Consider the following 70,448-nt stretch of genomic DNA (forward strand, 5'->3'; position numbering starts at 1 on the left):
TTGCCTCATCTTGTCTTGGGGAAGGGGTCCTGCATACTATAGGAACAAGGGTCAGAGTCGTTAGGCATGACTCACATCGTTGTAAAAGTCTATTAGCTTGTCTTGCATCCGCATAGCCCAAACATCCAACTAATCATGGTTGAGAGGGGATTAGATCAACCACATTAACAAAAGAGGGCAGTGCAGAAAGGAACATAACTTACAATAGAAAACTGTCCATTTGAGAAAAAGAGATTCAGGAATGTAGCTAGATTTTCTAGGATTTGAAGAGTTTGATATCCCCACGCGAATAGCGAAAGCCAAGACAAGGAAAAAAGAAGCGGCGAAGAGGATGTACATGGAAATAGTTCAGAGCAAAGGATTCCTTCCAAGGAAGACGCAACTGGCTGCCAATCCGGCAAAGACCAGACAGAAGAGCATCAAACTAAGATGGTCGGGATAAAATCACCCAATCAATGCAGGGGACAAAGGAATCAGCTAGCCAGGGGGAAACCCTCTTGGCAAGCTGGATACCCGTAACCAGCTCAACGCGAGGAAATTATCCCGGCGAGCTGGATACAGGTATCCGGCTCGCCGCGAGGAAATCATCTCGCTGTAACCAGCTCACTCCAGCTAGCCGGGAGAGTTTCCTCTTGGCAAACTGGCAGCTATCTGGGAGGAAGCCCTCTCGGCGAGCTGGCAGCTATCCGGGAGGAAGCCCTCTCGGCGAGCTGGCAGCTATCCGGGAGGAAGCCCTCTCGGCGAGCTGGCAGCTATCCGGGAGGAAGCCCTCTCGGAGCTGGCAGCTATCCGTGAGGAAGCCCTCTTGGCGAGCTGGCAGCTATCCGGGAGGAAGCCCTCTCGGCGAGCTGGCAGCTATCCGGGAGGAAGCCCTCTCGGCGAGCTGGCAGCTATCCGGGAGGAAGCCCTCTCGGAGCTGGCAGCTATCCGTGAGGAAGCCCTCTTGGCGAGCTGGCAGCTATCCGGGAGGAAGCCCTCTCGGCGAGCTGGCAGCTATCCGGGAGGAAGCCCTTTTGGCGAGCTGGATACCCGTAACAAGCTCGCCGAGAGGGCTTCCACCAGCTGCCAGCTTGGCGGCTTGGGCAACGCGGGGTTGATTAACTCGTCGGACATCTCTGGTCCGACGAGTTAAACCTGTCTAGTTGAGATGTCCGACGAGTCAAACTTGTCGGACTCACACCCGTCGGACAAGCTAGTCCGACCGGTGAACCTGTCGGACAGGTCTGTCCGACTGGGGAACTCGTCGGACATACAGGTCCGACCAGTGGGAGCTGGTCGGACAGACATGTCCAAAATCTCCTCGGACGATGTGGTCCGACCAGCCAGTCCGAGGGAAGCTCGGGCTGCGCTCTTAGTAGGAAAATGACCGCCAACCACATAACTTTTTTGTTACACACCCAAACAGTCCAAAAATTTCAGGAATCTTTCCATGATACATATATTTGGTGCTATCAAATTATTAGCAATAGTGTGCCATTGTAGATTGACGTATAAGGGGTGCGCGGAGGGCTTACTAGGAAAATGACCGCCAACCATATAACTTTTTTGTTACATACCCAAACAGTCCAAGAATTTCAGGAAATCTTTCATTTAGCATATCATTTGTGATATGAGATTCATAGCAACTTGATGTGATAAAAATAGGAGATATGGGGTGTGTGCAGCGGGCTTTATCCGCGCACACCTTATATATCCTATTTTTATTACACCCCATGGCTAACACATTCATAGCAAGCCTGATGTGCTACATTGAAAGTTTCCTGAAATTTTTAGACTGTTTGGGTATGTAACAAAAAAGATATAAGGTTGGAGGTCATTTTCCTACTAAGCCCTCCGCGCACCCCTTATACGTCATTCTACAATGGCACACTATTGCTAATAATATGATAGCACAAAATATATGCATCATGGAAAGTTTCATGAAATTTTTGGACTGTTTGGGTGTGTAACAAAAAAGGTATATGGTTGGTGGTCATTTCCCTAGTAAGCCCTCCACGCACCCCTTATACGTCATTCTACAATGGCACACTATTGCTAATAATTTGATAGCACCAAATATATGTATCATGGAAAGATTCCTGAAATTTTTGGACTGTTTGGGTGTGTAAAAAAAAAAGTTATGTGGTTGGCGGTCATTTTCCTACTAAGCCCTACGCGCACCCTTTATATCTCATGTTCTGATGACACACTATTGCTAAGAAATTCAGGGGGTACAATTTATGCATAAATCTCTGTTCTCTCAAATTTTTATGTCTCTAGTACGTGGAACAAAAAAGTTATACATCCAAGTTTATTAAAGACACAGTTTTATCTGAATTGTAAAAAACAAGATCAAGGGTTCCCCCTATAAAATAACAAAAGAGAGAAAAAAAAATCAAGGGTTTCCCCTTATGTAAAACTTCCAAAAAATGACCGCACTAATCTCCATACAATAATCATTCAAAAAAAAAATCTTAACCTAGCCCCCCAACAACAGCAGAGCTGTGTACTCAGGCTCATCCCCCAGCCCGCGTCTAGCGCGCGGGTCAAAAGGGATGGACATGAAGGCCCCCAGCCAGCAGCTAAAGCTACGGACCCGTGGGGGGCCCACTCTTCGCCCCTCAGACTGCACATGTGCAACAGCGGAGGGGTTGAGGGCAATGGATAGCTGGAAGTGCAGCATCTCCAATCACCCTGGGGGATCGATAGTCTCAAACACTGCCTCTCTTTTAAGCAGTTTGTTCCTTGCTGCGTTGCTAGACTCTCTGCCGCCATTTTCTCAACTCCCTCTGAATCAAATTCACCGTTACCCTTGCCATGACATTGTACATATCCACCGTCGCTATCTGCAACCCACCAACACACCACCCTATCATCACTGTGCACTAACAAACCACCGTGGCGCAACCTGACTCAGACTTGTACGTCACATCTGCCGTTCCTTTGCCTCACATTCCTTTCCCCTGTCAATGCTTCTCCATTTTTCCGCTGAAATTCCTCTGAAGCTCCATATTCGCCCCGCTTGACCAGCTCCTTCCAAAACCAAAACCAAAACGGGCCGCGCAAGTCAATCAGCTTTGGCTTGACCAAAGGGTCCAAGGGTAGCGGAAGTTCGCATTACCTTGGTAGTAACATGGGTGGCGAGATGGCTTGTTGTTGGATCAGCTCGGCATCGAATCAGAGCCTCTCTAGCAGAGGGCTACACGAGACACAGATGAGGAGGTCTCAAGCTACCACCTCTTCGCCGAGGCAGATGACAACGGATCAGACGATCAAACCGCCTAAATTGCCGGCCCAAGAGGGCAGTTCAAATTTGGAGTCCGCCAAGTCTGAACCCCTCAAGCCTTCTCACCCGCCCTCCCAGACTTCTCCTCCAAAGCCACCAAAGGAGAAAAAGAAGCCGTGTTGAACTAATTTTTGCTCTGTGCAGGTACTTGGAAGAACGGACTGAATTCAGCTCCTAGACAGCTCTGCAACGCACAAGGGCCAACCAACGCCCTTGACACCCGAGTCCACCCCGCCGATCTCGCACACATTCAGCTGTATGTCACTCGACGCGCGAGCCGACCAGTCCGCCGCCAACCCGCTCTTGCATCGCTCTCTTGTCTTGACCTTTAACAAGCTCCCTTCCACCCACAACGCATCCTTTGGCTGTGAATGTGTTGCACCCAACAACAATATCTGGAAAATTTTGCTTGCCTGTCCCCATCACCCTTTCCCACTCACCCCCTCCACTTGAAGATGTTGCTTGAGAAAAGTGCTGCTCTTGAAGTAGTGCTCAAGTGAGCCAAGCCAGTTGATCAAAAATTGTTTTTTGATTGTTTTTTTCTGTATTCTCATGATTATTTTGTTTTGCAGCCACAAATTTATGAGAGGTCAGCAATTAGGTAGATGGTAAACAAAAGAAATAAAGAACATACACCAAAACCAACTGCCTGTGAGACAGCAAAAGAATGTCTTTTGTTTTTCAGTTGTATCCAGGATCATACATGTTCCTGGAGAGGTTAGCTGTGTACAGTAGCAAGCATGAATTCTAAAGGTACCAGCCAAACTTTATCTCCAGTCATAATATCCATATACAATCATCTTAGGGAACCTAAGGACACCTACATACAATTGAGCCCTCCTGCTATACCACCATGGCTGGGACACAAGTGCTCAAAGCTAAGAGATTCTGGGCTATAAGCAGGTCCTAGAAAATTTGGAATGATTAAAAAAATTCATGCTTGGGAAGGAATCATTTTTGGTGAAACTGTTCTATAATTAATGGATGGTTGTAATAGAGGGGGGCCAGCCTTGCAAGGAAAACCTGATGTGTCTCAGGGATATTGGATATATTTGTATGAAATTACACTTGGAGGCTAAATGGGGGGGGCATGAGATTTGAATGCCGGGGAGACAAGGAGAGTAAATAGAGAAGGTGAGTCAACTGAAGCTAAATTTTGCAGCGGCAAAGCTGCCTTGACCTCTATAATTCTGAATACCAAATTTGTTTCATAAAAATTTGATCATACAAATCAGTGAGAGTTGAATTCAAATCACAAAATCATAAAATCATGACACTTTTGAGTGATAAATTTTTATGTACAATTCTGGAACTTTGCTCTGTTTTGAGTTTTTGGTTGGAACCTATTTTTTCAGCTTAAATATGATTTTACGCAAGGCAACTTTGAACACCCTCTAATTGGGAAACTAATGTTAAATTTGCCAATGTAAAAAGGGATAATGGTGAACTGTGTAATTAATTTGTAGAGGCCTAACACTGAATTTGCAGCGGCGGAGCCGCCTTGGTCTCTAGTATTAAAAATACTAAAAAATAATACAAAAAATTAGCACGACGACTCCCAAAAAAAATTTGTTTTGGGTCGACGACTCCCAAAAAGCCCGTACCCAAAAAAAGGGTCTAGGTTGACGTCAAGCGCTGGTCGAAAAATGGTCGCGCCGACGTATGGGAGTCGTTTTCCCCAAAAGTTGGGAGTCGTTTTTCCAAGACCCTAATTTTTTGGGGGATCATAAAAAGCCATTCTCTTGATTCATCAAAAAATATCTCAAGAAATGCACGCCAATTTTTTGGGGGGAAATGCAGTGCGTGAAGAGCCGTGGCAGAAGTGCGCACTGGTGGCTGGACGTCGAGACGACGACCCCCACAGTGCGCGAAGTAAGTCCGTATTAATAAGCGTGAGATTCATTATTTTCATGCAGTGCCGTGGTTGTGGTTTTGATAGGTGTTTTAATAAATGGATTTAGAGGGGCAACTTGAGTCCTTAATTTAGATGGTCCTATGTAGAATCTGGTGTGCACATGATTTGGAAGATTTGGAACATACGCAGATTTCAGTGGCAAGTTGGTAAGATGATTAAAGTTGCTTGTTATGTACATAAAATCCGATTGGTTTTTGAGATCACCCGGATTTCATTTTGAGGCTGCTGATTATGTAATCCTCGGCTGCGGCACTCGCCTTTTCTTTCCAAAAAAAATCGGCGGGCCTGCAGCCAGCAGACCAGCCGCAAGCCATCGCCCGAGGATGCAGAACAGCCACCACCAGCGACACCAGAACCCGTCCCGGCTCAAATCAGTCAGTAGAAGAATGAGGATGCAGAGCACTAACAGTAGTCCTAATAAAATAAAATAAAATAAAATAAAATAAAATAAAATAAAACACTCGGGAAACTGACTGGCTCCGAACACTCCAGCTCACAGAGAACCTGCGCCTACGACTCAAGTATGCCAAGCTCAAGGTGCTCAACGGCTGGCACCACCAAACACTGAACGAGATCGAAAAGACCTTCTACTACCTCAAGCTGCCCAAGCAGCAGCCCAGCAAAACCCAGCAGCACTCCTCCCCATCAACAACAACCACCATCTCCTCCGCATCCATCTTCCCACCCCCCGCCCCGCAGCCCAGCCAGCGCCAGCCCAGCCCAGCCTGCCCCTTCAAACTGCCCCACATACCCGCCTCAACCGTCCCTCAACTCGCCCCTCACTCGCCCCTCCACCCGATCAGAGCATCGAAGCACTGTCTGCAGCGGAACTCGACCCAGGACCCAAGCGATGAGCAGCAGCAGCCCGTCCCGAGCTCGGCCCTCCGCTCATCCACCAACACCACCTTCAGCCTGCCCTCGAAATACTCGACCCCGTTCAGGAAGATCATCCGGGCCGGCGGGACGGCCAGCGGGCAACTGACGACCAACGAATCCAACATCTTCTGGCCCACCGGACCGTTCACCTCCTCCTCCTCCTCCACCGGCTCACCCTCCTCGTCGAGCAGGCTGATGATCAGGGGCACCACGACCAGCAGCAAGCGGCAGCGGAAGAGCCCCGAGGGCCTGTTCTTCAAGCTCGGAGGATCGACGACCGTCGAGAGGCTCAAGAACAACAACAACAACAACAACAACAACAACCAGGATTCGTCGAGGGAGAGAGAGGATCTGTTCAAGGACTCGATGGACGAGTACAAGGAGCTCTACAAGCACTCCTCGCCCGCCTCGTTCCTCTTCAACAACCACTACCGGCCCCTGCGCGCCTCCGTCTCCTCCTCCTCCTCCTCAACCTCCCCCTCCAAGCCCACGCCCTCGCCCAGCTTCTTCAACCACCCCCTCGACCTCCTCAACTCCATCTCCCCCGTCCGCATCCGCTCCCACCTCCACGCCGACCTCCACCGCCCCCGCTCACAGACCCTGCTCCGGCTCGCCGCCTCCGAGCTCGTCTCCCCCTCGCCCAACCGCTCCCACTCCCACCTCAACAAGATCTTCGCTAGCAACAGCCGCCCTACACTCTCGCCCAACAACGACCAGAACCAGCCAGGCGAGGAAGAAGAAGAAGGAGGAGAAGAAGGCGACAAGGAGAACACCACCCAGACCCCCTCCCTTCCCACCACCCGCACCTCGCCCATCAGCTTCTCCCTCCACCCCCGCCCGCCCCGTCTCTCTTCCAACCCCGCTCGAGATCCTCCTCCACATACTCTCCTCGATCACGAAGATGTCGAGGAAACTGCAGCGGGCGTCGACCAGATTGGGCTCGACGAACTCGACCAGATGAACTGGGAATAACCTTCTCCCTCCCTCATTGATTCCCCATACTTTCTTCTTTTTTTTTTTGGAGTGCTCCTGTTTTTATCCTTGTCCATATCTTCATTTTCTGTATATATATATATCTATATAACGAAAAAAAAAACAGAATCCCTTTATATGTTTTTTTTTGGTGGGTCTAGAGGGAAACAACAGTAGCCTGTCTTTTCTTATTGGTATTTTTAGAGGATTCTTTTTTTTTTACTTATCTGCGTTGTGTGCGTGTGGTGTGATGAAGGGGAGAACGAAGCCAACTTATGATCTAGATATTTATATTATACATGCAAGAAGTGGACTCTGATAAAATATCCATACATACACACTTCTTATCTCTACTCACCTCTCTTATCTCTCTGTGATCTCTCTCGTGTGTGTGCAAAAGGCTGTCCTTGCCACAGAGAACACACATCCTGAAATAAATATCCCAAACTACTAGAAATTATCATTGCATCCTGTTGACGTCTTTTTCACCCAGACCTGAGTCAGGACAGTCGTCAAGTGAGCTCGTTTGCACCGCCAACGGAGCTGTGTGTGCTGTAGCAGGGCTACAGTTATACAGGGAGACATAGTCCCCCTGTACGCTCACGACCACGAGGAGACCACGTGGACTCCTGCCGGACGCAGGAGGTTCGCCGGCTCCCCATGACGCACTACCGGGTTCGGCCTCGCCGGCTCCCCATGACGCACTACCGGGTTCGGCCCGGAGTTACGATCTGTATCCCATTCTCTCGTCATGTTTTAGCCGCAGGGGCTTGGCGCCCCTTGTCTAGTTGTTTTGTCTAGTTCAGTTTCATGGCCACCATTTAAGGTGGCCTCTTTTGTAGGGGTTCTCCCCAGTTCGCCCTGTCTCTTGAAAATTCAGAGATCAGTTCGTTTTCCTTTCCTTCGCGCCTCTTTTCGTCTGAGCCTCTACCAGCCTGAAGAGCCCCGCTTCAGTGGTAGCGAGAGCTAATATTACGATCCGACAAAAAAAAAAAAAAAAAAAAAAAAAATCCTACTCTTACAAACACTAGAAAATTTTTTCTTACTCTTTTACAAATTATACTCGTCGCTGTTCGCTTTCCGAACATTTCTTTTCGGAACACTTTCTCGTCCCCGGCTGCGTACTCTTATCGCGGTTTAATAATTCGACCCCACCGCCTTACCCTCGGTTAGTCGAGCTTTCCTTATCCCACTTTATTAGTTCGTGTCCTCCGTGGCCGAAGCGGCAGCGTCCCGTTGTACCAGAGAAGTTCTACCTGTTTGGAGTAGTCGACCAGTTAGTGGTTGACACCTCTGGGGTTGAGGCTTAGAATCGAGCATAGTGCTCTAAGAGAACATATAAAAACAGAACATTGGCTTACTTTTGTTCGTGGTTTTTTTCGCGAAGTGGATGTCGAACCTAGGAAAGGTCGCACATAGCCCGAAGGGCAAAGGAACGGCGGAACCGAAGGCCGAAGTCGAGGCTAACCGCCCGAACCCTCCTTTTAACGGCAGTTTTTACACTGGCGCGGACGTGAAGGAGATGTCGGACCAACAACGTCAGTGGCTCGTCGACCATAACTCCTTGTGCGACCAGTCAGCGTTGAACCTGTTACAAAATGGCGAGGGGAATTCAGTAGGTTCCTCCTCAGAGACCGTTGGGAAGTTGGAGGCAGCCCTGACGACCGCCTTTAAACAGATGAAGGTCGACCCACCTCAAGAATCCGCGCCGCCCGACGCTCGAGTCGGGTCCCAGGCTCAGCCCGCCCACCAGTTGGCAGGCAACCACCAAGAATCCCTTGAAGAGGACGACGAGTACTTCGACGACCTCGGAGAAGAATTGGTCCTCGAGAAGGACCCGATCAAGGCCCTCAAAGGATGGCCCAAGAAAGATAACCCCGTGTTCACGGGTGGCCCGGGTGAGAGTGGCCCTGACTGGTTAGAAACCGTCGCGATGCTGCTCGAAGACCGCTGCATTCACCCCGCTATCTGGCATCGAGTCGCCGGCCTTCGCCTCAGTGGCAAGGCTTTTCGAGATTGGCGGGCTGCAGCGTCAGCCGGGACCCGTCCTAAATCCTGGGCGGAGTTCAAAGTCTGGCTGCTTCGCCTCAACGCAATAGGCGTTACCCCGGCGATGATCGCGGCCGAGTTGAATAGGTTGAAGCAACAACCAAACGAGGCCGTCCAGTTGTTCTACGAGAGGTTCTGCGAGTGGCAGACCAAGGCGAACGCTATCGGCTTCGCATACGACGAGCAGACGGCCTTCATCCAACGTTTGAACACCGGCCTAAGTCGAAAGGTCTCAGAATTCGTCAGCAATCAGTTGATCCTCGGCACCCCGATCAACATGGACACTGTGTTCATGCACGCGGTCACTCACGATCAGCGATACCGCGAGTCGCAAGCGGCGCCAGTAGCCGGCGGTTCGGGATCGGGTAAGCGCCGAGCCGAGGGAGACGGAAACTCGTCCAACAAGAAGAAAGGCGAGTTCCCTTGTCATAACTGCAAGGAACTCGGCCACCGGGTCCAGAAGTGCCCGAAGCCCAAGACCGAAGCCCAGTTGGCTTGGGAGGCTAAGAACATAAAGCCTAAATTAAAAAAAGAGTAGTCGGTGGTGAATCGTCTCTCCCACCGACTTTAGCCGTAGTTCCTTCTCTTTCTTGCAATTTAAACACCATTAAGTTAGAGAGAGACCTACCTGAGCCTCATTGTGAGCAGAGCCACCGTGAGTTAGAAACAGCTGAGATTGCTGATCGCCCAGGCATGGGGACAGCCGCTTCGGATGAGTTGGAGCCTGCCGGGGAGCCGCCGGGCGTCGCCACCGATGTTGTAAGTGATTGCCTGTGTCTTGATGGAGACCACGCAATGGAGTTGAGCAGCGTTGAAGCCCAAGGGGTCCGCGCTGAGTTCCATCATAGAATTGAGGGCCGTTTGGCCAGGGTCCTCTTGGATACGGGCGCTGGATCGTCCTATGTATCTGCTTCTTTCGTCACGGACCTCGGTTTACTGATCAGTCGTTCTCCCGAGTCCTTTAGGGTTACCGGAGCCTTCGGGGATCGGATTCTTGATGACAGATTAGCTACTGTCCGTTTCGTTTTAGCGGAGATCAGCTTCGCGGTAGTTTGTCGACTGGCACCGTTGTCCAGCTACGACATTATTTTAGGCCGAGATTGGATCGCGAGCAATGTCGTCTCAACAGACTGGCGTACCAATACTTGGAACCTACAAAGCCTGACAGGTAACGTAGTAGAATTTAGCTTAGCCTCTTCGTCATTATGTAGCACGTTGACTCACGAACTTGCCGTGATGAGTGACGACGATGAGGTGCTCCTCCCGCGATCGATCCGCCGCCACGAGTTCTACGAGGGCGCTAGGGAGTCGTTCGTCTGTCTCATGGAGTCAGAAGGAGTAGAAGGCCCAAGGGATGAACAGCCAGTAGGCTTACCTACGGCGTTCGGAACCGACGCCCAGTTATCAGAATCTTTGCAGTCGATAGTGACTCGCTTTGCAGAAGTCTTCGGACCAATATCGAAAGTCTCGGATAAGCCGAGGACAATCGAGCACCTCGTCCATACCGGCAAAGCCCAGCCCGTCCACCAGCCGGTGAGACATTTGTCCCCGGCGTTATTGGGTACGCTGAAAGAGCGGCTGGCCGGCCTCCAGGAGGCTGGTTTTATCCGCCCATCGACCTCTCCATGGTCGTCGCCTATAGTAATGGTCAAGCACCCAACGTCAGGGAAGGTGCGGCTGTGTGTGGATTACAGAAAGGTTAATTCCCTTACCAAGAAAGATCGGCACCCGTTGCCGATAATCCAGGAGTGCTTTGATGCGCTCAGGGGCGCCAGGTTCTTTTCGAAGATAGACCTACAGCAGGGTTTTCATCAAATGAAAATAGCTGAATCTGACGTACCTAAAACCGCTTTCGGAACCAAGTACGGCCATTTCGAATGGTTGGTGATGCCGTTTGGGCTCGTTAACGCCCCTAGTACATTCCAGAGAATGATGACGCAGCTGCTCCGAGAGTTTATCGACGAGTTCGTTCAGGTATACCTCGACGACATCTTGATTTACTCGAAGTCGGAAGCTGAGCACATCAAGCACGTCGAGCGAGTTCTAGAGGTCCTCCGGCGTGAGGAATTGAAATGTAGTGGAGCGAAATGCTCCTTTGGGTTGAGAGAGATCCAATACGTCGGCCATGTTATCGGATACAATTCGATTCGGCCGATGGACAAGAAGTTAATTTGCGTACGCGAGTGGCCCAAACCTCAGACGGTCTTCGACGTGCGCTCGTTTTTGGGCCTCTGTGGGTTCTACCGCAGATACGTGAAGAATTTCGCTAAGATAGCGGCCCCGTTACACGACCTAACAGCAGGCGGCGTAACAAAGAAGCAACCAGTTCAGTGGTTCCCGGTCCAAGAAGTGGCTTTCAAGCAGTTGAAAGAAGCACTCACGAGCGCACCGGTACTCCTAATGCCGGACGTTCTCAAGCGCTTCATAATGGAGACCGACGCCTCGGATTTCGCCGTGGGAGCAGTTCTGTTGCAAGACGGAGAGGACCTTGTCCTCCACCCGGTAGCGTTCGAGTCTTGTAAGCTAAACAAGGCGCAGGTGAACTATCCGGCGCAAGAAAGAGAATTATTAGCGATTATCCATGCCTGGAGGAAGTGGCACGTATACCTGGACGGAGCCGTAGAAACGACGGTTGTTTATACTGACCATGCTTCGTTAGCCTATCTCTCCACGCAGCTCCTGCCGACGAAACGCCTCCTTCGCTGGATCGAGGAATTCGCCGAGATGGACATAGAAATTCGCTACAAGAAGGGAGCTGATAACATCGTCCCTGATGCGCTCTCACGAAGGAGTGACCTGGCGCTGATGGAGGAGGTCACGGATAAGCTGCACGAATCCGACTGGCCCCTCATCATCCCGTACCTGTTAGAAAACAGGGACTTACCAGAAGGGATCCCAGAGCGATTGGTGACCCGAGCAGAACAGAATTTGAAGTTCTTCGAGTACGATCCCGCAGCTGAGACCTTGATGTATCTGGGCCGGCCGGGGTTGCCAGAAAGATCGCCCTTCGTGGCGTTCGCGTATTGATTTGATCTTCTTCGGTCTGTCCACGACGATCTTGGCCACAGGAGCCGGGATTGCACCTTGCAGATCCTGCGGGGTCGGGGTTGGTGGCCGAAGAGGTACGATGATGTTCAGAGTTACATCCGTACGTGTGAGTCCTGCCAAATTCATGAAAGGCCACACCCAAACCAAGAAACTGCCCTGCAGAAGCCTCTGCCGGCAGTCCTTCCGTTCGAAAGATGGTCGTCAGACCTAATCCAGATGACGGAGAGTTATAAGAGCCACTTTAAGTGGATTCTTACTGCAATCGATCATTGCACTTCATGGCCGGTAGCGGTCCCTCTGAAGGAAGCCTCAGCGGCTGAGATCGCTCAAGCAATTTTTGATCAGATTGTTACCCCTTTTGGGGTACCTAAAGAGTTCCTCACAGACCGAGGGTCTAACTACCTCTCGGCAGGATTCCAGAAATTCCTGGCAGCAGCCGGAATGAAACCAGTCCGAACGTCAGGGTACCATCCACAGACGAATGGTAAGAGCGAACGGTTTAATGGCATATTAGAAGCCGCTATCTTTCGCTTGAACAAATCCGGGGACCCTTCCAAGTGGGAAGACGTCCTCCCGGCCGCCCTGTTTTCCACTAGAATTCACATTAGCGATAGCAGCGGGTTTTCCCCGTTCGAGTTACTCTACGGAGTAAAGCCGCGACTGCCCCAAGATCGCAGGCGTATGATCGCTGCAGAGCCAGCCATCCCAGGCCAGAGCGAGCTCAGAAACCGTATTGAGCAGCTCAACAAGACCAGAACGGAGGCAGCCGGCAACACTGCCGTGCGCGCCTCGAGGAACAAGACAGCCTTCGATGAGAAAACCCATTTTGCACGAGACTTGGACAGTCTTGTCGAGGGCCAAGCCGTGAAGCTCCGAAATGAGAAGCATACCAAGGGAAGCCCGAGGTGGTTCGGACCATTCACCATCACTAAAGTATTAGACAATAATGTTTACATCATTGCTGATCACGACGCAGTCGAGTACCCAAGACCGGTTAACGGCAACAGTCTACGACCGGTAGCACTCCGGTCGCTCATTGTCAATGACATGTGGGCCGCGCCACCCGCTATAGCTCAGCGGGAAAAGCGTGCCGATGCCAAAGTGGCTCGGGACTTATTGAAGAAAACAAAAGTCTTAGCAAAGACCAAGAGAAACACGTCGGCTTCTGCCGAGGTGACGAGTTCAGCTACCCCAACACCCCCGGCTAACCCGCCGGCTCGGAGACTCAAGCTCCGGTTGGGCCCACCACCATCAGGGTCCGGGACGGCCCCCGTTTAGAGGGGGGGATGTTGTAGCAGGGCTACAGTTATACAGGGAGACATAGTCCCCCTGTACGCTCACGACCACGAGGAGACCACGTGGACTCCTGCCGGACGCAGGAGGTTCGCCGGCTCCCCATGACGCACTACCGGGTTCGGCCTCGCCGGCTCCCCATGACGCACTACCGGGTTCGGCCCGGAGTTACGATCTGTATCCCATTCTCTCGTCATGTTTTAGCCGCAGGGGCTTGGCGCCCCTTGTCTAGTTGTTTTGTCTAGTTCAGTTTCATGGCCACCATTTAAGGTGGCCTCTTTTGTAGGGGTTCTCCCCAGTTCGCCCTGTCTCTTGAAAATTCAGAGATCAGTTCGTTTTCCTTTCCTTCGCGCCTCTTTTCGTCTGAGCCTCTACCAGCCTGAAGAGCCCCGCTTCAGTGCACATAAACAGCGTGGGTTTTCCACAAAGGGATCCAAGTGGGCCACACATGAATATGAATATGTACATATGCAATGTACCCCCCTGGGAGGGGCTATGGAGACAGGAGGCCGAGTGCGGCAAGGTTACTTTACATAAGATGTGCGCCAACGGAGTGCAGGCGGCAGGCCTTCCCGAGACGAGTGTTTGTGAGGCTTGACCGGGGCTGCCGGGCTGTGTGATCCTGGAGCTTACATACTTTTACTGCGGCCCTCGCCGCCCTAGTGCTCCTCCTGCAGCCCCGTTAGTGTGTCTGCCCGCTGCCCGGTGGCTGCCAGCTGGTGGTGGTGATCTGGGGTTGTGAATATCTGGATCGGTCGAGCTGGCCAGACGTCGGCGTGGGCGAGTGCTGAAAATTGCGCTATATTTGTCTGTCGAAGCCCTCTGGATGAATGGATGATGTGCTTGTGGTGGAGCTGTTGTTTGGGGATATTTTTGTATCTGCATTCTGTGCCAGCCGGGCTTACTTGAAATCCTCGACAAGCTCTCCAGCTGCTGCTGCTGCTGCTGCTGCTGCTGGGGCTGGCTCTTCTGTCTTCCTGGCGAATAGGATGGGCTGTGTATTGCCAGAAGAACCCAAGCGATCCTAGTCGAGCTGCTCGGTCTCCAGCCTGGGGATGTTCTCTCACTCTGTCTGGAGGATGGGCTTTTGTATTTATTTTGCTGAAGCTCCGATTGTCGCAGACGGAGTAAGATTCTTGCCCGCCCAAACATCACTGCCCCTCTTGCCGGCCCGTGGGCGTTGCTATATATAAAAATGCCATCCTGCCTTATCATACAATTATATTTAAGGGAAGTCGCACGTCTCTAGTTTTCTCCAGCTTTGAACTTATAGGAAGCTGAAGCGATACTCTGATCTATAATCGACCGCTATCGGATTATAAGGCTGTTGGTCGTCGCTGCTGGCCCCATCTGCCGACGGACCACTCCAGCTGGGCCTCACTCGACCCGCAAATCCCAAGCTCAGCCTGCAAATTTCCGCGCCCTCATCGCACCCACAAGCCCACCCAAGCACCGAGCATCCCAGATATCCACAACGAAAGTCGGACATTCGATATCCTCGAGACACCCTGCAAACCTTAATGATCTGCCATCCCATCAGTCTCACTACTATCAACAAAATAAGGAAAAGAAAGGGGGGTTTCTAAACAAAGAAGCTGGAGCCCATTCGACTTCCGACTATCCCCGACCACACACTCAGCTTATCTGGCACCGATTACAACTCTCCTTGCCCAGGTCATGAAACGAGTTTAACTTGCAAGCCTCTTCTCTAGAATTATTCTCCGGACACACACAAGTCGACTAATAGTAGTACTAGCACCATCCACGGTTAGCCCACTTTCTTTCTTTTTTTCCCGCAGTCCTAAAATTACCTTCTCCACCAACTGACTTCTTTCCCCTTCCCCTTCAAAGCCTCGTTCGACCGCCGCTTGTTCCCCCCCCCCCCCGCCTGCTCTTTCGCCCTCCCTCCCCCAGCCTTTTACCAGCCAAAGAACGCAAATCGTCCCAGGCCCACCATCCGCCCGGAACACTGGCCAGCCAAAGGCACGCCCATCCACCGCTTTCCATCTGCATACATTCAGCCCGCTGCCGCAAGATCCCCAGAGTTTCCCTCCAAAACACTTCGGCTCCTGCCCGCCCAGGCTCAGCCCAGCCCACCATCGTCAGTTTCCGCATCTTATTCTCTCCTTTCACTCCTCCCTAGCCCCCTCTCCCCCCGGGATCGTTGCTTGTTTCATTCAGCCATCTTTCAGATTCTGTCCCACGTTCCTTGCCGGAGATCTTCATCTTTGTTTTCTTCCGTCTCTCTCTCTTTCTCTCTCCCCTGCTTCTCTGATCTCGCTCCTCCTCTCCTCCCCGAAGAAGAAGAAGAAGAAGAAGAATGTGTCTACTCTTTCATTGAAACATATATATACAATACTGCCTCCGACCCAAAATACCATCTCGACTGGCAGAGAGAAGCAGTTAAGAGAATCTCTCGGGAATACTTGCGAGTACCTGCTACAATTTAATTCTTTGGCACACCCACATCCCATTGAGTTCTTGGTACAAGGCGTTCCATCTGATCTGCCTTCATACAAAACATACCACAACCCACAAATTCAACCCGAAAAGAAGATCGTCGTCGGCTGTCCCGGCTCTTCACTCGCTTCCATGTCGTATGCATCCAAACAATTGCTTCCTTAATTAACCCCGACCAGCAGTACCACACAACTTGTCTTTTAAGGTTCGTTAAAAACTGGCCGACCAGACTGGCTATCTTCTGTCTTCTTCTAACTCTTTCTCTGCTGCTGCTGATCAGCTTATGTTTTGTTTGCTTGATGTCGCCGATTCGTCAATCTTGACACTTGCAGTTTGATCTCTCCTGAATTCTCAGCTCACCTCCTCTTGCGACACCCTCCATCCCTCAGCAGAACTCCCCCCCTAAAAAATATCCAAAACAACTCTCTTTCCATTCGGATTCTCCCGTCCATCTCTCCCCCACTCTGATCCCTTATCTTCCTCCCAACCCAATCCATTCAATATCATCTCCCCACATCCAAACCTACCCCCCGCTGTCCTTTCCTTTTCTCTCTTGGTTTTTGGTTTTTGGTTTTTGTTGAAGGCTTTTCCCCTCAGGCTGTTTGCTTTTCTCTGAGTTTTCCTTTGGGCGTTGTACGGAGTTTATGAGTCCAGCCTGATTCTGGCCATTGTAATTCTCTGTTTCTCTCTTCCATTCAAGAACCTCAGGCCAAGGGCAATTGTTGACGTGTTTTTTTTCTTTTTTTTCTTTCCTTTCTTTCTCTTTCTTTTTTTTTTTCCTTTTCGATCGGTCGATAGTCTATTAGACTACCCACCCACCCACTAGCTTCAGCCACTAGACCTTCCATCGGCCCGAAGATCCTCTGCGCCTGCGATCAGCCCCCTGCCCATTGCAGTCCCGTCACCCGGTTGGCTCCGGCGCTCCACCGCCGCGGTCTGGTCCCTCGGCACGGCTTGATAACCCAAACCAACAACAACCTTGCTTCGGTTCTTGGGTCTTCTGAATCCCTCCTCCCCCCATTTAAAGTTTGATATTCCCACAAACCCCCTCCAGGCCCCTCTTTCTTTCCTACATATTTATCTTGCTCCCATCTTCTGCCCCACGGCCCCCCCCCCCCCCCTCTCTCTCCGGCCGCAAGATGGTGTCTTACTCCAGCTGCGATACTACCTCCTACTTCAACCAGTCTGCTGACTTCCGTCCTCCCTCCGCGCCGACTACCAATCCGCCTGATTCGATGAGCCTCCAGCCCCGCCCGAGCACTCGTGCCAGTGCTGGTGAGACCCAGAATCTCAAGGACCTCTTCAATAACCATATCGGCCTGGCCGTCGCCGATTTGTTCCAACATGCCACCGGCCATCCACCGCTTGATCTCTCCTGCCACCCCCAAAACCATCCATCCATCATCCAAGCCTCTTCCGACCAGCGCTCTCTCATCTTGGCCCTCCAGAACCAACAGACGCGCTCATCCCCCCTCACCAACCAGGATGAACCCTCTCCTTCGAGCCCGAGTAATAACCATAAGAATTTAACCGTGAACACTTCCTTGGGCTTCGAAACACCCCATCACTCAACCCCCGTCCATCCTCTCCATCTCGGCCAATCAACCCCCGTCGAGCCACGGCTTCCTCAGCTTCCCAACGGCCTCGGCGCGCCCAGCGACCGCCCCTCCTTGACCCCGCCTGCTGCGCTTTCCAGCAGTTTGTTCTCCTCCAACTGTCCCTCGATCTCACCCCACTCCAAGCATAACAATTCTCCCCAACACGAACAAGGGCTCAGCTCCGTGCCCGGCTCATCTTTGTCGAGGTCGCCACGGACAGACTCGTCGAGCTGTTCCCGTCACACCGAGCATTCCGACCACATCACTACGCCCAATGGTGAGGCGGGTATCAGCTCTTCCGCTGCATACCAATCGACTGCGGTCCTCAGCCGCCAAGGCGTTTCCGCCCCGCGTGGAGCACACGCGCGTACAAGCTTTGAGTCCGTATTTGCTCCAAAGTCGAATAATGACTCCGGCAACACCTTCAACTTTTCATCTGCGCAAAGCCACCCTTTCCAAGCGTTCAATGACTTTAGCGCAATCCAGCATGCCCAGGGAGCACCAGGTATCTTTCCTAAGTTGGAGTCCAACACCGCTAACTCCAGCCCGACCGACTTCGGCCAAAAAATCTTCACTGATCCCCGCCGTACCTCCACCAATCCGGGCTCGCCCGAGCAGCTTACCGGTGCCGAACCTGCGCCACCATCTTCGGCCGGTGTGGTACCACCGGCATGGGCTCAGAGCGCTAATTTGGGCTACCCAGTCTCCGGCGATGCTTACAGCCAGAGCCAGCTCTTCTTTACATCCCAGTCCATCATCCCGCCCGCCCAATCGCTGCCCACCACCGACCGCGCAAACTCCACGGCTAACAACACCGACCATACTAAGCCGGCCGAGCCTAGCCCGTTTGCGCTCAACCACCCCGACACTTCTCCTAGCACTGGCGGCTGGAGCGGCGATGAAATGAACGACAATCAGCCTTCCTCGGCCGCCATGGCAGGGAATGTATCGGTGGTAGATAACCAACATCTTTACAGCTTCTCCGCGTCCCATCTACCACCCACCCAACAAGGTAAGCTATAAAAAACCCCCCAGATTTTTCTTGCCCCAGCAAGTCCATGTTTTCTGATTTTTCGTGTGATTTTCTTTTTCTTCTTTAACTTCCAGCTTTCACGCCCGTTGACCATTCATTCAAGTTCGGCGAGCATACCGGCGTTTCCAACTCCAATAGCCTCGGTTTGCTCCCCCCTTACACCCAACCACGCGCCTCTTACATGGAGAAGATCCCGGAAAACTTGGTCGTCCTCGGCGAGCCTGGGAGTGCCGGGCTCAGCAAACTCACCACACATCCCTCGGAAGAAACTGGACACAGTCAGTCCCTCTTTCTCCCCCTCTAATCTCATTCGCCTTTCCGCCAAATACTGATCAAGTGAAAAAATTCGTCGGCCTTACAGACGCAGTCGAGAAACGATATCGCAATAATATCAACAGTCATATCGCCGCCCTGGCCGACCTTGTGCCTGCCCTGCAGCACCTCCGATCTTTGCCTTCTGCAGCAACATCGAGACGTCACTCTAGCCAATTTATCGTCTCTACTAGTGCCATCGGCAAGATTCCCGTAGGCTTGGTCGATGGTGTCAAGGCTGCGACCAAATTGAGCAAAGGAAACATCTTGAGCAAAGTAAGTCAATTTGTTTCGCATAAGAATGCCAATCACTGAGCAGGTTGCTAATCATTTCGATTTCGAAAAACAAAACAAAAAAGAGTGTGGATTACATGCGACACTTGCTTAGGAGAAGGGAAGAGTTGAAAGAAGACATCGAAGACTTGAAAGATGTCGTGAGGAGTCGGGTGGCAAACGGCGATATCTTGATTGTTGAATGGGAGGCGCAGATCCGTTTGAAATCTCCCCAGCGTCAGCGCCAACGAATGCTTGAACAAAGCCAAGGCGAGGAGGATGGCGATGATGATGATGAGATGCACGATCCTAATAATAAGAAGACCAATGGGGCTCATCACAGTAATCACGGCCCCAATCCAAGCAAGAAGAGGAAAGTTGCAGATCTCAAGATCGGCGACTCAAACCGACTCAAGGGCGGCAAAATCTACGGCAGAGGAATTAGAAAACCGGGCCATTCTTGCGACTTCCGCAATCAACCTCTTGGTCCTTCTCATCCGGAGTCGACGATCATGGCCTCCGAAGCACTCCCTCCCTCCTCTAATCCCGGCTCATTTGCCCCTGTCTCGGTCAACGGAAGGCAAGAACCATTGGGCAGGATGACTCACGACTTGGTAGATGAACTTGATGTCCTTCGCGAGCCACCCTCGAACTACCACCATCAATTCATAGCTCAGCAGCATAATCCGCATGACTATAGCCACTTACAGTCCTCTGGCTTTTCATCTGATTTCATGGGCCACCCTTTCGCCCCCGTCCCACCCCCCGAGCCACGCTCACAACACGCCGGCGGCCATCAAACTCGGCCATTACTTGCGGTCTTCATGGGCCTTTCCTTTGCCGTAGGCTCCGGGTATAATTACCACCAAACCCGTTCAAGGTCCTCGGATGACCAAGAAGCCTGGGGTTCACCCAGTCAATCACGTTTCCCCAAGGGTTGCACACCTCCAAACATGGCATCCTCCAATCCACAGGCTTTCAAATGTCATCGAAACCCCGCCAATCCAGGGCGTGGTCAGCGGCTCTTGAGCGCTACCCAGGCCTCCCAGATCCCGCACCTTTCATTCTCACAGGCAGGCTTAAATGCGTTGTCAATCGCTTCGATCATCTGGACTTTGATGTTCATACTCAAGCCCGAATTCGTCCTCAACTTCTTCAGTCCTGGCCGACTGAGACCCGTCAAACGCCGACCGAAACACAAGCGCCCCGTTCTCGTTCCAGGTGTCGTAAATGGCTCAGTTGATTCAGATTCAGAGGATGAATGTGACCAGCCTAGCCCAGATGGAAAACATTCCTTCATTCCGATCGATCCCACATCCTTATTTCGTGGAGATGATGATGAGAAGGTCTTGATGGGTTGCTCTCGGAAGCCAGGAAGGCTCCAATATCATCGTCTGTGTATCATCGCCAGTAGCCCCAATAATTGGGGAAGCCTTCTCCTCGAGTTAGTCAAGGAAGCCGCGCGCACTGCCGGTATCCTCGTCTGGGGAGACGTGATCGAGAAGATGGCTGACCTCGATCGTAACGGTCGTCACGAGGGGAAACGCGCTCGGATTAAGAAGATCAAGACGGTCTTAGCCTGGATGAGAATTGCAGATATCGAAAGCCTTTGGTGTAAGTGCCCTGTACTTTTTCTTTGACTGATAAAAGTGATTTTAATTCTGAAATGGATTTGTTTTTTTTTTCATGCTTTTCTCTCGTGCAGCTTTCGGCTGGTCTTCCTCTTTGAAACGACTCCACACGATCCTCAAGCTACATAACTTGAGTCGAACGCTTGATTGGCGGGATCGGATGACGAGGGAAGAGCTCGATTGCGGCAAGATCTCGGGGGTATTGGCGCTATCATTGAAGACTCTCTTTGGCGAATCAAACAGACTGAGTCCGATCTTTTGGAACAAGGCTGTTGAGGCGCACAAGAAAGACCGACTGGCGATCAAGAGCGCCAGATGCACCGAGTCGATCCTACCAGCGAGCAACTACCGGCCGAACGCCCAGCGTGTCGCCGAGGAAAGCTGGCTCAACGAGGCCTTGAGTCTTGAGTACGAGGAGGCTTGCGAACTCTTGGCCGAAAAGGGCGAGGATTACCGGCTGATGTCCGCTGCTGTGGGCGAGTTTGGCGGCAGTCGAGGATGGTCCCCCTTGAAGCAAATCGTCGAGAGTCGGGCCGAGCTCGAGCTCATCGAGATCTGGTCCCGGATCTTTGTCTCGATGATCACCAAGACCTGTCCGGTGGAGAAGACGCCTCGAGACGGGCGAATCGGCCAGAGCCAGTTCGGCCTCGATGGTGGCCTAGCGGAGCTCCCGACGCGTCTCGAAGAAGCCGGCGCTCCCTACGCGCTCCAAGTGAGCCAAGGCAGGAGACAGGTCGAGCAGTCAATCGAACGGATATGTCGTCTTCGGCTCGGCTGTGGCTCTGCGGTAGGTAGAATGGCCCGAGTGACCCGAGGGATGTGGGCGATGGCGTTCGGGAAGAGAGAAGTGGCGGTAGAGGTGGGTCACGAGCTCAAGAGAGATCCAGGAGAAGAGGACGAGGAGATCGGCTGCGTGGGTCCCTACCTCGAGCTCGTGCTCGGCAGCCGACTCCCGAACAACCGAAGAAAAGTGGAGCGTGCCAATAATTCCACGCTGGACAAACTGGCCAAGATGACGATCGATTGGCTCTTGATCAGAAGGGAACACGTGATCCTCCACCTGATCAAAGGTCCCTCCCAACGGAGTCCACAAGAGACGAACGAGAGGAGGACGATCCTCAATATCAAATGTCTCGAGCTCCGCCGGATCTTGGACTTGGCCGTACTCGAATCCCAGCGTAATCGAGAGTTGAACGCTCGCTCCACTAAACAATCCGACGAGGCTATCCAAGCCGGTGAGGCACGGGAATTCGATCTTCGTACTGCAATCCAGGAATGTCAACGTTCGGTCTTCGTTATTGAGAATCAAAACTTTTAATCGGCTACTCTTCACTTCTTTTTTTGCTCACTTTTCCTCACGCTCAATTCAACCAATAGAACCAACCCCTCCCTAAACAACAAAATCAACAAAAATATAACCAAAAAAATCCAACAATCTTTTTAAGCTTGTAACATTTTGAGTTTTCTTTTTTCTTGGTTCTTGCCTTTCGATATATCATGAAGAATACCACAGTGAGACTTCCATTCTAATTTCTTGATTTATTGACAACAAAACAAAAATCCTGGCCTCAAGATTCGCCCTCGCCACCGAAAAAAAGAAAAAAAAGAAGTGATTTGATGCAATTGGAAATATGTCCACTCTTTCATACCTCAAAACGCCTGTCAATCTTGATCCTCTCTCCATGCTTTGTTGTTGTTGTGCTACGTGTCGTGTCGTGTCGTGTCGTGTTGTGTTTCTTTATATCTGCTCTCTATTCCATCCTCGTGATCCATCCAGAAATAATAATATAATCTTGAAACTTTCTTGGTTGGTTCTATTTGAAAGGCACTGTCCTTTAACTCCCTCTGCTATGCTCAAGATATACAGCAGGCATTTCGTGGGTGAGAATTGAGTCTTTGTAGTAGACCCCATCGATGTGGTCCTGCCGACTGAAGTCCCTCACTTCAGAGGGCCCAGTGGCTTCCAACTCATCGCGGAATTTTGGTCAGTGACAATTGGATCTTTGGTGGCAGTTCGTACTGGATTGGCTAATCCAAATGATGATTACGACTACGATCAAGTGACGGGCGATGGATCTGTTGACATTCAACCGAGAGCGGCGAAAAAGAAGGAAGAGAGGTTTGCCAATGTACTTGATTCTTACCATGCACCTTTTTATAAGGGAAATGAAGCCGAAAAGGGGGAAGAACCCGTGAGTTATACGTGCAGTAAGACTTACCGTGGACATGGCTTGACAGACGGAAATCTCATGATGCATCGCAACGGCTCAACTCAGGCCGGCAGGAACGTTAGCGGCTGCCCCAAACATAATGAAGCTAATGCGGCTGGTATTAAATTACCACCTTCAGTTGCTGAGAGGAGACTCATTGACGCAAAGCAAACCCCAATGAGCACCTTCTTCACCGCAAAGCCCGTCTTTGACAACCATGTCTTAAACCAAATGATTGTGATCTGGCAAACAAGACAGGCACTTGCATGGTCCCAAATCAAAGACTCTATTCTTTGTGTGGCTTTCTTATACGCAAACCCCAAGGCATTACTCTTTGGCAGACAATGATCCGTGGACGAGCCAAAGAAGCTTTATTTATGGTGTTCAAAGTTGGTTTGCATAGTTTCATGCATGCATAAATTGTAAAATCATAAAATTATCTTTTTTGCAGGGGATATAACTGTCTGATTATGTAATACAAAATTTCCTCACCAAAACATTTTTATGATTTTATGATTTATGCATGCATAAAATTATGCAAACCAACTTTGAACACCATCATTCCATCCTCAAGACTACAGTTTTTGAAGATTTAAAGGTAGGATGAAATTCTATAGTAGAACTATGCTAATGTATGTAAAAAGGTGCTTATTTTTTGGACTTCTACTAGCCTGTCCAATTGCCGTGGTCGTTAAGAAAGGTGATCTGTAAAAAAAGATGTTGGCTCAGACAACCAACTCTGGCACAAACAACAATAGCAACTACTATGTATCAGTTACTTAAAAACAACAACAATCCGAACACGCGTGGGACCCAGCCAGCATGCATATTTGATGCTTCTGTCATAAGCTTGCTCTGATTGTAAACGCGGGCTTGTATCCCTTGTCCCTAAAGACCTTGCCTCCTGGTAAGGCTAAGGAATTGGCCCTCAGGTTCTTCCCTGTGCTTGGGAGGGTTCTTGAGGAGGACAAGGCTGGTCTAGCTCCAGAAGTCAAACCAGCCCCCACTCCAATTTCAAACTCAGTTGACCTTGCTCAAGATAACAACAAAGATTGGCAAAGTGACTATGGAAACACCAATGAGATTTCAGATGAAAAGCCTGCTGCTGCGGTGAATAAAAATCAGGCCAACTCCTTGGCCAAAACTGGTAGTCAAGGCCAACACACCAAGGCCTTGAAGCTCAAGGAGTTTCTCAGCAGACTTGATGTTGTGATCAAGCAGATAACTCAATTGGCAGGCCAGCACACAAATTTTGATCAAGTGGCGGGAGAAATGAATATCAAGGTGGCCCCGTTGATTGCCAGCTATGGCATCCGCTGGAATATAAAGTATCAGAGCTACCGCAAAGCCATTGATGTGCGGGAAGTCATTGACTGCTTGCTCAAGGAAGACCAGGGCCAAAACCAGCCAGGCAATTTTGAAGACGCTTTCTTCCTCCCTTGTGACTGGAAGGAGATCAATAATCTCAACCGGGAGCTTGAGGTGTGTACAAAACCTACCAAATTCCTCCCATTGCATCATGATTGGGTTTTAACTCCTATTTTCTTGCATTTTTACTCAGGTTTTTGTCAATCTGACATTGCAGATGGAGGGTGATCAGCCAACCAGCGCCCACTTACTCCCAAAATACCTGGAGCTCAAGGACCAGCTTTCCAAAAAGCTGAGTGGCTCCAACAAAGGGGACACATTGTACCCAATGTTTCACGCTATGCTTCAAAGGGTCATTAAATACTTGGACAAAGCTATGGCCTGTGAGACCCTTGTGCTTGCCAAAGTCTTGCATCCCTGCTTCTGGATGGAATTATTTGAGCTTGCATTCTGAAACAAGAGCAATGAGGTTACCAACTGTCTCAATCTGCTCAATTGACAATTTCAAATCTACAAGGAGGAACACAAGGCCCAGAATCAGTTGGCTGTGCCCAAATCAGAAGTCGTGGAAATTGAAAAGCCACCCACAACAAAGCCCGAACTTAACTAAGTCCCTCCCCCACCTGAGGATTTGCCGGAGGGACTTATGACTAATCTGCATTTCTTGTATGAGAGATCCGGATAATTGACCACGTTCATCATTATATTCCTTGTTACTCAGTCAATTCTCAACCCCTCCTTGCGGGACACATTTTTTCTGAATGGCATTCCTCTCAATAAAATTATCATGTATTTTTTATTCCATGTATCTAGCTCATCTACCTCTAAAATAAATATTTCGAAAATCAGAATAAAAAACAAAATCACTGTGATGTTGAGCACATCACTACATTTCATTCTCAATTCATTTATTATTTCCATAGCGCACTGACCCAACCGCATTGGGACCCAATAAGCAGAGATGATTGGTGGAAAAAAATATAAACACATACTTATATCATGTTGTATCAGCGAATTGACCTCGAGATAACTGCGCACAGGCGGTTATTTTCTGATCCGGTGGAAATTCCAAGAAACTCGAGGAAATGGATGTTTTAGAAAAATAAAATGAGGGGGAAGATGGACGCAAAAAATTCTGAAATTATATCAGAAGGAGTGGCAGATGCAGGCGTATCATCAACCCAAAACTTAGAAGGTTGGGTATTGTCAGAGTTGAGTTCTGGGGGTTCAAAGGAAAACACCACCAAAACCAAAATATCTCTCATGCAAGAAATGCAGATTAGTCATAAGTCCCTCCGGCAAAGCCTCAGGCAGGGGAGGGACTTAGTTAAGTTTGGACCAAGCCCCAGTTGCTCATGGCGCGCCGTGCCTTGAGGAGGTCGAAGACACCAGCTCTGCATGAAGATGAAGTCGAAGTGTTTTTGAAGGCCAAACTACCCTTCAAGAACCATGCCATTGACTGCAAACCCACACCATTAGAGTGGTGGAAGACAAACACCAACATTTACCTGGCTCTTCCCAGATGGCTCAAGATTATTTGGGAGAATCTGGGAGCTATTGTGCTGTTGAACACCTATTCTTGGCTGCAGCAGATGTCTGTTCTAGTAACCGGGGGTGCTTGCTCCTGTCATTCATGTCATGCTGTGTAAGCAGCATGATGTGGTTTTGGGAGGAGGTACCTCTCACAGGAGTGTTTGAAAAAGCAGGGAAGGTATTGAAGGAAAAAGTGCCCTCCCACAAAAAAAAATAGTTCTTATAATTTATCATTCTTGTTTCTCCCACTTCTTATACATGTTATCCGTAACAAAACCACCATGGTTGGCGCAATAATGTAACACAAATTTCTTTTTTTTTGTGCTTCTTGCAGATAAAGTAACAAGAATCCCACTTTCTTAAATCCACAGAATTCTAGACCTGTAGATCTAAGTTTTGGGGTGTTTCCTTTTCACAAATGGGGCCAAAAATGCCCCATTATTCTCACTTGGCACTTTGAATATTCCCAAAGGCCCGAAGGCCCTATGGATGACCCTCCAGCTGTGCCGGAGCAACAAGCAAAAGAGGGCCGGTTGGTAAACTGTCCAGGGAGGGCCTAACCAAGCAGTTAGGGGGCTCCCAGGGAGGGGGCGGACAAAACCAAATCCCCTGCGGATCAATCAATCCCAAATTCCTCCTTATATACCCGCAGGCACCATCTCACCACACTGCCCGCTTACCCAGACCACGGCCACGTACGCTATCGTAACCGCCTTGGTGGCGCCTCTACCCTTGACGCACCACTTCACACGCCACACCCTTCAACCCACACTCCACACAACGGGCCGTTGTTGCCACGGGGCACAATAACTCATACCAGGCCCAACATCACACCGCCCGTTGCCCCAGCATGACAAGCACACAGGCCCATCCCGCTCACCACTGAACCTGGCCTACCCCTTCCTCGCCAACAACCACCCCGAAACTCTGGCTGAAACCAAAACTCAGCTATCTGGTCGGTTCCAAGGGATCAATGCCAGCTACAAAGCACTCTACCAAGAGCTCCATGAAACTCGTCGCCGTCAGGGTGTACTGATTGACCTAGTCGAGAAGACAAAACACCCCTGATGCTAATGGTAAGCCTAGACACCACCAGTCCACCCAAAAAAATGCAAAATCAACCCCGTCGAGTCCGACTCATGACCCATCAATCCTAGCTATAAAAACCTTCCGACTGAGCGGACCAACCCATTTCTTAGCTGCCCCCAGCCCCGATTGCAACCCACATTACCTCGAGCCTATGCTGATCTTCAAACTTTTTTTCGCCCTGTTCTAAGCATTGTTGGATTGACTAGGTCGTCACCGTTGACCATATTCTTATTACCTCCGCGTTCAACAAGCCGTCTCCTCCTGGGATCAGCCAGGCAACCGACTGGCCCAATAATGCTGATGTGCTCCGCACGACCGTCTAGCTCAGCAGGACCACCCAGTCTGACCTCCTTGCTTGCTAGACTTTACATATCCTGTATCAAGGATGGCCTTGACTTCAGCAAGCCCCCCGCGTCTGTTGAAACACTCCAGCTGACCGCCGAGTCGCAGCGGGCCGCCCACATGATCCTGCGTCTCAACGACCAGGTCGTTGCCGCCTTCGTCACCAGCCACCTGTAGCCCGCCATTGTCCGACAGGCCGTTGCTGCCAGTAAAGATCCCGACATTGCTCATTGCTTCGCCGTTGTCGCCCGCATCAGAAGCTCCATCCTTCTCAATGCCATGACTGAGATCATTAACAGTGAACACTCTCGACCTCTCCACCAATACCCCGCCCCCTTCCCCCAGTCCACGCCCACCCTCTCTACCTATCCGAACTACACCCTTGACAGGAGGACACCAGGCCCCCCTCTCCTCTAAACCTCCCATACTATCACCACCACCAAGTCTCCATCAAAAAACCCTTCATCCTCCGAAATTCTGCAGTGACGCGCTGGCAGACTGGCCTTATACACAATCTTGTCCAATCAATCCTCAGCAGTATACTTGATGTTGGCGGGGCACCTGAAGCCTGCTTGTCATTTTTTATGTTGCTGATGATTTTTCCTATTTGATCATCTAGATAATTGGCTGCATTGGAGGACAAGCCACATAAATACATGTTGAACGCTTGCACGGACTTGACAAAGTAAGCACCCAGGTTGTGATTCCTTCTACTAATCAATCTTGCTCAACTCCTACATCACTTATTAACTCTGTCGTTCCCAGTCAACTAACAATGTCTTCCTAAGATATTTTTCCCCTTTTTCAAACATGCAGGTTAAGGCAGCAGATTTAGACAGGATTTGGAAGATATTGGGTAAAGATCCAAGGCATCATACCATTAAACTAATTATCAGCAATGAGGAAGATGAAATGGATGCTCATGTGGATGATGAGCATACAGAAGGAACATGGTTTCCTGTTGATATGGAAAATGGAATTGGCCTTCCCTGAAGCTATGACTGGCATAACAGATATTTGTCATTTTTTCTTCCTCTTTTTTCTGTTGCCTCCTATCAATGAGGCTTCTCTGCAATGTTGTTAATGGTGATTGTATTATATTCTTACCTTGATGGCATACATCTAGGGCCGCGTTTGTTAACATGATAAATATAGCATAATCATAAAAACACACTATAATTACATATTGTAAAACACATTTTTTTAGGCTAATTAAGGTGTTCAAAGTTGAAATCATAAAATTTTCAATGCATAAAATCATAAAATAATAAAACTTTCAAGTGATGATTTCATATGTATCATTCTAGAAATGTTGCTCTAATTTGAGTGCTTGGGTGCAACATATTTTTTTCAGCTTAGAATTTTATGATTTTATGGTGTTATGATTTTATGCAAGTCAACTTTGAACACCCTAAATATTTTGTAAGTCAACTGTCATAAAACTGAACAGTTGATTTCCAAAAGATTAGCCAAAATAATAATGTTTTACATCTAATAAATGTTGTGTGTTTTTAATATTACAGCATATTCATCACGCTAACAAACGCCAAAAATTTATTTTTCAAAGGATTGTGCCATGGTCAACTAAACATGACTATACCTGAACTACTGCAAATCCAATCTTCAAAAAAGGACATGAAATACAAACAAATTTGATAAATAAAATGCTGCATGAGGACTGTTTTCCACCACCACCTGCAAGAGAAAGCCACCGTGTCTGGGGCTAAGTCATCAGCAAGCCCAGGTCCATTGGTTCACTCAATTCTTACTGGATTGATTGCCCACTAGCAGCAACATTGAGCCCAAGAGATGGGGGATTGAGGACCTTAAGAGCCTGAGGCACCATTGAAGGGGGTTTGGTGTGCGCAGTGCAATGATTTCACTGTTGACACAACTGTAGAAGAGATGGAGCAGCTGAACCTTGGGCTGTCAGCCATGGGGTTTCTGGCTGGAATTTTATCCCTGCATCGGTGTAGCTGCTTTGAACTCTAGTATATAAAAAACCACCAAACAACTGTTACCGTAACTAAAAAACATTTACGTGTAACACGCGGATAGCGCGCAAATTCCTGTTACGTTACTGTTATTGGTAACATAACTACCCATTGTTGATGACCGCACAAACCTTATATCTCATTTTCTGAAATACCAGTATGGCCAAGAATTCTATGGCACATATAATATGCATAATAATAAGTTAGTTGAAGTTTCAAGACTGATGGAACATGTAAAAAAGAAGTTCTACTGTAAAAGCCCTCTGTGCACCCCTTATATCTCATGTTTTTATGCCAGCCCATTCATAGGAGTTTCATGGAATTCCGTATTTTCTGATAACACAATATTCCTAAAAATTTCAAGGAGGTCATTTTATGAATAATTTCTTGTATATCAAATTTTTATGCATGTGTTGCATGGGATCAAAAAGTTATGAATATGCCGGATAATATTAACCTTAGTAGGAGATATGACCAAAAGCCGCCACCCCCTCAAAACTAACTTCTGTTGCTGGGGTACTTCCTAGAAGCTAACCATTCTTATAGAGGTTATTAAACTCGGTGCTGTGAAATTTTGGGGCACTTTGGGGCACCTTAGCTAAGTTTTTGGTAAATGGTTGGAAATCCCCCAAATTACAGCCTCAGTAGCACATAGCTTTCCAACCCCCATCAAAAGAATCTCAAACATTACAAACAAGTCCCTGCTTTTGAGGAAGAATTTGCAATTAAAGCAAGGGACAAAATCAGGGGGATGTTTTTGAATAGTCATCTTAGTTTGTCTTCAAGACATGCCTTTCAAACCCAAAGAGGGTTCATGAGCTCACTCCTCAAATTCCACCCGGAGATACTTAGGCCCCGTTTGGAGCCAATATAAATATAGGCGATATAATCATTTGTAAATTCGATAAAAAATACAAAAATCAACATAAAGAATCCAATTTTTTTTGGAGGAAACCTACAGTACTGGTCTCATCAACTATGAAGTCAGATTTAACTGATTCAGCCATCTTCAGCACAATAATACCATTATATTGCTTTGTTTTGGTCAAAGGCAATATAATGGTACTACAGTACTGAATATGGCTGAATCAGTTGAATCTGACTTCATAATTGAAGAGACCAGTATTGTAGGTTGCCTAGAAAAAATATTTGGAGGCTTTATGTTGAATTTTGTAGTTTTCATTGAATTAACCAATGATTATATCACCTATATTTATATTGGCTCCAAACAAAGCCTTAAATTGTGATAAACTTTGAAATTTGAATAATTTTCTCAAACCATTCCTGGCAAGACTTCAAAGCTTCATTCTTTTTTTGGTGGAGCAAGCTTGCACATTCAGACGTTATTTTAGATTTAGAAATTCTGAGGGTCAAACAATGATAATAAAATAAGTTCAGACAATATTTCACTTTCATCAATATCAGGGATACAATGGGATCAGTCCAGATATCTATGCAATAGTTCCTATCCGGGCTCTCTTGGAGTAAAAAGTGCCTCAAACATTGACACCAATAGTTCGTAAAGGTTGCAGGAACTAAAGAGGATATGAGAAGACCAGCATGTTTTATCAACCAAAGAGCCATCCTACAGAGATTGAAAGAATAATCGGAAGAGCCGCTGCGGATGTCGCGCTTCCCGATAATGTTGAAGCAGCGCCCGGTTTGTCCTAAAACCATCAGACAAGTAAAATGTGGACGTGTCAGTCAACATCCTCCAGATTCATTTCTTTCGTTTTAATCGTCATTTCACGAACCCCTGGTTTACCGTCATCTCCTTTTCCGCCTTTTCCGCCTTTTCCGCCCTCTTTTCCACCACCTCCGGGTTGGGGTGCGGGTGGTGTGAGTGACGGTGCGGGTGTGGGTGTGGGTGGCTTCTTGGGAGCAGGATCGGGGAGACCACCAGCGCCACCAGCTCCACCAGCACCACCAGCACCACCAGCTCCACCAGCTCCACCAGCTCCACCAGGTTTTCCACCGTTCGCTAAGGGTGCGCATGCTTCGACTAATTCAGCTTGCTGGGGATCAAGAGTGCCAGCCAATCAGCTTAGATGCGGAAAAATGGCGAATAAAGTCTGGGAGACGCAGATGGAAGAGAAAAAACATACCGTGATTCCTGCAGCCTTGATTTTAGTAGCAGCAGCACTCTCTTTACCTGCCGCCGTTTTTTTGGCCCCCAAGGGGTCCTTATCCTTATCCTTTGGATCAGTGGGGCTGCCCAAAGCCCCAGGCTTTTCGGCCAAAATCGCTCCCGTTCCGGCCGTTCCGCTAGTTCCGGTTGTTCCAGCTGTTCCAATTGTTCCGGCGGGCTTTGGAGCGGTTGTGGTATCAGCCAAAACTGAAGTTGTGGATTCTGGGGCCGCCGGGTAAGCCATCGTATTGTGGATAGATCCCACAGCGACCAGCAACAAGATTGAAAGGTTTTTGAAACTCATTTTTGTTTTCTGATCGAGTAAGGTATCTCGTAGAAAGAAAAATTAAAACTTAATGATATAGTAGAGATTGAGGTGATGGGTGACAGGGATGGATGCTATGAAAATAACAAAATGATTAGAAAATCGCCTGGATTGTTTCTGAAGTAAGGAGGCAAGCAGATGGGATGACCAAAGAAAGCTCAAGGACCCAGCCCTTTTATTAACCGCTCGAGTTTGATGTTACTGCCGTTGCGGAGTTTTTTTTTTTTTTTTTTTTTTTATAACTGCATCATGTTGTTACAGGTTATTACTACATATTGATTGCCATGACTGAGGTCGCAATGCACCCGGTCCCCGAAGGCTTTCGTGGGAAAATGCAGTCGACTTCTTGATTAAGTCGACTGCATTTTCCCACGAAAGCCTTCGGGGACCGGGTGCATTGCGACCTCAGTCATGGCAATCAATATGTAGTAACAACATGATGAAGTTGAGTGTTTAGGAGATCGATGGTTTCAGGGAAAGAGAGAGAGGACGGCTACTGCCAACTTGCTTCAGGTAGCTGACATACTTCGCAACGGCAATAACATCAAACTCGAGCGGTTAATAAAAGGGCTGGGTCCTTGAGCTTTCTTTGGTCATCCCATCTGCTTGCCTCCTTACTTCAGAAACAATCCAGGCGATTTTCTAATCATTTTGTTATTTTCATAGCATCCATCCCTGTCACCCATCACCTCAATCTCTACTATATCATTAAGTTTTAATTTTTCTTTCTACGAGATACCTTACTCGATCAGAAAACAAAAATGAGTTTCAAAAACCTTTCAATCTTGTTGCTGGTCGCTGTGGGATCTATCCACAATACGATGGCTTACCCGGCGGCCCCAGAATCCACAACTTCAGTTTTGGCTGATACCACAACCGCTCCAAAGCCCGCCGGAACAATTGGAACAGCTGGAACAACCGGAACTAGCGGAACGGCCGGAACGGGAGCGATTTTGGCCGAAAAGCCTGGGGCTTTGGGCAGCCCCACTGATCCAAAGGATAAGGATAAGGACCCCTTGGGGGCCAAAAAAACGGCGGCAGGTAAAGAGAGTGCTGCTGCTACTAAGATCAAGGCTGCAGGAATCACGGTATGTTTTTTTTTCTTCCTTCTGCGTCTCCCAGACTTTATTCGCCATTTTTCCGCATCTAAGCTGATTGGCTGGCACTCTTGATCCCCAGCAAGCTGAATTAGTCGAAGCATGCGCACCCTTAGCGAACGGTGGAAAACCTGGTGGAGCTGGTGGAGCTGGTGGAGCTGGTGGTGCTGGTGGCGCTGGTGGAGCTGGTGGCGCTGGTGGTCTCCCCGATCCTGCTCCCAAGAAGCCACCCACACCCACACCCGCACCGTCACTCACACCACCCGCACCCCAACCCGGAGGTGGTGGAAAAGAGGGCGGAAAAGGCGGAAAAGGCGGAAAAGGAGATGACGGTAAACCAGGGGTTCGTGAAATGACGATTAAAACGAAAGAAATGAATCTGGAGGATGTTGACTGACACGTCCACATTTTACTTGTCTGATGCTTTTAGGACAAACCGGGCGCTGCTTCAACATTATTGGGAAGCGCGACATCCGCAGCGGCTCTTCCAATTATTCTTTCAATCTCTGTAGGATGGCTCTTTGGTTGATAAAAAATGCTGGTCTTCTCATATCCTCTTTAGTTCCTGCAACCTTTAAGTACTATTGGTGTCAATGTTTGAGGCACTTTTTACTCCAATGTTTGAGGCAGTTTTTACTCCAATGTTTGAGGCAGTTTTTACTCCAAGAGAGCCCGGATAAGAACTATTGCATAGATCTCCGGACTGATCCCATTGTATCCCTGATATTGATGAAAGTGAAATATTGCCTGAACTTATTTTATTATCATTGTTTGACCCTCAGAATTCCTAAAATAACGTCTGAATGTGCAAGCTTGATCCACCAAAAAAAAGGATGAAGCTTTGAAGTCTTGCCACTCAGACTAACAGACAACTCAACATGGCTTGCCCGACCCGGCTCAAAGGCTCCAATGGGGCCTCTCTGGGCCTACGCCTCAACAGGGTGGCGGTACAGTCGTGGAGGCATGTGGCCGACTCTTGGGCAACCCCAGGGCCATGTGGCATAATCACCCCAAGGCGCCCCCCGTCCTGCCGGCGGCCAGCCTTGGCAACGCCACGATGAGCCCCAAGGGTCTCTTCTGAAAGAAATCAAAGGACTAAGAGCTTGTAATTAGATAAACATGTATATAATCTAATTAAAAGTATAAGAGCAATAATAGAAAGGATGAGTTACCTAAGAGCGGAACAAGTGACCGCTGTCTACTTTTCTAAGATAAAAGCAAATTCCTTTAAGGAATAAGACTGAGGATAGTCTTCCTGTTTGCTGGTAGCAAACTGTAGAGTCACACATTTGGTGTTAGCTCTTGCTGCGCCAGGATTAGAACAACCTCCTTGTCTTACTTGGATAGAGAGTTTTGTTTCTTATTATCCGGCCTATTTGGCTTCGGCAAAACGGCGTAGGAGTTGCGCAACAGCGTCTGTTTAAGATCAACATAGATGCAGCTCCTTTAGCCTTTTGTTTCTTTTAAATGTAGTGTTACACTTGCTGACTCACCTTTTTCCGTTTCTTCTCTTTGAGAAGATTCAATGGTTTGTTCGGTCTTTTCCTGTGTGTCTTTGACTACAGAAGGGAATGAAGCTTTTAGCTACAAGGGGTGCCAGATGGGGGTGTTGTGGTAACCCTGTTCCTGTTCATACTATCACCCTCACATCACCTAAACCCTTCATAAATACTTCATTATTACTTCATATTCAGATTCTACACCCCATTTTACCCCTAGTCACCCACTCATTTCACCTAGGATTTCCAAATGGATCAGCAGTTATTGGCATGTATAGTTTTGGCAGGTATTTTCTTCATACATATCCTTAGCATTATTACATACATCATTCATTAGTATCATAACGACATAGGACTGCAGATCTTGTAGAGGTAGTATATGTTGGTACACCTCACACCTGTGGATATAGCTCAACGGTAGAGCAACCCAGCATGCATCGGGGAGATGCGGGTTCGATTCCCCCTGTCCGCACTATTCCTTTTACTCGCTCTACAGGTTATGAGCCCAGCGCTATAGGCAGCTGCGTACCTGGGATGAGCCTCTGGGAGGATTAGTGGGCTCTGTCACCGGTGTAGGTGTACAGGGGGTGTGTAGAGGTAGTATATGTTGGTACACCTCACACCTGTGGATATAGCTCAACGGTAGAGCAACCCAGCATGCATCGGGGAGATGCGGGTTAGATTCCCCCTGTCCGCACTATTCCTTTTACTCGCTCTACAGATCTTACATAACTTCATTACTCATTTTACCCTTAACATGAATCAGCAGTACATTCCTTCATAGTTCCTGTAGCTATTATCAAATGCTCATCATTATTTCATCTTCTACGTAGTTACCTTTCATGTACACTCCTTGGTCATTGCACCTTCATCATTACTGCTCATCTTCAGATATTATTACCATGTGCTCATCATGTATCACCCCCCTGTAGTACTTCTCACATATATAAACACCCCTCTAGATGTTGTATTCCCCATCATGCACTTTCTACTAAATCCCCTCTGTAGCACCTTTTAAACATCACCCTTATATGCACTTTCACCCACTACACTTTGTATGCACTTTCCCCCACATACACTCAGTAGCACCTTTACACACCTCACTTAGATAACATTTCACCCCTCTGAAATATATCTCCCAGCATATATCTCATTACACATCTCAGAGTGACTCCCAAAAGAGCTTCTGCTTTTCCCCTTCTCACTTCTCCTCTCTCACTCAGTAGGATTGATACACCTCAACTCACTAGTGTTAAAGCCATCTAAGTCAAAGAGAATCATCAGCCACACCCTTTTCTTTTTCTTAGTGTAACCCTCTCTCCATCAGCATTAGTCAAGAGGGCAGCCTCACCAGCACCTGTAGCTTCTTCTACATTATTAGTAGTGTAGTTGACTATTTCCCCTCACAGCTCTTTCCTGATCTTTTAGGAGTTCCACAGCGTCCCTGGGGTGCCCAGGTCAATGGCAATCCCATGTTGCACATGAGGGTGTCACCTCAACGGTTGGCGCCCCGGTTCATGACAGGGGGCGTCACAATGACTGTGTGTCCTCATGAGCCCCAGTGGCGCCAATGTGGCGCCTGCACTGCTGGTGCGCCGGCTGGGCGCCCTGACTCTGCCCTGCTGTGTAGCAAATGAAATGCGCGAGGCAAGCGGAGTGGGTGGCGCGGCATGTAGCAACCATTGTGGCAAACCTTTGTAGTAGGGGCAACCCGCTGCCTTGGAGCATAGTAACCGGTACAGCCAGTACTCTACCCTCCATGGTACACACAACATACAGCATGGAGGGCGACGCCACCGCCACGCTGCTGCCTCGCGACTGCCCGCACAGTTCTTGTAGACATACATACCCAAAAACTCAAGGTGGGTGAGTTGGTTGGGGTATATAAACCTGGGGTTTGGATTTTTCTAACCCCAGGACGTTCTCTGCCACTGCACTTCCAGCTGGCAGCTTGTCCTCAACCCCTCCGCTGTTGCAATTGCGCAGTTTGAGGGTTAATTCTCAATGACCCCCCTTTGCAATTGCCTTAAATGCGGCGCACTGGGAGTTATCTGCCCAATACTTGCAACCTCTCTAGAAGAGGATGGGTATTGGTTTTGGTGTTGTTGTTTGACTTTTTTTTCTTCTTCTTTTTATCATTTTGTAGGGGAAACCCTTGATCTTTGTTTTTGTGATTGTCTGTCTTCAATAAACTTAGATATGTAGAAAGATTCTCCATGATCTTCTGCATCTTTTGTTCCCCCAACACCTAATCACCCAATGAGAATTGGTGCTGCTACAAAACATCAAAAAACAGCATTATTTGAAATTCTCTCAGGCCACAGGGTCGACATAGCGCGTAAGTCCCTGCGGGAAGGCTTCCCCCCTGCACAAAGAGAGGGGCTTAGTTAAGTTAGGACAAATTGTTGGTTTTGCGGACGCTAGCTACAAGACCGGTATCAATGCTACATTGTTTTCCGGCAGTCTGATCCAATACTACGGTACAGTAGGGTGGCAATGTCAAAAGCAGGATGATGAAGGTCCGGCTCTGTCAACAACTGAAGCCAAATGATGAGCCTGCTCCAAGACATCAGATCTTGCTTATCTGTCAAGATTCACAACTTGCAATAATTATTAGTAAGATGTGCTACATAGGGCGAAATGAAATGATGAGAAGAATTTTTATTAACTTCCCCGCTAAGCTACACCACAGGAGTGATTGAGAGAAGTTGGTATGTTGCCCAAAAAGTCGCAGGAATCACGCATCCTGTCAACCACTAGGACCCCAGGGGAACATTGTGGTTGTCTTGATGGCCGCAGGACAGATTTTAGACAGAATGTATTCACTGATGTCCTCATCAACCGCAATGGTTGTGGGATCTGGGGTTTCTGGGATGTCAAAGTCCCTTTGACGGAAGATTTGGCTTTGAGAGGACGATGGCCTCAACCCAGCCGTTCTCACCGCTTGACAAAACGTCAAAAAGAGGTTTTCATTAACCAAAACTTCTCTATGACAGTGAGGTCCCCCAACTTGAGCGTTGCTGGAACAGGATGGTCTGACCAACCAGTTCTGGAAGCTCAGGTTGCAGAAACTTTTTTTTTTTTTTTTGCTTTCCTGTGCCCACCTGCAAAGATGCATTGCCAAGTGAGCGTTCAAGAAGACAATTTGATTTTGAATTTTTTTTTCTTTTTTTTTTTTACCTTCACCAGGAAAAAAAAAGTAGTCACTTGATGGCAATTGACATGATGCAGCTTTCATTTCAGCTCCAACACTGCTCCAATGCTGCTCCTCTCCACCAGCACATCTAGGGCTCACATTGTTGTGAGTGTAAAAACCCTTACTTGTATTGCTCCTCCCCGACCTCCTCTTGAATCCCACAGGCTCCAAATGTGGAGTTTGTACACCCCACACTCCAACACCCCCCCTCAAACTCCACACCTCTACATACAACTTGATGACTAAGATGTGGAAAATAAAAGAAACAAGGAAGATAAAAAACAACCAAAAAAGAAAAATCGTTGATAACAAAAGATCATAAGATTTGAAGTAACCAATGAGATAATAAGAAAATAGAATGGAAATCAAGGGAAAATTTTGGCCATAGATGTTGAATGGAGATTAGCACGTAACAGTTTGGTAAAGAAATCGGCAAGATTGTTGGAAGTGGAGACCCAGTCAAGTTTGATCTTGTGCTCCCAAACAGCGTTGTTGACAAAAAAGAAATTTTGCTCCAGACTTTTCATTCTTCCTTTTGAAGCGTTGTCGTCAGATACCAAGACAGCGGCATGGTTATCACATTTGAGTACGATATCGGGATTCACTTTGAGAGACTTCAATATGGGAAGTAGAAAGAATAAAAAATCCACCGCCGATCCAATCGATATGAATTCCGCAGCGCAAGTCGACGTTGCTACAATCTTTTGTCTTTGAGAGCCCCATGCAATGGGACTGCCCAAAAATTTGATAATGAAACCCGAGGTGGATCGTTGAAACTCCCCCCCCCCCAGTTAGCATTGGACCAAGTCACCAACTTGTCATCGGAATGTTTGAGTCTAAGTTTCTTGTCACAAGTCGTCGCGAGATATTGGATGAGGTGTTTGAGTCCATCCAAGTGCGTCACGTCCGGGTTAGAGCTGAATCAAGCAAGGAAGTTCACCGCAAAACTAAGATCCGGCCTAGATCCAAGCGCGATGTAGTTGAGAGATCCAATAAAAGACTGATATAGCGTTGCGTTAATTGGCTCATCGGATGATGTTGAGAATTTGTCTCCAGTAAGTGGAGTGTAAGTCGGGATGATGCTGGATTGAACCTCAGATTGGAATTTATTGATTGTCTGGTCGATTAACAACGGTTGACTCAGAAGAATGGTGTCGTTTTCATATTCCATCTTGATTCCCACGAGTTTGTCCGGACGGTCTTCCCACTTTACTCGGAGATTACTTTCAAGATTTTGTCGAAGATTTTGAAGAGCGGAATTGTCGTTGCTGAATACAATCCCATCATCCACGTGGATCCAAATTATGATAGTCGAGTTCCCTTTTTTATACCTATACAAACATTCCTCCACTTCATCACAGTCAAAACCCCAGTTCAGCAAAAGTCCCTTGAAGTGCTTCCACCAGCAGCGGCTTGCTTGGCGAGTTCCGTACAATGCTTTCTTCAGTTTGAGGACCTTCCCTTTCAAGTGAGGAAAAAGTTCAGTAGGTGGATCGACATACATGGTCTCGTCAATGGGACTATGAACGAAAGCGCCCGTTATATCAAACGAATTGATCTTCCATTTGTTCAAGATTGCTAGAGTGAGGAGTAGTTGTAATGTGGTTAGAGATGCCGTTGGTGCGAATGTCGACTTAACATCCCTTCTGATTCTCTGTTTGAAACCCCGGACCACAAATCTGGCCTTGAGTCTTTCGACGGATCCGTCAGACCAACGTTTGATGTCAAATACAAATCTTGTGCCTATCAAGTATTTCTTCTCTTTTTCTTCAACATCGAATGTGTCGATCTGCTCTAGTTGTTCCCATTCAGATAAACATGCTGCTCGCCAGCTTTCTCGTTCAGGGCACAGGAGCGCGTGTTTCAAGCTGGTAGGAATATCGGCGTCAGATATTGCTTGGATGTCCTCGATTTGGTTATCCTGGGCTTCACAAGTTTCTTTGGTTGGTTCCTGGCCGAGACGGAGGGTCCTACGGACAGATAAAGTGTTAGGAGATGTTTTTGGAGAAGGAATGATTGGTTTCCCTTGAAAATCTAAAAACTCAGCACACTCTGAGTTGATGACCTTCTGAGTCGTCGGATTCCAGAAAAACCACCCTCGCTCGTCATCTTGGTAGCCAACAAGGTAGCCAATCCATCCACGCGTGTCGAGTTTGTGGCGCCGTTCTCTTGGAATATGAATGCAAGCTTTGGTCACTGCAAGAAAAACTCTAGAAACTGCTTGCAGTTGAGATGCAAGATCTCAAGGCAAGCTGTGCCTCATGCAAGAATCAATCACTGGGTGATTCAATTTCCATGCACATTGCATAATTTATGCAAGAGGGAGTCTAAGGTACAAAAAACTGAGTACAGGCTCCAAAATACTGAGTTGATACCTGTGCAAATTCCCCTTTCATGTGAAAATTCCCCTTTCATGTGCACATACCCCTTTCATGTTCACATATCTCTTTCATGTGCGTGTATCCCTTTCATGTGCGTGTATCCCTTTCACAATGTGTACATACCCCTTTCATCATGCTTTCATGACCCTTTCATGTTTACATTTCCCCTTTGAGTTTTTTACATCCTTTTCAACCCTTTCATCATTCAGGTTTACATACCCCTTTGATGTTTACATATCCCTTTCATGTGCAAATACCCCTTATTGCACATACCCCTTTCATGCATACATACCCCTTTCATGAATACATACCCCTTTCATGCATACATACCCCTTTCATCATGTGTACATATCCCTTCTATGTGTTAATACACCTTCTCACATTCCCCTTTCATGTGTACATATTCCTTTCATATGTACATATCCCTTTCATGTGTACATACCATTTTTATGTTATTCTGGCTGGATTCAATGGCACACGGAGTGTTTTCTAAAAGAAAATAAAAGGGTGCTCAGGAGGATGCTCATTTGCAAGGTTGAAAATTTGTCTCAGCCTACTGCATGAGCTCTACAGCATGTTAAGCATTGAGTTGCTGAACAAGGTGCACACTGAAGGTGCACCAGCATGGAATTTGGGTGCTTGACTCCAGCTTGAGCTGAGGCTTGATTCAAGCTTGCTGCATCTCAACTGCAAGCAGTTTCTAGAGTTTTTCTTGCAGTGGGTGCCAAAAGGATAGAAGGAAGATGCCGAAGGTTCTTGATTGGACCATAACTCGAGTGGACTGGATTTGCACCGAGAGTTGGGAATTCGATTAATCAAATAACACGCACATCTGTACGCGTAAGACCAAAGTGAATCCGGTAGAGAAGAATGCCTGAGTGTAGTCCGGGCGATGTCACCAAGCGTGCAATTGAGTCTTTCCGCCTCGCCGTTCTGCTTGGGAGTATATGGAGATGTGAATAAAAGGGATGTGCCAACAGATGATAGGTAGGATTCAAAGGACCGGGTAGTGTATTCTTTGGCATTGTCGCAGCGAATGAATTTAGGAGCCAAATTAAAAAAAGAAATGAGACGTTTGATTAGAGCAATGATGATTGTGGGAACCTCCGAGCGATTCTTCATGGGAAATACAAAAGAATATGTTGTCGCATGATCCCGGACTGTTAAGAGAAACCGATGTCCACTGATATCCGGGTCGAGAGGACCCAGCACGTCCGTTACTAGCAGATCAAGTCAATTGTTCATTTGGATTACCTCCGGGAGATGATGACGTCGACGTTCGCTTTTGCATTGTTTGCACGTCTCGCAAATGAATGGGGTCCAGGACTTCAGATCGAATGATGGTACAAAGCGACGTAAAAAATCCTTCACCGTGATATCAGATACATGGCCTAGCCGGCAGTGCCACTCGTAAGACGGAGAAGAGATTTGTAAGTTGGGAGAGAGAGATCGGGCAGAAGGGAAGATCGGTTGAAACGAATTTTCGGACACAATCCAAGACCGGTTTTGATATTGAGCAGTAAAGGAAAGAAAAGGAGAACGAAGTCGAATGTCATTGTTCGGCAAGAATTCTGGCCGAAATCCCAAGTCGATGAATTGACCAAGACTAAGAAGCGTGCCCTTCATTTCCGGGCTGTACAGTACCCGTGGAACCGCTAGGATACCAGCCCCACTGGTTATCTTGAGGTGACCACTGTGTGTCGCGAGCATGAAACCCGAGGCAGACGCTAAGTTCAGCCTGACTGGAGGAGATAATTTTGAGAGATAAGAAAATTGATGAACAGATTGGCTCACGTGATGGGTCGCTCCAGAATCCAAAACCGTGCCTGCGCCAGCGGCACCTGTTGCATCCGCCCCCACTGCCGATCAAATCGCCGGATTCTCCTCAAGTCTAGTGGGGGGGTCGTTCGGAGGTGCGGCTTGACGGGCAAAACCGGAAGCGGGGCGAACAGGTGTTGGGGTATTGGGAAGTTGCAGGCCGGCGTCTCTGTGGAGGGTCGGGCAAGTCGATCTCCAGTGTCCCAAGACCCCACAATAGAGGCATGGCCTGCCGGTGAGAAGGTTTGGATCGCTTGGACCGGTGTTTCCTTTTCGGATATTGTTGATCGCTGCCGCAATGTCGTTGATCGTCGGATTTCCTGGAGTGCCGATGTTCGGATTGCGTGGAGGATTGTTCCCGGATGCCGGTGGACGTGCTTGAGGTGGCGGGCGTTGTGATCGGTCCTGTCTTGGTTGCTGGTTAGTTGCCGGCCGGGGTGCTCCCCACTGAGTGTTTTGTGGCTGATTCTGCCAAGTGCGGAAGACCGCCCGTACCGTCGCAGTAGACGAATCAAAACAAACTGTTTCACCATAGGCTGACGTAAGGATAGCTTGAATGTCTCTCGCCGAGACGTCGGGTTTCGCGCCAAGTTGCAAAGAAATGTTTTGAAAAAGTTGCGATCGGGACATGGACGGGGGAGGCGGCACAACGGACTGGAGTATAAGACTTTCCACGAGGGGAGAGAGAGACGCTCCAACCTTCTGTAAATCAGAGAAGATGTCAAAAATTTTGTTGAAGAGGCCAGGTATTTGCAAAGGATCTGTCGATTGTCCCAAGACCCGTAATTCCATAAGTCTGTCGACGAGTTCCATTTGTCGGAATCGTATGGTTCCTTGGAAATTGGTTTCAACCGCTGTGTAAGCCTCAGTTCCCATTGTGTATCGATCCACAAGCAACGACAATTCATCGTGTACCGTGATTTGAATAAGAAAGAGAAGGCAAGTATTTTCTTGAGTCAACAGTTTGGCGAAGTTTTCAGTTTTGTCAAAAAAGTTCGCGTGACCGAGCGTGAGAAGAATGACTCGGGTGAGGCCCTGTTTCCATTTATTGAAATTCAATCCATCAGCCGATAGCAACTCCACGTCCTGTTTGTAAATACTTGGCTGTTGGAGGAACTTCGTTCTTGGTGATATGTCTACGGTGTTGCTTTGTGACATGGGCGGAATGGGCGATTCGGGGGTATGAATGGGTTCCGAAGTCGTTGATGACGATTCCGATGAATATTGAGGAGGGCTCGTACCCCGCGGTATGTTGATCTTTGGTCAATATCCCGGTTGTGGAATTAATTGGTTGATAGGAAGTCCAAAAGGGTTCCTGACTATGCCATCGTCAGATGAGATTGAAGTCAATATTAAAGCACCTTCTTCAATGTGTCGAGTTACTACTTTAGAAAATATGTAAGATACCGCAGAAATGAAAGGTGAAGGCGGACAATCGTGGTTTGTCGGGTCTGTTTTCTCTTCGACCGGGGAAGGTGGTAGTGGTGGCAATTGCAAGAGTGCTTTATAGGCCTTTGTTTGTTTCGGTCGTTTAGCTCTAGTCGTTGGTGGTAGTAAGCCTGCGAGTGCCGGTTTATCTCTGTGGGTTTTTACCATGCAAAGTTGATGCCGATGTCGATCAAAAGTCGGTAGAGAAGGTTAGTTTAGGTTCGAGCAGGTGACTCTTAATCTGTTGTGAGTGTAAAAACCCTTACTTGTATTGCTCCTCCCCGACCTCCTCTTGAATCCCGCACGCTCCAAATTTGGAGTTTGTACACCCCACACTCCAACACACATGACAGGTTTCAGGAGCAAAGCACTCAATGTGACAAAACCAGATTATCCTCAGCTTTGGCCCTGGATGTAAGAGTCCCGTTGGACTCTTCACTAAAGACTAAGAATGGCGCTGAGAAACTTGTCTCGAGGATTTCTAGTGCCCAACTGTGTTATTTATTTCAAAGGGAGAAGAACTAGCACGGAGAGATCAACATCTCTCTAACAAAGGGAAGAGGAGAAGAGAGAAAGAGAAAAGGGAAATACATACCTAGCACGGAGAGATCAACATCTCTACCAAGCTGGGAAGGCGGGGAGGAACAACTATATGGGTCCCGCGGTGGGACTTGTGATATTTATGTGACACCCCAGGAGGGGGGCTCACACTGGCCCAGCTGATGCTCAGTGTTTATCCTGGCTCAGCTGATGCTCAGCTTTTGCCCTGGCTCAGCTGATGCTCAGCTTTTGCCCTGGCTCAGCTGATGCTCAGCTTTTGCCCTGGCTCAGCTGATGCTCAGCTTTTTCCCTGGCTCAGCTGATGCTCAGCTTTTGCCCTGGCTCAGCTGATGCTCAGCTTTTGCCCTGGCTCAGCTGATGCTCAGCTTTTGCCCTGGCTCAGCTGATGCTCAGCTTTTGCCCTGGCTCAGCTGATGCTCAGCTTTTGCCCTGGCTCAGCTGATGCTCAGCTTTTGCCCTGGCTCAGCTGATGCTCAGCTTTTTCCCTGGCTCAGCTGATGCTCAGCTTTTGCCCTGGCTCAGCTGATGCTCAGCTTTTGCCCTGGCTCAGCTTTTGCCCTGGCTCAGCTGATGATCAGCTTTTGCCCTGGCTCAGATGATGCTCAGCTTTGGCACCAGCCACCTGATGATCATCTTTGGCCCTGGCGCAGCTGATGCTCAGCCTTGGTGGTGGCTCAGCTGATGCTCAGCTTTGGCCCTAGCCTAGCTGATTTTTGTATCTGGTCCTTTCCAAGATTATGCCCATCTTTGTCCCTGGCATGGCTCAGCTGATACTTGGGGCCAGCTGGCCCAGGACTAGGTCAAAGCTGAGCATCAGATGGGACAGGAAGGCTGAGAAAAGACTGGTACAAATCTGAGCATCAGCTGCCCCAGGACTAGTAAAAAGCTGAGCATCACTTGGGCAAGGATATTGAACAAGTGAAAAGAAAGGTCCAAGTGAAGTGGGTGTTGAACCCACAACCTCGTGTACTGTGAGAGTCAAACTCACATACTCAGCGGGGTGGTTTAATTTTACAAGTTGTATTTTACAAGGTACAAGGCCTTGTAAAAAAGGTCCTTGTAAAATTACACATTGGGGGGGTGATGTGTAATTTTACAAGGAGTTGTCCAAATCTTGACCTTGTAATGGAAGTCCTTGCAAAAAAGACTTTGTAAATTTCCACCTCAGATTTTCCATGTGTAATTTCACAAGGTATATTTTTTCAAGGGGTGACCTTGTAAGAAAATGACCTTTCAAAATTGCACATTTTTAGCAAAATCTTGAATTTTACAAGGGAAATCTTTTAAATAGTAAAACACCTTGCAAAAGCACCTTGTAAAAATCAATGAAAGTGGTTAGCCAAGTTAAATTTACAAGGTTTCAAAAAACATTTACAAGGTTATTTTGTCCCCCACCCCTCCCTTTTTTTTTTTTTTTTTTTTTTTTTGAAAAACAACTTCAAACTGCAAAATGTGCCTAAGTTAACTGGGTGCCTCCCCCTGGGGATGACTTAGAGCCCTACAGGTTATTTTGTCTCAAGAGGTTGTAAGACCCCTCACCAGGAAAAAATAATGATCACTTTTCTGCAAGTGACACAGCAAAGAACAAAGGGGCCTTTTTACTATTTTATGTCACTTGTAGGCAAGTGATCATTGTTTTTTCCTGGTGCCTGTGCCTTGGGTTTCATAAAACTTCAACAAGACCCAACTCAGACCAAATAGTCATGTTGCCTCCTCCCCTCCTTAGAAAATGGGAAGTTACACTATCTATGTCCCTTAGATGTCATTTAGTTATCCAGTGCTATGTGTTGTTAAAAACAACATAAATAGAATCTGTGGGTGCCAAAAGAAAGCTTGAATGTTTCTCAAAAGGATGGGACCTAATTTCTTCAAAGAAACTCCTGTTTTTGATTTTGAAATGTCAATTATGTCATCAAAAATTAGTTATAATCTAGTCTAAGTTACCCAGATACCTAATTTTTGATCTTAAAAATCCAAGTTTATTAAAGACACAGTTTTTCCAAAACTAAAAAAATCAAGATCAAGGGTCTTCCCTTACAATTACACAAAATGAAGAAAAAAAAAATCATGGGTTTCCCCATTAACAAAATCTCAAAAAATAATGCTGGGTTTCCCCATCACAAAAAAGACACAAGCAATTTCTCAAGCTAGCCTTCCAACAGCGGCAAAGCCGTGCCCACAGGCTCAACACCCAGCCCGTGACAAGCGCACAGGTCAAAAGTGATGGACGTTGTGGAACTACTCAAATGAGAGAAGAGCTGCCTTCCTGACTAATACTACTGGGGATGAGTGTAACACTAAGAAAAAGAAGAAAGGTGTGGCTTTTCTACTATAATCTTAGACTGACTAATACTATGAGCTGACTACTTGTACCTGTAGGGTATGAGGAGGAGTGGAGGAGTAGTGGGGGGCAAAGATGAAAGGTGATGTGCAAATGTGAATGATATATACAGGGGGATATATTTCTGGTATGTATGAAAGTGTATAAGATGTGTGAATGGCAATGTTATCTAATGGTGTGGTGAAATATGTACTGATGAAGGTGTATCTAATGGTGTGGTGAAAAGGTCATACAGGGTGTATGGAGTAGAAATTCAATGTGGGGATACAACATATAGAGGGGAGTATATATGTGAGGAAATACAACAAGGGGAAATCATGATGAGCACAATGTAACAAGGTCTGAAGATGAGCAATGATGAAATGTTGAAGTGAAGTAATGATGAGCACTATGTAATGTAATGATGAAGTTATGTAATGATGAGCACTATGTAATGTAATGAGAAGTGATGTAATGATGAGCACTATGAAATGTGTAATATATGTAGCTATGGTGATGATGACTGTAATATTTAATGTAGATGAAATGTAAGAAGCAGGAAAGTACCAATGAAACTGTATATGCTAATAACTTCTGATCCAAAGGGAATTTCAGGGTGGTATGAGTGAGTGACTAGGGGTAAAATGAGGTGTAGAATCTGAATCTGGAATAATAATGATGGATATGTGAAGGATATGTATGATATGAGAATGGTGATATGAGTGGGAACAGGGTTACCACACCGGATAAGTCATCCCGGGCCACGACCAAGTATTTCCATTTCCCCGCTTTTATGTGTACAGCGTTGATACTAACTCGTCCAAATATAGTAGATTTACCGGTCACATGTTTTAGCTCCATTGGTTTGGTGGAACTCCTCTTTTGGCAGGCTTCGCAAGACTGAACCCATTCTACGACGTTTTTCTTCATGTTAGGCCACCAGAATCGTAACTTGCAGCGCCGATAAGTTTCTTCAACGCCCCTATTCCCAAGTTGCTCATGCAAGATGTCCAGAATAAATTTTTGGTTCTGTCGGACAGAAACTACAATCTGAGGAAAAGGTTTGTTGCGGTGTTTTAATTTACCGTCTGAGACAAAGAAAGTGGCTGATTTATGTTTGATGGTCTTCCATTCCTCATCTGAGCATTCCCTAGGTCGCTCCAATGTGGACAAATATTGCTGCAAGAGGTCCCAAATTCTGTCCTGTTCAAATTGTCGATTTTCCACCCCCAAATTAAGAGTGTTGACCTCTTTTACACCAAAGCCTGGGTGTGGCTTGATCCATTTTTCATCTTCGTCGAAATCTGGTTCGTTGTCTTCTGTACTGTCCGGCGGTCTGCGGGAAAGTCCATCTGGCATTGTAAAGGTCTTGCCAGGTACATGGGTTAATTTGTAAGAAAAGAGTTGGATAAAGGAAACCCATTGAGTCATTGGCGCATTCGGCAAGGAAGGTGAGTTTATCATTTCAATTAGACTCTTTGCATCAACCATTAATTCGAAATGTTGACCCCAGAGTTGAGTTTGCAGCTTTTTAAGGATTTTTGCAACGCCACAGAGTTCCAATTTAGATTGAGAGTACCGGGATTCCACCGGCGAAAACACCACAGATTCGTACAAGACAGGGCGGTCTTTTCCCTGATGAACTTGCATTAATACCGCACCAGCAGCAATAGAGCTTGAATCTACAGCCAACTTGATTTTACCGGCACCATTTGTATAGTCCAATTTCTTTAGAGTGATGTCACGTCCAATTATTTTCTTGAAATTATCAAAAGCAGTTTGGCATTCCTCAGTCCAGTCCCAGTCCGCATCCTTTCGTGTGAGTTTCTGCAGGGGCGCAGCAATTACAGAGAAATTTTCGATAAACATCCGTACATAAACGCAGATGCCTAAGAATCCGCGGACTTCGGTTGGGTTCCTAGGGATTGGCCAAGTTTTCATCTTATTCAGCTGCTTCTTTGAGATTTTTCTTCCTTCCTTACACACTACATGCCCAACAAGATCCAAGGCAGGTACACAGCAGGCAAACTTCTTTCCAGAAACAGTGAGTCCGGCTTCCTTGATTCGAAATAAGATTTGCTCCAAAGTGATTGCGTATTCCCAGATAAAGTGTCTGATCTCGCTATTTTCCTTTAGTACTTCATGATTGTAGTCCGAAACTGGCCCTTTGATTCCTCCGTCGTCAATAAAAATACCAACATTATTGGGAATTTCATCTTGAAGTATCCACATCATCTGTGCTTGGTAGACTGCCACCGAATTCGTCGCACCTTGCGGTAATCGAGTCAGTTGAAAACGTCCTAAGGGCGTTTCAAAAGTAGTAAGAGGTCGAGATTGTACGGCCAGCTCCTGCTCATTGTAGCCTCCCATGATATTGCCCAATCCATAGCAAGCTCTTCCAGTAAAGGATTCAATTAGTTCCTCAGGTGATGGCGGTAATCCAGCGTCTTTTATAGTGACTTTATTCAATTTTTGCAGATCATGGACGACTTGTAACTTCCCATCTTGCTTGGCGACACAGAAAACCGGGCTTGGGTAGCTAGAACACAATTGTTCATAGAGTCCCGTCCGAATTCGCTCCCAAATTAATTCAATGTACTGATCTCGAATGGCCTGTGGAATTGGGATAGGCTTCTGTTGCCATGGTTTGTGCGGAACTACTGGTATGATGTAAGGTTTACCGTAAGTATGTTTAAGTAACCCCCGCTCTTCTGGGTCAAACGCAAAAGCGGCCTCTCGGATTTTGATGACGTGTTTTAGTAGCTGAAGTTCTTGGTCTGATAGAAAATTCTTTGGTCCAAAATTTACAACTTTAAGTCGTTCCTCGGTTATTTTTGCAGTTGGTGTAAAAGTTGGTGGATGAGGAGTAAGTGGTGTAACATAGGGATCCCTAGAAAGCGGCGGTAGAGTGAGGGGAAGGTTGATATTCTGAGGCATAGGTTTGTTGACTGGCTTTACTTTCTTTGCTGCAGTTTTATATTTGGCCGCGTTGACTGATACCAAAGGCTTGGCTTTGTCCAGAACAAAATTTGATGCCGTAGCTACGTTAGAAGTTGTGGTAGCATTGGTTGGAAAGTCGGTCTCCCATTTTTGATTGGTTGGCGTAATTATTGGGACTAAGTAAGTTCTCCCTTTGTCATCATTAATAGACAGGGTCTCGCCACCACCTTCCATATATTTCATACTTGCTGAGACGTCAATTAGGAATGGCTTTCCCAATATAGGCTGTACGTCCGCGCTAGAAACCCAGAAATGGACTGTCTTGAAGATATTATTAATTTGGACTCAAACTCCCTCCGCTATACCCAGAATTCGTTGCGGTGACCTCCAATACCTTTAAGGTTCATTCGCCGTTCTGTGACAATTAGGCCAAGCTTTGTGGTTAAACCTTTTGGGAGTACGTTGACCATTGATCCGTTGTCCAAAAGAAGTTGAACCTCCTTTCCGTTAATTCAAATTTTAATGTATCCTAATGGGCAGGCATAATGCAAGCTGTGGGGCCTCTCGAATTCTTCTTCCTCCTTGGAGTCAATATCGCCAGCACTGGTCATCTTTTCGGCTCCTTCTATTGGCACCTTCTTGCGAGATATTTTCTTTTTGAAGGCCTCCGTCACACCGTTGGAAATAGCAAAGATTTCTCCAAAAGACAGCTCCATTTTTCCTTCTGTAACCATTTGTTGCACAACACAATCTTCAGCCTCCAGAAATTCTTTAGCCATTGGTTTCTCCAGGTAAGTTTTACGAGCCGGTTTTTCCTTAGGTTCCTGAGCACTGAGTCCTGGGTGCTTGAATTGTACCTTTTTTGAAGTGTCAGGTTGCTTAGAGTTCTGCTCCTTATATACTGGAAAAGGGTCGTAGTCGTCCTGACGTGCAATTTCCATGATCCTCTCTGCTTCTGTATCCATGACTTCATCTTTTTCCTTGCGTACTCTTTTATTGGAAGTTGGGGTCCCCGGTATTTCCCTCCCGCTCCTCATGCGTTTAGCGGCATCCGTTTCGTAAGTGCTGACGTCCTCTGGTTCACATTCCTCTAGTTTTCCATAAGACGTGTGTGGCTCCGCCGGGGCTTCCTCCTTCTTTATTTGAGTTCCGGTTGGTAGATTAATTACTCCAGGCGGCGGAAAGTTTTTGCTGAATTTATCCACAACAGCCTTCATTGGACGAGATCGGTCCCAGTGAACTACAACTCCTGTTGGAAGCTTAATTTCCTTCCCTTCGCGGTATACCTTCCGGTCGTATTTGTCCTGGGCGTATAATGGGCAGCGGTAAATTGTATGTCCAGACGCAAAACAGTAGTTACACTTCAAGGCGGATGGTGGTTGGTCGTATTGCGCGGGTTTATAGGGTACGTGGGAAGATGAAACAAATGGTGATGGTTTCTGAACGTTCCAACTAGCCAGGGTCCTGGTGAGATCATCCACTTCTTTGTTTATTGGCGGGTTCTGCTGCCTTGGCGCTATTTTTGGTGCATACTGTTGCGTAGATGGCGGCAAAATTTCTCCAGTAATTTCTTCATCCAAAATCGATATGGTGCGTAGTTCCTTTTGAATATATTCCATGATAGTACTGTAAGGTGGCAGGATGTAAGATCCATCAACGGCCCGGCGCATGCAATTGTCCCAAATAAGTTCCTTGGAGACGGCGACTCTAATTGGGTGAGTCAAACAGTTGAGTATTGCATGGCGAATTTCTTCAGCACTACTCATGTGTTGACATCTAACAAGGTAGGCTACAATGTTGTCCAAACGAAGGCTAAAGTCCTGGAATTCCCTTTCATTCTTGATTCCGGCGACACGTGCGGCAGTAATTAGGTTGTCCAAATCGTTACGGGGTATTTTAATAATGGCTGCATTTTTCCCCAACGCTGAACCAGGCTTTCCTTCAATTTTTCCCAGTCGTGGTTGAACCTTTCCGCCATGTCCTGAACTTCTTTCACAAGTGTTTCGCCCTCCAAGAAGAAAATTATTTGTAAGGCAATATCCGATCCTTGGGCTCCATCGATTTGTGCGGCGTACTCCAAGCGTTTGATGAAGTCACTAACATCCATGTTTGATCCGTCAAAAAATAATCCTTTGGCTTGGGACTTGATTTTAACAGGTTTTCTTCCAAAGGGTTCGGGATTATAGGCTGGTAAGGTGATTTAGTTTCCAAGAAGTGCGGGACCTGTTGAGGAGCTGTTTTTAACACAGGGATTCCATAGTTTTGTCCGGCGGCAGGTTGATTTTTGTAGGGGTTCTGGAGTCAAACGTGAGGTCCAAGCAAGGGTTCCAAGGCTGCGCTTTCCGGGCTGACTTCTCTTTCGCGAAATGGTCCAGCTGGCTGGAGCTGGTGTGATGTCACTTGTCACCAACTGCCTATTTTATTTTCCTGGTGCTTTGATGTTTTCTTTTGTGGAACAGTGGAAGAAAACTGGTTTGCTTAGGTATTAAGTGTGCAATTCCACATGATTGGTATAGCCAGTCACAGTGGGCAATTGGATGTTGCACGCAGCCAGCAGCAAAACCCAAGTAAAGGGGGTCCCTTTGGCTTGGGTGTGGCTGCGGCCTGCGTGCAACATCTGATTGCCCGCTGTGAGTGTTGTGTAGTATATACTACAGGCATGTAGCTGTTGCTGCAGGATGCAGCATCAACCTGTCGTTGCAAGCTCACGTGACTGCGCAAGTAGGCGCAGTCACTGCGGCCGCGACCCCAAATGCAACGTCAGGTGACGCTGTGGGCCGCAATTTGCCCGTAGTGATAACTGGGAAGAAACACCTCGGAAGGAAGCCTTCTGGGAAGAATGGGCTGTGGGTTCGAGCCCGCGGGAGTTCCTGTTGTCTATCTGCACTTACGGGATTGACCTGTTGCCAATGTTGTGGGCTCGATCCCTTGACGCGCTTCTAGAGCGCGGAGGGAAAGGCGTCAACTTGACGTTGCCGGAGTGATTGGCAAATGAAGGTGCGGAACCCTTGTTGGTCCAACAACGTTGGCGCACCCGGCCCTCTTCGCCGGGATGCGGTTGTGACAACTGAAACCACGCCAACCAATCCTTTTGTGGTAATTTCTGACCGCGTCAGAAGGTTGCCCCCTGCGGAGGAAAGCAACGTTTGGGGGACGCGAAGGCGGAGTGTCAACAGAACGTTGACCTGCTCCTGTGGTGTACACATTGCTCAAAGATAGGCTCACCTAGTTCACCGCCGACCATCATACTGTACACCAAGGGGCGGGTTTCTGGGAAACCGCCCCATCCGATGGACGCTACAGGGCAAAAGCATCAGCATCCGATGGACGCTTCCAGGGCAAAAGCATCACTTGGACGGTTTCCAAAAGCGTCCAAGTGCCGTTTTGCTGGCCAAAGCGTCATTTGCCAAGAAATAGCATCCAATGGACAATCTCTTCCAGGAGTGTCCGATGGACGCTTTTCACGCAAATGTGCGCTCCGACAATTGGACACTCCAGCCGGAGTGTCCGATGGACACCAAACAAGTTGCCCAGCGGACACTCTGGGTTGAGAGTGTCTAATGAACACAAGAAACACTGTGCATCAGACACCCTTGATTCATCATGAGGGTGTCCAATGGACACCAAAAAAAAAACCCTCGGACACCCTTGATCAATACTGTGCAATTGATCAGGAGTGTCCGATAGACTGTTGGAAGGCAAAGGGGTGTCTTCGATTGCAGTCTTTATGTGATGAAGTTGGGCAGGATTGCAGGTGTTGTCTACGTGGCGTAGTCGGGAGATTTTGTATTTTTTGAACATACCCAATAATCAGCTTTATAAACTTCATACAAAAATAAAACAAAAATTTTGACATCAGCTGCAATTATATAATAATACAATGAATGTAGGAGGTGTCCATGCTATTCCAACAAGCAATGTAAAAGGAGGGCTGAGGTACCTTGTTGTAAATTATTATGTGGATTACCTGCATAGGTGGTCTCAATGACTCTCTCCTTTATAAATGAAATATATTCATCGGAAAATATAATGTCAAAGGATTGTAAGCCAATTTGAAATGTGAAACTTTATAACAAGGATTGTATGGACGTACACTATCGTGTTCGAATGCAAATCCAATCTTTTTACAAAGCTCTTTGATCTCGCAGACGTCCAACTCGATCGAGGTATCCCTGGGATTGGATGATGATTCGTAGTGCCAAAGTGTCGGTCCAAGGTTGATCCATATGCCATTAGATTTCAATATCGCATAGATTATTCTGAGGTATTGGGTAATGTTTTGGGCGGTATCGAGGAAGAAACAAGTGACTATGGCATCCCATTTTTCTATCATGTAACGCCATCAGTGTACGGTTTACCAATTCGACGTTTTCTTACTCATGATCTATGATACTGTAATATAGGAAGGATAGCGACTCGACTGACCATGTTCATCTGGATTCGAGAAAATCTCAGTGAACTCACCGACGGAGATCCCGAAATCTTGTCGGTTCAAAACCTCTGGGACGATCACATCGGGAAATCTAACTTCTTTGAGCAAGTGATCGATCGAAGAAAGATTTGAAAAGGAATGGATGAACGGGAAGATGCTCCATTGATCAACTGCTTCAGAACTGAGATTTTAGCGCGGGGTGGGAGAGAGAAAGGAGGGCGATGAGGTCAGTTTTTGATAACAATTGACGAGAAATTGTTTGACATGGTGATTAATAGTAAGACAAGTGGACATACTGATTGAGGACCAGGTTCGAGGCTAGCAGCATTTGATATGAAACTTCGTTTCCTTGGGCAGTGAAACCTGGGTAGACAAATGAGAAGAGAGGTTCAAGAGGCGTGGCCGTCAGAATTGATCGAAGATCGATCGGGATGAAAAAAGAGATGGCTCACCACGATTGGCGATTTCCCAAACCAGCCGAGCGAGCCCACTGCCTGGAACTAAGACTCGGATGTCACTCCTCCGGGACCCGCCGCCAGCCAAACGCTCATTCGCGAATCGATCCAGTCTATCTAAGATCGGTGAATAGCACGCTTCCCGCTCAGCCGAACCCTGAAGTCATAAAGATCGGGAACCAGTGTGTAACTTGTTCCAGCTGCCCCTCCAAATTAAAGAGCTGCGTTGAATGATAAGGTTGAAAGAAAAATCGTACCACGGTGCTCCAGTCCCTGACTAGTTGGCGAAGAGTGCTGCGTACTTTCTCGGCATCCAATGCGCTAACTCGAGGCTCGTGCTCTGGTTCAAGTGAAGACCAAAAGAAAATGTTAGTTTGCTGGTTTTTTAAAGGAAAGGTAGGAACGAAAGAAAGAAAGCCACGCAGGGTATAACAAACACTTCACCTGGTTCTCGTTCTACAGGTTCGACTGAGGTTGGAGCCGAGAGATCAACAAGGACGTCTTGAGAGGGAAGTTTTGGAGCCAATCCGCTCTGTTCACCTTTGAAGACGATTTCGTCCAGAGTGTCAGCATTCCGACGGATCCGATCATCGACTTCGTTTAACTTGAGGGGATATTCTTCCAGTAGACCTTGGTCCCTCAATGGCAATCTGTAGTAGTCTTTCCTTCTTCGGTTGTTGGTAGCGAGTGAATATCTGAAAGCACATCCACATCCAAAGAAGAGAAAAAACAAGCAGGTCAATGAACACACTCTAAGAACCGCTCAGATCTTTACAGCTCGTACACATGGGGGATTGATAGGATAATGACCTTCGATATTCATCAAACGCGTTGATGATCCTACGGTAATGTGCGAACTCAGCCGAGAGACCCTCGCCTGGGTTGGCCTCCTCAGTCTGGTGATTCATTTCGACCTGAAATCAACAGAGAAGACGAAGTAAGAGGCTGGAGGGGAGGCAGAAGAGGGCCTTGTTCAAGTTGCTGGTCACTCACCGCTGATGGTTGCGGGGCCAGTCTGGCTGAAATTAGCTGGAGGGAAACAGATCGGATCGACCCCAGCGACTGAACTCGGCTACATAACGGCGTCTTTCAAGTTCTCGCTTTGGAGAGAACGAGCCGGGGATCGATATAAATACATATTTACATACCACTCGGGAGTCTTCCACAAGAGAAGTCATCCATTAAAGCAGCTCACCCATGATTGCAGGTGGGCGGGAAGCACTTAATCCTAAGACTGCCTGGCCTGAGCGACGCTGCCCTGATAAGCTCCCTCGGCAAGTTGACCCATCCCAAACCCCAAACCATTCTTGATGTGGTGCAGGAAACCCATCATCTATTTATTGTCTTTCCCGTTAATCTTGGACCTAGCGCTCTATTTTTATGGATTTATGCAAGAGGATTTAAAAACTTGAAATTGTGTTTCTGCCTTGGATGTCTCACGGCCTTCATGTTCCCTGTCAGGTTGGAAAGCGGCCGGGTTCTTGGTTGGCCCCTCCGTTGGAGCAGAGGGCGAATCTGATGAGTCGCAAAGCTGAGGGATGGGTCCCCGAGCTTAACAAAGCCTCTCGAACGGGGGTCCTGAGACCATCCGCACCGGGCGCTAAGTTAGCCCGGATTAGGGCACTTACAGTGCCCCCCACGACTTCTCAACTACCCCTACAGGGGGGTTCCAAATTTTGGAGATTTTTTTTTTCAATTTTTTTTTTAAAGTGGGCCAATGTAGAGCTTTTTTTTTGGCTTTTTTTGATGCAAATGTCACATTGTGGGGACAATTGTGGAACTGCGGTCATGGTTGAACCAGAAATTCTCGGCAACAACAAGGAGACAGTCTTTATCTATCATGATGAATCAACTATACACGCAAAAGAACGGCCAACACTGTTGTGGCTTCTCCCAGGTGCAACCAAGCTTTGATCAAAAAGCCTTGGACAGCTCATGCACATCTCTGACTTTACATTGCAGTCACATGGTTGATTAGTTCTATTATCCGACCAGCAAGAATTAAATCAGCTTGCTTGTTCAGACGCTGCAACAGTAATCTACCCTGGCTTGCAGGGTGATCCTTGGTGGGACATGGCTCAGCTCTGCAAACAGGTATTGGAGAAGGCCTTGCCAATATTCAAATCTTTGCACCCCGATTGCCAGGGTGTTTTTGTTTTTGATTGCTCTTTGGCTCATGAAGCTTATGGACCTGAAGCGCTTTGAGCCCAGAATATGAATCTTGGACCCGGTGGAAAGCAATCTTGCATGCAGGATACAATAATCCCTAGCAATGATCCTCACATACCGGAAGAGCTAGGAGGCCAACCGCAGAGTATGTGCTTTCCAATGGACTACATGGTTGAATCGCTAGCTGGCCAGCCCAAGGGAATCCAGCATTTTCTTATGGAGCGTGGACTCTGGGGACACTACTGTTGTGCTCAAATTGCGGCCCGCTTACCTCCACTGTGAATGAAGTGCAAGAGTTGTTCCACCAGTACTGCTGTCAAAGATGCTGAAGCTAGGGCAAGCAATCTGGTGAAGCAAGCCAAGGCTACTTCATCAACCAAGACACCTGCTTCAGAGAGGAGATCGGCACTATCTCAGCAACCAATGTCCAAGCACCAAAAGCAAAGGACTGCTACTGGTCACAGATTGTGGCCAATCAATCCAATTTCCTGGCCAAGAGGCCCTTACTCCAGACTATCATTGAAGAATCAGGGCACATATGCCTGTTCCTGCCAAAGTTCCACTGCAAACTGAACCTGATTGAGCTCTTTTGCAACGGTGGGCCGCTACGCTACACTACGCTACAGGGCCACTTAGCGTTAGCGTAGCGGCAAAAAGCGCCCGCTCATTTTGAGCAGCATTAGCGCGCTTTTAGCGCCGCTACGCTGCGCTACGCTGCGCTACGTTTCAGCGGTGCTAACAGCGCGCCAATTGTATGTTAGTGTTAGCGCGCCGCTACAGTCACTACGCTACGCTACGCTGCGCTACAGCGCTTTTAGCGGAAAAAAAGGCCTTTTTTTCAGCTAAAAGCACTGTAGCGCAGCGTAGCGCAGCGTAGCGCAGCGTAGCGCGCGCTCTTTTGCGCCCTGCGTGTGTAGCATTAGCGCAATTGCGCGCATCTGCGCTAACGCTACGCTAACAGCTAAATTAGCTGCGCACCCTTTGCGCGTAGCGTTAGCGCAGAAAGGCGCAATTCCGCTAACGCTACGCTAAAAGTTAGCGGAATTCTGCTACGCTACGCCACGCTAACGCTACGGTTAGCATAGCTGGCCCACCGTTGTCTTTTGAGCCTATGTCAAATCAGGTAAGCTTGCTCTTCATTTTGTTCATCATATCTTAGAAGTTTGTTTCTAACACTGTCTCTGTCATTCATACATATGTTGTAGATTATCAAAGACTGAGCCATAAGTGTTCCACTTGGAAACAATACCAGGCACTTTTTGAAATCTCCAGGCGTTCTTGCCCTATCTCTACAATCCAAAAGTTTTTCCAAAAAATTGATTGGCAGCACTTGGCATATGCTCTTGGTCTCACTGGACCTGCTGCCCAGAGAGCAATGAAGAAATATTCTTCACATCACCGCATTCCAAAGAGTGCGCTGATGGATCTTGCAGTCATGAACTAAGGAGGTTCATATATACATATACCTAGACATGTACATACATACACCTCTCTAAATACATAACAAATACTCTAGAAGTCCATAGTACATGTCTGTAACCACATAATATGGGTTTAGAACCAGCCGTTCCAAATTTTGCATCCAGAAAAAATGAACCTTTTTTTTGAGGCATTGCACAGACTTTGAAGTTATATTTTCAAGTTCCCCTACTTCTGTAGGGCTCAAGAATATATAGTTTACATCTGATACATGTCTGGTGACTTTGAACACGTCGTTCAAAGTTCAATTTTTTTTTTTGCGGGTGCGGGGTAGTCAAGAAGTCATGGGGGGCACTGTAGTTCAACCCTGCACCCGCATTGGGTTGGATCAACTGGGGATCAACTTAGCCTGGAGCTCCGTTTGGAGCTAGTGGGGTCTAAATGTAGACCCCACTAATCCTGGGACTAATCCCAAAATGAATATGCATCATGCTTGTTAGCATGAACTTTATGTGTTTAGGTGCCAAACACATAACATATAGGCACCTAAACACATAACCTCCAACAGCCTTGGACCCGCTAATCCCCACCCATGCGGATGGCCAATTGGATTATCCTATTCCAATCGCAATTCAAGCTAGTTAGCCAGGCTAATCTAGCCACGGATGCGGATGCTCTGAAGGGACTCTCCGTAGGAGAGGCTTACGCCAAAAGTCAGCCGCGCGGCCTGAGCACTTTGAGAAATTGGCCTGATTTTCACATTTTTTAAACTCAACCTCTGTTTAAAAAAAACAGAACCTCTCAAAAATAATTCTGAGTAGACAAAGCTGTAGCCTTGCTTCTCAGGTGTATTCCCTCTTTTTTTTGGAAACAATTGGCCAAAAATAGCCAGTGGTTTGTAATTTGTAGTCCATCATCCCCTGGTTTTTTCGGAAGTCAAGTTTGACAGGTGCGGATCCATTCACATCATTGGTCCATGGACCCTCTCACGGGTTTTTGACTAAATACAGCCAGTTGGCAGTGTTAAATCCATAGATTCTGGAATCTGATGATCATGATTGTTAGTCTAGTCAAAATACCAGTGAACAACGGTTTGGTTATGTAGTGCGCCGAGATCCCATTAACCAGTCCTTCAAACATCACAAATTTTTTTGTGAAACCGAACAATCAAGAATGGTGATAAAAACAAAAAGCTCAACTACTGCATCCAAGCTTCTGAAAAAGTCATCCCAAAGCCCAATCAACTCATCAAAATCACCTTTCAAGTCGTCGTCATCTAGCTCAAAAAAGTTGGTAAATAAGCGTAAACAATTGCAGAGCTCCAAAAAATGACCCAAGCTCCTCCTAATTTGATCTTGAAACTGTGAAACAATGAGCGGAGCTGAACATAAATTTGGTAGGATCAATTCGACATATTAGATTGAATTTCATGATCAGTGAGATAATGATTAATGACTTACTATCAGCATGTTCAAAGAGAACATCTCTTGCAACCGCTTGACTTGGGTACCAATCCCACTTTGGTTGTATAGAAACATGAAGATAGTAATCTTTGGTTACAAAGTGATCCGGTCGGCCCGTTGGGGAGAACAGCATACCGTGGAGTATATATTTTTTAAGTGCAGGAGGTAGCACCTTGGTGAGAAGGAGAACCATGTGAGGCAAATATGATCAATAGTTTACCAGGCCAGTGAGGGCTTGGGACATAACAGACCATATCTTCCACAAATTCATCAGTTGTCCTATGTCGCCTGCCTTCATCGCACGGTTGGCCTCAACAATAGTGGCAAAGTCATGCAAGCGGTTCATTAGAGAAGATTGATAAGAGGTATGTACAATTGTGGCTCCTGTGCGATACTTGTTCATGCATTTAGCACCGGATATATCTATTGGGATATCCGGGCTTGAAGAGGTTGGATTGGTTACAATGTTATTTTATTTACACATGGATTATTGGGAGGGGATAGAGATATTTGGGCTTTTCAAGCTGGAATCAGTATGCTGGATGCCTTGCGCTTCTAATGGTGCAAAGGGCCAGAGTTTTATATGAGAGCTACTGGGGAAAAGAGGGGGGTGAGATCAACTCCATACCCTTTGGCTGGTAGCTCTCCCCCTCGCAAGCTGACTTTAGGTGCAAGTCCCTGCCTTCGGGAGGCGGGCCCTTCGGGCCCCCCCTGAGCGTACAGTGCCCCCCACAACTTCTCAACTACCCCGCACCTGCAAGAAAAATTTGAACTGTGAACAATGTGTTCAAAGTCACCAGACATGTATCACATGTAAACTATACATTTTTGAGCCCTACAGACGCAGTAGAACTCAAAAATATAACTTTGAAGTCTGTGCAATGCCTCAAAAAAAAGTTTCATTTTTTTCAGATGCAAAATTTGGAACAGCTGGTTTTAAGACCATAGTATGTGGTTACAGACATGTACTATGGACTTATAGAATATTTATTATGTATTTAGAGACTAAATTATCTATGTACATGCATACTACAGGTGTAGGTATTTATGTAAATATGTACCTCCTTAGTTATTAATGATTGCCATATCCATCAGTACACTCTTTGGAATGCGGCAATGTGAAGAATATTTCTTCATTGCTCTCTTGGCAGCAAGTCCAGTGAAATTTCAATGACTTTGGACTATTATCATGCATGTTACCAGGTCTGGTTGGTGAAATGTGACATTTGCATCAAAAAATGGGCCAAAAAGAGCCCAGCATCAGCCCACTTTTAAAAGAATTTTTGGAAAAAAAATCTCCAAAATTTGGAACCCCCCTGTAGGGGCAGTTGAGAAGTCGTGGGGGGCACTGTAGGCGTGAGGGACTTGTGTTAAGTTCGATGGTTCCCAGGGTCTACAAACTGCCCTGGTTCTGAATATGAGCTCGTATTTTCACTGGCTCTACTCCAACATCATCTACTGGAGAATGGTGGCTCCGAGGGTAATTTCTGGTGTCGGCCTTGTCTGACAGATGTCAGGATAAAACCCCGGAGAAAAAACAACTGTACGTCTTATGTCAATACCAAGTCGAGGCAAAAGAGGTGCAAGCTTTTTGGTAAAGACAATATGTAAATCAATTAAATATCCACCCATACGGCCGCGGTGTATGCTCGAAATGGGATGTGCAAACTGTCTCAAAAAGTATTCTGGAGATTGCCTGTCTTCCAAGGAGGCATTCTTCATGAGCTGAACCCCAGAGCTGAATCAAAAAAGAATGAAAGGCATCTGAGTGTTGCTGTCCAATTCATCTTCTTCTAAGTGAGCAAATGATGTGAACATTATAATTTTGGTTGAAGGCCTTCAAAAAACAACCGTAAGACCGAACAGACACTGTAGCGGGGAACAAAAATTACAATTTCCCGGTAGACCAAGCTCCCAGTGATACTCAGAGAACGTAAGATTCAGTTACCACTGCATAGGCGTCAGATAAACGGCAGCAAAAATCCATCTCCTGTTTAATGTGTAAACGCCGGATGTATTATAAATTCATGTTAGACAATAATGCTTCATTTGCGTGGCTTGGTAGTATGAGTTCGACTTTGGAACAACATTGGTTGAATAGCTATTCGAGACCGATTGATTACTGTGGATCTTTTTGTGGAACAGAGAAAACAAAGTGGAGGCTGACTTTCTCGGGAAGAGAAGAATTCGAACGATCGAGTTTTAAAGAGTGGGCTTGATTCTCTGTTGAAGTTTCTGGAGAGCCAAGGCTTCAAGGTCGTCCTCCTCTTCATCCAGACTCTCCCGTCGACCAAGGGCCTTAAATTTCTTAGGCCGGTGCCGATGCGGATCACCATCGCCATCCGAGCCAGATTCGGATTCCGAGGGGAGATCAAACTCAGGCGAAATGTATCCATCATCCTCGTCATTCGAAACCAATTCAGCAACTCTCGCTCCGTGGATCGCCTCCTGAAGATAGCATCAACCATCACCGATGTTAGTTCAGGTTAAGGAAAATAAGATTGGAAAAGGAGACCGTTCAGTGTAGAAAACAATGCTTACATTTTGATTGCCTTCGGGATTAAGTTTCCGTTTCCGCTTCTTCTCAGCCCGTTTATTTTTAGCCACCAGCTTATCTGTTTGATCAGCTTGTTTAACTTTCTCCTTTTCTCGAACCACGAAATCCTTAATCTCGCTCTCCACATTATGGTTCTTTTTGTATTCTTCTTCTTGTAAGATCTCGTAAGCCTGGTGAGCCTCTCCCTCGTCATCAAAAATCACTTTTTTGCCCAAGCCGATACCTGACATCGCCACTGCTTTCTTTGAGGTGGCTAGTTTGAGCTTGCGTTTGGATAAGTAAGCCGAATCTGGTATTGCCGCCTCTGCGGCATCCAGATCATGATCAGCCCGCTTCAATTGAATGAAATCGTCTTCTTCGTCTCCCTTCTCTTGATCTTCCATTCCATCTGCAGTGCGATCGACTAGTTTGGCATAGTGCTGCGAAAGAATATCTTGATTTTGCCGCTGGAACATTCGGTCATATTTCGTTCGAACGGCTGGTTTTGCTGCTTCGGAATTAGTGGCTGAAGGGTGGGCGACGGCGGTGTCCGAGTGGGTTTTTTCCTCCCCATCACTACTTTCGTCGTCATCACCCTCCTCATCGGAATCGGAATTGGATCCGGAATCAGAAGACGCGGAATCGCTACCTGATGCCGCCTCATTTTCATCCCTACCATCCTTATTGACTGTTTGCGCACTCGCTATGTTTTGATTGAGGGTAAGTTTCTTCAATGTCTCCAAATCCCGTGGGGCGTTTTTCTTAGCTTTAGCACTCTCGCCGGTCCCCCCAGCAGCACCGCCAGCTCCCGAACCAGAAAACCGGACTTGGGGCGCCCCTGGCAAGCCCATGGATTCAGCAAATTTGACTAAATCCATTTCTTTCAACTTGAAAATGTCCTTATTTTTTTGAAGATGTATGGATCGGACGTATGAGATGAAAGCTCGCTGTCCGAGAAATTTGAGCTCTGGGAACTTGAACATTTGAGCCTGTATTTGAGTCTGGATGGACTGCTTCTTCGATTCGTTGGGTTTAACTTTGGAGACCACGATTCCTCTAGTTTCCCACTTCTTCAGCATCCCTTCTTCTTCCGAGGGCAATAACAGCAGTAGCGCCTTCCCACCGCTTTGATAACGGGCAGTCCGGCCTACTCGATGTATGTAGGTATCGACGTCTTCGGGACAGTCCACTTGGACCACCCAATCGACGGATGGGAAATCGAGCCCTCGCGCAGCTATGTCTGTGGCGAATAGACATGCTTGAGGAGACGAGGAAAATCGTTCGTAAATTTCAAGCCGTTTGATTTGCTTTTGTTTTCCGTGCAAGTGTAGCAAGGGAATCCCCGGCCGTAGATGGCGAAAGATTTCGTGAACAAAACGAACCTGGAAGGCATTGATTAGCAGGACGATAAAAGAAACCATCGTTCAGAAAACGGATCCAGAAGGAAGATCGGGAAAAAAGAAAATGACAAACCTGTTTGCAGCTGCTTAAAAAAACTATCATTTTCGTCTTGAGATGAGTCCTTACGAAACCCCAGAGATAATCTATTTTACATTCTAGCGGTGTTACCATGTAGCTTTGTACGAGTTCCTTTGGCGTGGTAAGATCCCGTTCAACTCCTGTCTCACGTGCCGACACGTACTCTGGATCTCCAGTAAGAGATAACCGGGCGAGGTCTTTGACAGACTTTGTTTGAGTCGCTGAGAACAGAAGCGACTGTCGTGAATTGGGAAGACTAGAAATTATCGCATTGACAGAATTGGCGAAGCCCATATCCAAGATTCGGTCGGCTTCATCGAGTACTGCAGTGATCGGGTGTGATACATGCTTAGTATACAAGTTGAAAAGGACTGTTCAGTAGGCAGCCTTTGGGTGAAAGTGTTACATACCTAGAACCTGAAGGTTATCAGAATCAAAGTTGGTAGTTTGTTCGAGGTGTTGTTGTAAACGGCCGGGAGTAGAAACCAGGATGTTCATCCTTCCGAGTCGTTCCCTTTCGTCTTCTAAGTTTTTACCGCCGATGACTAGTCCAGCGCTAAACGCATGAAATTTGCCGATCGACCTGAGCACCTCGAAGATTTGAACGGCCAATTCCCGAGTAGGACTGATGATCAAAGCACCCAAGCCGTCCATCGCTCCCCATTTCTGCCGATAAAGCATCTCTAAGACTGGAATCAAAAACGCCAACGTCTTTCCAGACCCCGTCCGTGCTGCTCCCAGAACATCTCGCCCTTTCAGTGCTCGAGGTATCGCCAGTGCTTGGATTGGAGTCAGTTTCTCAAATTTGGCAGCTTGTAGTCCTTTCAACGTGGCTCTTGAGATGGGCAGGTCAGTAAAAAGCGTTGGTGGCTTTGCGAGATCCTATCGTAAAAAAAAAAAAAACCTTAGTTTCACCCGAACCCGACGACTAAAAATATTATCCAAGAAAAGAACAAGAGAAAAGCGGCTAACAAAGGAAAGGCTCTCAGATGCTAACTTTTTGATTTCCTCTTCTTCAGTTTGCCGTTTGAGCTGGCGAGGTTTTGCGTGATGCTTGTTCTTCTTTTTCTGGTTCGATGCTTTCATCTTGTCAGTTTGGTTTGATGGTTCGAGTTCCGTGTCTTGATGAGAAAGGGTTAAATCGAACTTAACACAAGTCCCCTGCTGCGGGGTGCGCCAGCCATTTGCTGGCTGGTCGGTCCGCGAAGCGAACCCCCCCGCAGGGGGGACCCACGGCTCCACTTGTAAAGTAAGTCGCGCGGCGGGCGGACCTGGGCGGACCCTTCCGTCAGATTTGGGTCGGGACGTCCTAGCAGGACGTCGAGCAGCCCTTTGGGTCGGCCCGACCCTGCCCGACCACCCGTCGGCTGTTCCTCCCGACAGGGAGGGCAGGCCGACCTCGTCCGACCGTGCCGACCCGCGAGGCAGCATGGTCGGGTTGTCTGATAGGTCCGGCCAACCCATCTGCCCGGCGGGTCAGCATGGTCGGCCGGCCCTCGAGGTTGTCAACAGGTCGGATGCCCCCGGAAATGAGCCGACCTTCCCAACGAGTCACCGGACTAGTCGACCTGTCCGTCGGCCCAAGGTCAGAAACTCACTTGAAAAAGTGAGTTTCCTGAGTCCACAAGTACGATCTGCCAAGCGTGCTCGCGGATCGTACATAGAAGAGAAAAAAAAATGTTGGACTTCGCACCGTTTGCTCTTCATGGTAAGTAGAGATTGCGGTATATGGTCGTTACAGGACCCCGGAGAGCCCCTACCAAGCCGCCTCATGTAACACGTATCCATGGGACATTTTTTTGCAAAATGCTCCTCATGTAAATCACCGGATAAGTATCCAAATTGGTTGATTTTTCCAAGATGTTCCTAATGTAGTTGGTATATTTTGGGCTTGCCTGGAAAGAAACACCAACCATTTAGGTCTTGGGTTCAATTCCCGGCCAACGAAAGGCTTTTTTGTCTAATTTTGCCCCGGTGGGCCTTTCTCCCAAGATATCCTCCTCATGTACTATGTATCCAAACTGGGTTAAATTGGGAAAAACCCAATTTCCCCATGTATCCAAAACCCAAAATCAGCAAAAATTACATGAGGCGGCTTGGTCGGGGCTTTCCCGGGTCCTGTCATTACTGAGATGAACGATCTTATGAATGTTGTTCTTATCGCAGTGGTCGTAAGCAATCACACCGGCGACCGCACGATCTATCTGCAGGTGTATGGTGCGGTCGCCGGATTGATCCCCCCCTGGGTGATTTTTGCTGCTCGGATCCCATCATGACCCTAGGCCCCGCGGCTGACGTCTGGGTAATCCCAGCTTGAAGCCCAACGTCCGGGTAGGATTCGTGGCCTAGCCGCCATCAGAGGCAGCCCGACCCTAACTTAACACAAGTCCCCTCCTTCCGAGGAGGCGCGAAGCGCCTCCGAAGGAGGGACTTGAATATAATGTCCCAAATCTTGCGTGAGCACAACCAGCCATTTGGCTGGGGAGGGCATTACAACCCCCAAATCACCCACAAGCGCTCTGATTCTGGTCACGCCTCCCAGACCATTGAAAAGCTTGTGATTTTTTGGTATATGTACAGCCCTCAAAGCTCCACATTTCCATAGCATTAGGAAGCTGTGGGGATGGATAAGTATTGGGCATTGGAGTGATCTGCCCAATGCAGGCCCAGATAAACTCTTGGATCGATCCGCTCCTTATGGCATAAATAGCAAAATGCATACATTATAAGCCATAAGCGCCACCAATTGCAAATATGTACATATTTCATTAAAAATGCAATTTAATACTTCAAGAGCCGTGGGACTCTCCCTGATCCAACAAGAGTGGAATCTGGCGGGTCATCAAAATCTAATTTCCCAAATGTGTAAGTGCCCTTGCAAAAATAGCTGCTGAGCAGGCCATTTATGGCCAAATTTCCCCCAAAAAAATCCAGCAGATGCTCAAGATGGGCAGCTACAACTGTGCCAAAAGGCATTGAAGAGAGTTCATTTATTTATTTTTAACTTTGTTCTGAGTTTATTTTTTATCATTTCTCTGCCAAAATTTGACTGTCCTCAGGCCGCGGGTCCAACTTTACAGGTAAGCCTCTCCTTCGGGACGCGGGGTTGGCCCCCCCTGACCCTCCGATTGAGAGGCTTAGTTAAGCTTGAGCCCGACCTTCCCGACATACACTCCTCCCAACGTCCGCCGTGCAAAGTTTAACTGCAGGGGCGGAGAGGGGGTGGCCAACGTCGGGCCGGACGTCCGCCCGCCGTCCAACTGCACCCGTGGTGTAGGTCGGCAAACCCGCGTGATGAGTTTCCCACCTTTTTGTGGGAGAAAACTTCAGCCTCGAATTACACAATGTCCTCAAAACTTTGAGGATGTCTGAGCAGGGTTTATGGAAGAGCTGCATCTTCCTGTTCATCCAACCCAAACTCAGAAAAACTGCATAACCTTGTGATTTTATAATGATTTTTATAAAATCACACTTTGAACTTTTTTTTGCTCAAACAAGCGGTTCAAACACCCCGCGCACACCAAAACAAGTCCTCGGGAGCTGAAAACAGACAGTTTTCAAAAATCATTATAAGATCAGTGAGGACCAGTACAACATGATACATAACACCAAAAGAAAGACAAGAAGCAGGCCTTCATTCTCTGCCAAGGAAACTAGGTGGATAGGATCAAGGAAGCGGGTACAGGAGGAGGAAGTCAAAAAAGAGGGTTTTCCCGCGAAATCAAAAAACTCATCATGCGGGAATCCCGACTTAAGGTATAGGCCTCCACTGGCATGGACAGCTCTGCTGCTCGCTCCCGCTCCTGCCCGGAGGCCTAGTTAAGCTTGGGGTTAAATGTTAGCCAAGGGCTACTGGAACTGGGGCCAGCCGCCAGTGGATGGCCGGATACATGAATCCAGTCAAAATTGCATATTCAATATCAAAAATCTATCCCTTGTCATGGTCATTTCATCACTCAAAGCAACAATGCATCTATTACGCTACAGTTAGCGTGTAATACTCTAAGTTAGCGGGTTTTTAACGCCGCTACGCTAAACTAAATTGTAGCGTTGGTGGTATTACAGTTACAGCTAACTTTTAATTCAGAAAAAAATCATAGATTTTAATCGCTAGAAAGTAGCGGTTTTTAGCATCTGATTGCTACGCTTCAGCTATATCTAGTGACTCTGTGCTAATATAGCAATATATTAGCGTTCCTTATTGCTACACTAATTTAACAAATAATGAGCGGTAATAATGAATAATTAGCAGTATTTATCTCCTCTGGGAAAAAACCAGACCTCTAGCTCCAGAATCTATAAGCTACTGATGCGCTAATTACTGTAAAATTCCAAGCAACTAAGAGTATTTCATTATTGTTAGACTCAAGTTTCTTCTTAACTATGTACAATGAAACAGAAAGAAACTTCATTGTAGCTAAACAAATGAAATGTTAAGTACCTAAGAGCAGAACAGACTGTTTGCTTCTTGGCTGTGTTTCTGGTGAAAGTGGAGGTGATCGACTGAGATGAGGATTTTGCGGAGAAAGATTTTGAAAAAGAAAAAAGATGATTGAAAAGGAACAAGAAAAAGATCTGTGATTGATCTTATCGGTTGAACCCAATGAGTTAGTCAATCTTGTTCTCCTTTGAGAACTAGAGCAGGCTTTGGTCTGCTCACCTTATCGGTTGACAAGAATGACTGGTCTCCTTTGTTCAACTATGCCTCTTCCGATGATGTTATTGATTGATGCCTACATTTTGCATTGTTCATGCATCAGCACTATTCTTTTCTTGTTTGCTGATCATCATCGTCTACGTACTTAATTTTATTAAGACTAATTCTGGTGGCTAACGCTGGCGAGGTTATTCTTTGCGCGAGTAATCTGGTGATTGCATTGAGATGACTTGTTAGCCTGGGGAATGGTCTAGTGAGCTAACAATGCCTCCTTAAATACTCACGAGGTGGTTTTTCTGTCCATCTCGTTCGCCTTGGTCTCGCCTCCACCTCTGGTGGGTCGTGAGGCTTGGGCCTGTTCCCTCGGATACCTGTGGCGGGTTTTGCCTGGATATTCCGAAGAAGAGGCTGAAGTTAGTTTCATTCCTTGGATATTCAAGGAGCTGAAACTCTGTGGCTTACCAGGCTGTGCAAGGTAGCTTGTGTCGTGTTTTACACGTTTCACACTACTGTCTGCGACAGGTTGGGGAATCTGACAATTACTGCGCTAATTTGCGCTAGTTTGAATATTTAGCGTTTATCCCGCTAAACTGGAAAGTAGCAATCCTTTAGCGGGTGTAGCGGCTTTGGCGCTAAAATACAGCCATTTTTAGTGTTAGCGCCTTCAAAAAGCTAAACTTCACGGCACAGGGAAATAGTGGCGCAAGGGTGACGCTACGCGCTATATGCAGCACTGGACCGTTACCACTATTGCTAACTGCCCAGATTATTAGCAGCAAGAGCTACGCTACTTTTTTAGCGGCGCTAATTACATATAGCGTAATAGATGCATTGTTGCTCAAAGCAAAGATCAAAGCTGTGTATTACACCCTATTACACCCTTGTGGCTATTGCCTATTACACCTTTGTGGCTATTGGTCAATGACTTGTCGGAGGGAAGTGCACCTCAATGAGTTCCTGACCTGCGCCTTGAGCACTGTGAGGTGTTTTTTATGAATATCTGTCCGGCAGCTGGGAGCCAGCTGCTTGGTTGGTGATAATTGGCTGTAGCCTGTATTCACACCAGCTTTCATGAAATCAAAATTCAAATCATTTCTACTACATCCATAGACCAGTTATGTCTTGGGGATCTCAAACTCAGTTGAAAAGAAAAGTCTTCATGATCTACTCCACCAATCTTGGCCCAATTTTTTCGGGACTTGATTAATCAACTACCATATTCTCGACTTCCAACTACCAAGCGTGGTTTACGTTGGGAGGACCGCTACCCAAAGTTGTGCCCGGGTCGCGTGGCCCAAAAATTGACCCGGGCGCAATTTGGTAGTTGGAAGTCAAAAATGGAAATACAAAACGGTAGTTGGATTTGCATTTTTTGCAAAAATGGCAAAAAAGAAATCATAACTCCTCCCTGCGGCACCAAATCCCTGCCAAAATTTTACAGATGTCAGAAAACCCTCTCAAGAGCATATGGTGAGCTGCACGGCATTAGCACACCTCAAGAATGGGGTGTGCTACTGTGCGCACATTTTGGCTGGTGTCCTACTAAGGAACATCACCAAAACCATAGCTACAGCTGTGCCCCAAAGGGTCCCAAAAATTTTACGGTGCCCAGATTAATCTCTGAAAAAAATATGATGAGCTGCATGCCATTAGTACACCTCAGGAATGGGGTGTGCTACTGTGCTCCCATTTTGGCTAGTGTCTGTAGAGCGAGATAATGGTAGAAGTCTAGTGTTTTTAATTCCCCCGGGGGTCAAATCCCCCTACAACCTCATAACTATATACATGACTTGTTGTGAAACCCCTACAGTGTCCTACTAAGGAACACAACCAAAACCTTAGCCAAACCCATTCCTGGGGTGTGCTAATGGCATGCAGCTCATCATGTTGTTTCCAGAGCTTAATATGTGAAATTTAAAATTTTGGGACCCTTTGGGGGCACCGTGGCTATGGTTTCAGTGGTGTTCCTTAGCAGGACACCAGCCAAAGTGTGCACACAGTAGCACACGGTCACCCCATTCCTGAGGTGTGCTAATGCCACGCAGCTCACCATATGCTCTTGAGAGGGGTTTCTACCCTCTGTAAAGTTTTGGCGGGGCTTGGGCGCCGCAGGGAGGAGTTATGATTCTTATTTTATTTTTGCCATTTTTGCAAAAAATGTAAAGCCGACTACCGTTTTGTATTTACATTTTTGACTTCCGACTAACAAACTGCGCCTGGGTCAATTTTTGGGCCGCACAAACCGGGCGCAAAGTTGGGTAGGGTCCTCCCAACGTAAACCGCGTTGGGTAGTCAGAAGTCAAAAATATGGTGTATTGATTAATCAAATCCCATTTTTCATAACATTCAAACTCCACTTTCATTTTCATCACATTGAAAAAACCAGTCCGGTACAAGGAATCACGTCTTTTCCTGCATCTGTTTATTTACAGAATTGGATATGTACTTTGGGCCTACCCAACCACAAGCTTTTCAGGAATGGCTGTACATCTAACTTAACACCAGCCCCCCCTGGTGGGAGGCTTGCTGGCAGTGAAGCCGCCACGGAGAGCGCTCTGCGCCGGTCCCCCGGTCCGGACCTCCGTTGACCGTTCGAGTGGCTTTGTTAAGCTAGCAGATATATAGAAACACATTCAAAGCATGTGCAATTAATCCTCGAAGTTGAAGTACAAAAACATATCTCATCATCCTACCATAAAATTTGCAAAGAAGGAGGCTTGAAGCTTTCATGTGATGTGCATACTGTTATCATTCTATAAATCTGGAGGCTGACAGCCCTAAATGTACTGAGTAACAAAGTCTGAAAACTGAGTTTTTCCCTAACTTAACTAAGACCCTCTCTTTGTGGAGGGGGGACGCCGTCCCGCAGGGACCCTCCAAAGGA

The 70,448-nt window shown here is 47.3% G+C and overlaps 8 protein-coding genes across 8 annotated transcripts; 5 read left to right on the top strand and 3 right to left on the bottom strand.

The window, feature by feature from the left end:
• Nucleotides 1–3,124: 3,124 nt before the first annotated feature.
• PtA15_10A695 (uncharacterized protein) lies at nucleotides 3,125–3,388 on the top strand (the record flags this gene model as incomplete). Its single annotated transcript, XM_053160897.1, has 1 exon — nucleotides 3,125–3,388. The coding sequence occupies one exon, from the start codon at nucleotides 3,125–3,127 to the stop codon at nucleotides 3,386–3,388; it is 264 nt and encodes an 87-aa protein (XP_053024826.1).
• A 2,115-nt stretch (nucleotides 3,389–5,503) lies between these two features.
• On the top strand, nucleotides 5,504–7,028 carry PtA15_10A696 (uncharacterized protein; the record flags this gene model as incomplete). Its single annotated transcript, XM_053160898.1, has 7 exons — nucleotides 5,504–5,554; nucleotides 5,673–5,849; nucleotides 6,006–6,199; nucleotides 6,260–6,335; nucleotides 6,384–6,506; nucleotides 6,654–6,778; nucleotides 6,875–7,028. The coding sequence occupies 7 exons, from the start codon at nucleotides 5,504–5,506 to the stop codon at nucleotides 7,026–7,028; spliced, it is 900 nt and encodes a 299-aa protein (XP_053024827.1).
• Nucleotides 7,029–17,017: 9,989 nt separating this feature from the next.
• On the top strand, nucleotides 17,018–22,043 carry PtA15_10A697 (uncharacterized protein; the record flags this gene model as incomplete). The annotated part of the gene is made up of 5 exons (XM_053160899.1): nucleotides 17,018–18,488; nucleotides 18,584–18,787; nucleotides 18,871–19,097; nucleotides 19,181–20,708; nucleotides 20,800–22,043. 5 exons carry the CDS (start codon nucleotides 17,018–17,020, stop codon nucleotides 22,041–22,043), a joined length of 4,674 nt encoding a protein of 1,557 aa, XP_053024828.1.
• Nucleotides 22,044–26,903: 4,860 nt separating this feature from the next.
• On the top strand, nucleotides 26,904–27,444 carry PtA15_10A698 (uncharacterized protein; the record flags this gene model as incomplete). Its single annotated transcript, XM_053160900.1, has 3 exons — nucleotides 26,904–26,912; nucleotides 27,132–27,227; nucleotides 27,310–27,444. The coding sequence occupies 3 exons, from the start codon at nucleotides 26,904–26,906 to the stop codon at nucleotides 27,442–27,444; spliced, it is 240 nt and encodes a 79-aa protein (XP_053024829.1).
• Nucleotides 27,445–31,263: 3,819 nt separating this feature from the next.
• PtA15_10A699 (uncharacterized protein) lies at nucleotides 31,264–31,693 on the bottom strand (the record flags this gene model as incomplete). The annotated part of the gene is made up of 2 exons (XM_053160901.1): nucleotides 31,264–31,272; nucleotides 31,367–31,693. 2 exons carry the CDS (start codon nucleotides 31,691–31,693, stop codon nucleotides 31,264–31,266), a joined length of 336 nt encoding a protein of 111 aa, XP_053024830.1.
• Nucleotides 31,694–32,535: 842 nt separating this feature from the next.
• Nucleotides 32,536–32,927, top strand: PtA15_10A700 (uncharacterized protein; the record flags this gene model as incomplete). The annotated part of the gene is made up of 2 exons (XM_053160904.1): nucleotides 32,536–32,802; nucleotides 32,907–32,927. The coding sequence occupies 2 exons, from the start codon at nucleotides 32,536–32,538 to the stop codon at nucleotides 32,925–32,927; spliced, it is 288 nt and encodes a 95-aa protein (XP_053024831.1).
• Nucleotides 32,928–36,879: 3,952 nt separating this feature from the next.
• On the bottom strand, nucleotides 36,880–55,019 carry PtA15_10A701 (uncharacterized protein; the record flags this gene model as incomplete). Its single annotated transcript, XM_053160905.1, has 12 exons — nucleotides 36,880–36,894; nucleotides 52,758–52,777; nucleotides 52,895–52,949; nucleotides 53,048–53,280; nucleotides 53,380–53,567; nucleotides 53,683–53,749; nucleotides 53,839–53,998; nucleotides 54,099–54,181; nucleotides 54,286–54,536; nucleotides 54,652–54,755; nucleotides 54,835–54,870; nucleotides 54,990–55,019. 12 exons carry the CDS (start codon nucleotides 55,017–55,019, stop codon nucleotides 36,880–36,882), a joined length of 1,242 nt encoding a protein of 413 aa, XP_053024832.1.
• Nucleotides 55,020–61,094: 6,075 nt separating this feature from the next.
• PtA15_10A702 (uncharacterized protein) lies at nucleotides 61,095–63,993 on the bottom strand (the record flags this gene model as incomplete). Its single annotated transcript, XM_053160906.1, has 5 exons — nucleotides 61,095–61,340; nucleotides 61,434–62,810; nucleotides 62,902–63,230; nucleotides 63,318–63,789; nucleotides 63,880–63,993. The coding sequence occupies 5 exons, from the start codon at nucleotides 63,991–63,993 to the stop codon at nucleotides 61,095–61,097; spliced, it is 2,538 nt and encodes an 845-aa protein (XP_053024833.1).
• Between the last annotated feature and the right edge of the window lie 6,455 nt (nucleotides 63,994–70,448).

The sequence above is a fragment of the Puccinia triticina genome, chromosome 10A (assembly GCF_026914185.1).
Source record: "Puccinia triticina chromosome 10A, complete sequence".
NCBI classification, from domain to species: Eukaryota; Fungi; Basidiomycota; class Pucciniomycetes; order Pucciniales; family Pucciniaceae; genus Puccinia; species Puccinia triticina.